Here is a 60948-nt window from a genome sequence, read left to right as displayed (position 1 = left end):
TCGGGGTCACGTATGTCTTCGGGTGACACGGGATGTTCACGTTGAAATGGATTTGATTCATCTCATTCCTTTGGGTGTGTAGAGACGAAGGGGCAAAGTTTCGCGAGGGAGTTTTTTCTTTCTTTTTCTGGTCGCTCTTACACTTGTTATCAGGGCTATAGACCCGTGCGTAGTGGTGACAGTGACGATGACGACCACGGCAATGATGACGGCGACCTCTTGATCCTGACCACGTCGCTCGCGCCCGTGCGTCATCATGCTCGTTACGCATTTAAGGGCGAGCCGCACTCCTTCGCAGGACTCGACGAGAGCCGTTCATTACCTGAATCTGAATGTCGAAAGGGGCCACTCGCACCAGTGGGACCACTACACGTCCCATTATTTACGTGCAATCTGCAGTCAAAAGCCAGGCAGTTTTTTCCCAAAATATAACGCTCCCCCCCCCCTCCCCCATGCGGGCAAATCTGGAATCCAACGTGGTTAATATTAAACGCTATGGGAAACGTCGTGTCCTGCAGTTAATGTTTTGGGTTTACTTAACGTAACATTTACGTTGTCTACGGCACGTGTAAAATAATTGAACACGAAGAGGCATTCTGTGCTAATTCTAGCGGCTGCTGACCAGCGTCGAGTCTGTTTCCTGGCCGAGGCAGGGGTGGTGGAGGGTGGGGGAGGCAGCAGCAGCACTGACCTTTGGATGATGTTCAGCATCAGCTGCTGCCCCAAACTTCTGCTGCCAATCAGGCTGTGTTCATTACCCCCTCGTCGCTGAGCGATAGGCATCTGTTCCTAGCCCTGTGCCCAAGACAAACCCCACAGTGGCCAGGCCCGCCTGTGGTAATTGATATTTACGAATTATAACCCTTGATAACGTTTCAAAATATATGTATTGGAAAAAATATATAAACAATTTTTGTACTGCATTTGCGTAGCGGGTCTTATGATGCTGTACGCATCGCTTCTTTCACGAGTTGTATTTCACAGAGGAAGGCTTTCTCTTGAGTCGTTTTAATTAAACGTTTGTTACTGCAGCTCACTGCCGCTCCTGGCTAATTGGCAGACGCGTGAACTCTTGCCAAAAACCATCCACTCGGTCAGACGGCGTGGCCCGGTGCCCGCGGACCGCGCACGTTGCTATGTGCCTCCGCCTCCCGACAGGGACGACTTGCAGATGACATTTTAATCTACTCGGAGGGATGCACTGGCACGGATACGGTGCTACTCCACTGCACCGGGCCCCCCCCCCGAGACCAACCGGCGGGCAAATCAGATATTAATCCCACATTCACATCGCACGCCGCTATATTGCTGACGGATATAAAGCTGGCCCACCCTCCCCATTTCAGAGGTGGGCTCCCCTATTTTAAACCCGTTTGAACTGTGTACCGATTTTTCGAAGCTAACCGTATACACCTGTACTGCTTTGTAAAATGTTTGACATTTGGAGAGGAAAAAAACATAAATTTGAAAATTGGCAATGTGGTCAACAAAAATTCGTCAGCTTACCTCTCAAAACCGGAAGTGGTGTTGGCAAGTATTGTATGTGCTCCGCATGTCTATGTGACCTAAGCCCATGAACGTAGGCGTTTGGCTTGACACAGGGCAATGGTAATGGGTGTCGAGTTAATCAGCAGACACACCTCTTCAATGTCACCGAGGGCACACCGAGACGCGCGCACAGGCATACAAAACCGAGCTCTCCTTCGCTCTATAGACTCAACCGCGTTCAACGGGTGCGCGTGGCGTGCGCATGCGGGTGCAGTGCTCTTTGCATCTTAGGGGCTGTCCATAAATGACGTCACCCACCTGGGGAGGGGGGGGGGGTCAGACATTTGTGACGATTCTAGATTTGAAGCTTTCGTGACTGCAATGATTCATACTCTTTGGGATTTTCGGTAAAGTCCCATAGGAAAAAAACGAAAAAAAAAGAAATTAAAACCAAAGAGTATGTGTAGACAACACGTTCTTATTAATTTTTAATAAATGTTTTCTCCTACAACATCAGAGTGCAGCGCCACATTAAATACGCACTACAATGAAGAATTTATTTTTTATTTTGGGGGGGGGGGGGGGGGGCAGAGCTTTGTGACGTCATATTTGAGGGGGGTCTGACTTTTTGTGACACCGTGTGACGAAGAGAGGGGGGGGTCAAAAATCGTCCAAAATCGCGTGACGTCATTTATGGACGGCCCCTTACGCTCCCAAACCTCACCTGGAATATTCAAATTCCGACCAGGTTTGCACCGACCAACAATTCGCAGGGGTGGGTAAAGTAGGCAGCACGTGGCGAGCGACAACGCCACAAGAATCGCAAAGGCAACAAAGGTCGTCTGTGCATTGTAGAGAATAAACTGGCTCCGCCTCGGGAATGGGGAATTTCCACAAAGTGGGGAGGTTGGCACAATGCTCGTCTACGGGGACTATTACTGCATCATGTTCAGCCATGTTCTAACCACTGCTGGATTAAGATCTCTCGAAGTCAGCATCCCTCATTGTCTCGCTCTTGCACCGAGCCGATCTCATAGATTTACGGGAGAACCAGAACCGGTTTGGATAACGCATTCCTGCGGAGGGAGCTGGTAGGAACGTTGGGTTGCTCGGTCAATGGCCTGGAGGGTCAACGGCGGCGTGGTGTATTCCGCAAATATGCCCGACTGTGAGGGCGGGGACAAGCCGGCGTGAGTAGGTTAAACGTTGAGTTTTATAAGGGCACCACGGGGTGACCAGCTCCTCCCCTCCCCACCCGGTAAAGCCACGTAGGTAATTTTAATTTTTTACCTACGTGACTTTACCAAAAAAACCTAAGAATAGTTATAATGTGTAGTTATAATAGGTATAGCTAGTTGAAATGTGTAGTTATAATAGGTATAGCTAGTTATAATGTGTAGTTATAACAGGTATAGCTAGTTGAAATGTGTAGTTATAACAGGTATAGCTAGTTATAATGTGTAGTTATAACAGGTATAGCTAGTTGAAATGTGCAGCTATATTCTGATTGGTCGCGACACATTTTAACGTGGACCACGTGCCGGGCCCACAAGCCAATCACGCGCGACCGTTTCAAAGTTTCTCCCGTTCGGAGAGGTCGGGGGGGGGGGCTGCGTTTTTTTCCTTCGCCTCTTCCGCCACCGGCAGCCCTCTTCCAGAAGACTCTACCGACCCCGGCAGTATCTTCCTCTTCCGGAAGAGACAGACCCCACAACACCGCCACCGAAACAGGGGGGGGGGGGCGACGAGGCGGTTGGAGGAAGAGAGCGAGCGCGTCACGTGGGGGTGGGGGCCGGCGGACGCGCGTTCCCATTGGCTGAGAGGCCGTGGGCGGGGCTTAGGTCAGCGGCGGGTGGGGGGACGATGGAGGAGGCGGAGGCGGCGGTGGCGGCGGCTGCTGCTGTGGAGCGAACGCGGTGAGCGCGGCGGCGGAGGCGGCGGAGGAGGAGGCGGAGGAGGAGACGCGGCGGTGGCTGCTTCGGCGGCGGCGGCGGCATCGAGGAGAAACGACGCGGCGGTCGTTGGCGTCGGCGTGGGGAACCCCGGAGGCGAGAGACGTGGAAGCAACGCGACGAGGTGCGCGTGTCGAGCGCCATGGCGCGCAAGTGCGTGAGGAGGCACAGGCCGGCGGTGGTGGCCGCCGTGACGGCGCTGCTGCTGCTGCAGACCCTGGCACTCTGGAGCTTCGGCGGCCTCGACGACAGAGACTCGGCGGCGGCTGCCGCGGCCGACAAGGCGGCGGTGGCGGTGGCGAGGCCGGCGCGGGCGGCCGCGGACGGCGCGAGGGACGCGCGGTTTGGAGGCGGCGGCTCCGAGGCTGAGGCGGTGGCGCCGCGCGGACCCCGCGCGCCCGTCCAGCGGCAGCAGCAGCAGCAGCTCGGGGGGGTCGGGGAGCGGAGAGGCCGCGAGGTGAGTTGGGGAGAGCGGGGACAGGGAAGGGAGAGCGGGACAGGGAGTAGAGGGAGGGATGGTGACAGGGAGACGTGGAGGGGATGGAGGGAGACGGATGTGGGGAGAGAGACCGTGGGGGGCAGCGGGGATCTTTGGCGCGGGACCAGGGAGACGGGGAGAGTAGTGGGGGGAGATCAGAGATGGAAGATAGAGACGGGGCGGAGATGGCGAAGCCAAGAGTGGGGATAGGGGAGAGCGGGGTGAGAGGGGGATCCGCGAAGCAGGGAGACGAGCAGGGAGAGAGACGGGGAGACGTGGAGAGAGACGTGGAGGGAGACGTGGAGAGAGACAGGGAGAGTGACGTGGAGGGAGGCGTGGAGACGTGGAGAAAGATGTGGAGAGAGACGTGGAGGGAGACGTGGAGAGAGACGTGGAGGGAGACGTGGAGATGAGGGGGGAGAGAGACGGGGAGACGTGGAGAGAGACGTCGAGAGAGAAGTGGAGACGAGGAGAGAGACCGAGAGGCGTGGAAGAGACACAGGGAGACGTGGAGACGTGGAGACGAGCGTGGAGAGAGACGTGGAGAGAAACGGGGAGACGAGGAGAGAGACGGGGAGGCGTGGAGAGAGACGTGGAGAGACACGGGGAGACGGGGAGAGAGACGGGGAGAGACACAGGGAGACGGGGAGAGAGACGTGGAGAGACACAGGGAGACGGGGAGAGAGACGGGGAGGCGTGGAGAGAGACGTGGAGAGACACAGGGAGACGGGGAGAGAGACGTGGAGAGACACAGGGAGACGGGGAGAGAGACGGGGAGGCGTGGAGAGAGACGTGGAGAGACACAGGGAGACGGGGAGAGAGACGTGGAGAGACACAGGGAGAAGGGGAGAGAGACGGGGAGGCGTGGAGAGAGACGTGGAGAGACACAGGGAGACGAGGAGAGAGGCGTGGAGAGACACGTGGAGGGGGACGAGGGGACCCCGCATGCGTCCCCCTGGAGGACGCCGCCTCTCTCCGTTCGCGAGGAGGGACGGTGTAGGCGTGCGGGGGGACCCCTCTACCCCGAGCCGTACGTGACCGGGGTCGTGAGGCCGAGCGAAGGGAGACGCGGGGGAAGGAATTAGGAAGAGATGAGGTGGTGTATTAGCCGCGGATGAAGATGAACAGGAAGAGGCGGGCGAGATGGCGTGGTGGGGCAGGCGATGAGGGAGAGGAGGTGAGATGATGATGTGGTGAGAGGGAATTGAAAGGAGGGAGGGAGTCGTCACTGAGTATCGTAGCTGCGAGATGAAGATATGGCGGATGAGGAGGAGGAGCGGTTAGCTTGGAGGAGGATTAGAAGAAGTGTGAATGTATTGATTTGGGTGGGATAAGAAGAACGGTGGGCGAAATGACGACTCTGAAGAGGGATCTGGATGTTGACGCTGCAGACGCTGCAGCATCTGGAGTACGCCGTACTCTTTGCCAGGGGATGATGCCATGGGGCGGGTGGAATTCATCCTGGGCTGCCGGCCACACTCAGCCACGTCAACCGCAGGCTCCGTGTCCCCCACCCCCCTCGTTCCGTGTTGCTCCACTCGCCTGCACCACACCCCCTCCGCTGCTGTGATTGACCCCCACTCTGTGTTGGCCATCGCTTGATCCGCTCGCCAAATGCCCCCACCGCGCTGTCACGCCACATTTCTGCATCGCAGAGATGGCTTCGTCGGGCACGGTTGGCGTTTTGCGGAGCTGTGTCGATGGTTAATTTGTCATAACGTTTGCGTTGTCAATCCTTCACACACCTCCCCCCCACACACACACCCCCTGCGGTGGTTGGGGGGGGGGGTATGCGGTAAAAGCCGCGCGCGTGCGTAATTTGTACCTTAAGGCTTTACCATTGCTCTGAGGGTTTTAATGGGACTTCTGTGTCCTCTATGAAATACTGACAGACGTTCAAATACAAAGACCTGCTCCGTGTAGCCTTAACAGACTGTTGGGGCAAGTGCAGTTAGCGAGCCCCTATGAACGCCGACACTGCACACGAGGGGGTGGGTGGCCAACATCACGCCCTTGCGATGATGTGGCACACCGCACCAGATACTCCTTTGAGGCCGAGTCGATCTAGGGGAGGCACAGGACCGGTTCAGATCATTGTCAGCGGTGTTGGCCGTGAGTGGGAATCGAGTTCGGGTCGCCGGGTTGGTAGCGCAGCGTGCTAAACGCTAAGCTACCGCTCACCACACGCTCTCGCACACGAGCTGGCGAGCATGAATTTAAACGATGCAAGAAATGATACACGACCTAAACCCCATTTCTCCAAAAGGCAGACAAGCCCTGGAGATGTGGTTGAGGAGGTATATTGGTGAATGCTCGTCCACGTGGACTGGCGTGGAGAGAGCGAGAGAGTGAGCATGGAGGAGCAGACTTGGGTCTCTCCCCATGCGTACGGCTGTGCGGCAGGCCGTGTTTGTTTAGGATTGGCAGCGGCTGTCCCAGAGAAGTGCTCATTGATTCTCCGTGTTGACGGAGGGTAGAATGTTTATCTCTCTTATGTGCTATGGATGGTTGCATTTTAAGCACGTTTTTTCCAAGTGTAGGGCATTATGTGTTAAATTTAACATTTTATGTGACTCCGGTTGTCACAGAAAATCTCAGCAGTGTGAAATTCAAAGGACTGGCTTGAGCAAATATAATCAAAGTAAAGCATGCTTTTGACTGATCAAATGGAATTTACCAGCGACCTGCAGAGCCGGCACACATTGAACTGGAGAATACAACTACGTCTGTGTGCGTGTGTTCGGACCTGGCACTTAACAGCGATTGTGTAGTTTTCACAAATGTGCTTCTGCAGAGTCCCTTGTATGTGTTTTTTTAAATATTGCACCTCACTCAGCCAGGTATCTGATTAGATGAAGGTGAGCATATGGAGCCTCGTAGGTCGTAGCCGTGTGGTTTATATTCGTTGACTGAAGTGCGTAAGTTGTAGCATCACCTTTTTAAGTGTGATAGCTTTGTTTGAAACCCACAGGAAAAATAGTACAGTCGCTACGTATATTGGGGTTCTGTCAGTTGTTCTTATCTTGCATACCCAAGACTTTGGATTGTAAGAGAGATATGCTCGGTGTTGCATTTGAGCCAGCCCAAGTTGCCCCTTTTCTGCAATTCACCAGCACAAGCAGGGTTGTAAACGTCTCTCATGGAAAAGAGTGGCACGCTTGTGCGTGTCAAAATGCAGGGTCTTGGTTATAGTATATGAATACTGTGCAGAGTTTCGTGTGAAGCACATTGCGATGTGAGGGATCGCCGTTGTTCAAGGTTTTCATTTGTAGACTTGTTCACGATTAGTTGCCAGTGGAAAAACCCTTTCCAGGAATACAGGTAGTCCCCGACTTACGACGGAGATGCGTTCCGACGAACCCATCGTAAGTCGAAAATATCATAAGTCGAAAATGGCCTCGCCTACCCAGGAGTCTTAAAGAATGGTGAAAATTTAGCAAAACAGAGAAATGTACAGTACTGTATAAACTATATACTGTATGTATTTATTAATTACAATACTGTATTGCACAGTAAAATTTAAAGTAAAAAACAAGGTAAATTCTTAGCCTACCTATATGAACTGCAATTTCAGGAAACATTCATATCTGCTATAAAAGCTTTAAAATGCATTGAACACCGAGACAACTTAACTCTGTCAACTGCTGGTTAGAGTGAGGCATCACCACACAAGGCGGGAGATGCGTACAGTACATCCCGGCAGCGTCCCAACGTACAGTATCGTACCTTGTACGCTGCTGCGTTTGCCTGCCGCGCGAAATGTAAAATATTTAACAATTTTGTCATATCGATAACGCCATCGTAAGATCGAAATATCGTAAGTCGGACCATCGTAAGTCGGGGACTACCTGTACATAAAGTGCAGTGGTTGATTTATGATCCATGCCCATAATAAACTAACCAAGGCATGGTTATTAATCTCGCCTGTCACTTTTTTGCCTGTGCTTCCCCAAGTTAAGTTGCTACGAGTCCATCCATGCAATCTGGTGCCCTGCTTGAAATTTTAATCACATTCTCTTGCACAAATATATACCACACGAGACTCAAGCACACAGTTCGTCTGCAGTGAGCCAAGTTGTAGTTTTTATTTAAGGATCCCTCAGTACGTTGGGGAATATGATAGTGCGGTGGTTAGCGCACTGCGCTACGGACCCAATGACCTGAGTTTGATTCCCGCTCGCGGCCAACATCGGTGATGAATATTTGAACCGGTTTTGGGCTTTCCCTATGCCGGCTCAGCTTTAAATGAGCACCTTGTGTGGTGTGTAAACATCAGCATTGGGAAGGCAAAGGCGGCCAGGCAATGGTGGTGCCCACTCACCCCCTCGTGTGCTGTGCAGACCTTAATACGTGCTCGCTAACAGCAATTGCCCCAACAGTATGTTAAAAATAATATGGGGGGGATCTTTGGCAATGTACTGTCTTGTCATTTTCCAGTACATGGCCATTATACAAGCAGCATTAAGACTAATTTGTACTGCCTGTATATGACGATGAAATAAGCAGCAGTTATGCGGTTTGCCTACGTCATCACGTTGAATAATTTTTACTATGAATACACTCTGCAGTGAAAAGGTTCCCCTTTGCATGGTGTGATTTGGTGCACGCAAATGAGACACCCAGAGAAGCATTGTCGAGTAGAATTGATGTGGTAACCGTGTTCATTTTAATGAATTTGATTTGGTTTATAATACTTGCATTTTTTTGCACGAGCAATATTTTCACGCCAATTTTGCATGACACATTCCGTAGAAATAATAATAATAATTCTTGATCAGATTCTATTGTAGCTCGTATTTCGAAACTTGGTTACTGATTGTAATTTGTACAGTAATCACGGTAAACCACATGTGTGTACCTAAAGCAGCATCTGCGGTTCGTGGTGTTATTATTGGTCTGTGCACAGTTTCCATAATAACTGTGTACTAAATTCACAGGCTCACAGCGGGTGTGTGTGTTTTTATGGAAATGTGTGGTGGAAAAAATAGGTCATTCACCAAATAATTCCTATTGCAGATGAAAAAGTTACGAGCACTGAATGATAAACAGAAGCTGCTTTGTTTTATTTATTACGTAGAGTTATAATTGTATTGCTCCATCGTAGCAATTTAAAAACGTTGCCCTCCTTCGGGCGGTTGCTGTTGGTGGGCTTTAAATGTCTTGTCATGGCGATGCTTCTATCGAAAGGCAGCCAAATGACCCCAGCCGTCTTGATAGATGCTTCGTGAGCTGTCAAAAGGACGTTGCTCAAAGAGAGTTATGAACTGGTTGGAGAGTAACGTTTAGGAGCACTGAGAATTTTATCCTTGACAAGAAAAAATGCCCACTTCAGTGCCGCATCTTATTCCAGCAAGCACTCAGGAATATACGTAATGTTTGCAATCAGCTTTTCAGTCCCTAAACCTGTCTCAGTGTTGTAATATTTAAAATACCAATGCTTTCAAAGTGCACAGGAGTCTATTGCACATCTTTTCTATCTCCATTACGGTTTTGGCTGAACGTTGTTCAATCTAACATGTGCTGCAAAGGTGTTTTTTTTTACAACGTGGTGAAAAATGTGGGTTATGGTGTTTGCTTGCTAAAATTGCATTGGAAACCCAGTGAATCGGATCGTGAATTTGCTGAGCGATCTCTGCACACGTACGGGGGGGGTAGTGGGTGGGTTGGGGGGGAAGGTGCGGCTGATATGAGTTACAGCGATTGTGGATGTCAGGAGAAGAGCTCACCGATGTTAGGACGCTCCTCGTGTCTCGCTCTGCGCTGTCGCAGCCACCCCCCCCCCCCGGCTCAGGCAGAGCTGCTGACTTGACTCGTCTTACATTGCCGGCGGACGTCTCGTGCAACGGAAACAAAGCCGAGTCTAAATTAGCCACTTATCGCAACTGCGCAGAGACTCCACCTATTTCTTTCGGTGGAAATGGTACGTGCGTATGTTGAACCTCTTTCGCACAGTATGTAGCCAACCGTGCTAATTGGAAGTGGGGGGGGAAGGACAACACACTAAACACTAGATCCGTGAATCTAGATTTAAAAGTGCATAACTCCAGTGGCTTCCGAATATCGGAAGGAAGACAGTTCTCGGTAGCCGCAGAAGCGCACCTGAAAGCGCGCAATGCGGTAACCGTTTTTGTCCCATGGCTAGCCGTGGTCAGTCTTTAACATGTGTTGCACGCTGATTCTGTTACCGTTTAACAATTACGTATTCTTGTGTGCATCACAAGGCCTGCTTTCTCAAATAAGCATAAAATATTGCATACAGACATCAAAGTTTAATCTTCCAACGTGTTTTTTTTTTCAGGGAAAAAATAGAATAAGGGAATTCCCGAAGAAAATTGACAGTAACAATGAGAACTCTGTTCCAAAGGACTTTGACAGTATAGACAACAGCAACCTGGTGCACAGCAAGCTGTACCAAACATCCAAAGACGCAGGCAAGGAGAGCAGCAAGTCACTGAAGCTGTTCCCGCTCAGCTGGCACAGCTCGGAGATAGCCAGCAGCCGCAGCGCCACGGACGTCCGAGCGACGAGCAACAGAGTGGGCGACGCCCGGGCCGAGGAGGCCTCGCACCGCGACGACGCCGACTATGTGCCCAAGTGCGAGATCGCTGGCAAGGAGGCGCTGTCGGCGCTGTCGCGAGCACGCAGCGCCCAGTGCAAGCAGGAGATCGCCGACGTGGTGTGCCTACACCAGGAGGGGAAACTCATGCCCGAGTCGCTGCCTCGATTCTGTCCCATCGAAGGTAAGCGTCCGCGGGGCTCGCCGAGCGCTTGAACCTTCCTTTCGTTCGGGGCTGCTTCGGTACGCTTGGACGTCTGCACGTTGCACACACGTACGTTGAACCTTCTTTCCCGCCGTACGTAGCCGACCGTGCCAATCGGAGGTATATTACTCGCGAAGGCCAAGCCCTAGCTAAGTGTGTAGACGCATACTATTTATAGGAAAGGAGATAAATATATTTAGTTTGAGTAAAAGTATGGCCACTAAATGGCAGGTGAATTATATTCTTTGTAAGATTATTGTTCTGATTCTCAATAGGACTCTGCTTGTTGGTGAACAGGGATATCCATCATGCCTCGTGTTTATTATTTTTAAAACCTGATACAGTGGCGCATGGGTGATGAAACTGGGCTGCACATTCATTTATTTTGACTCTCCTTGCGTTAACGTGCCAATGTTAGGCGTATTTTCGTGGAATTTAAGTCCAGTTGAATGGCATTGACCTGTCACAATGCTTTCGGTTTGTTTCTGAGAAGCTCCACAGGCCGGGCTTGTAGGTAACCCCTTAGCATATAAACTAATTAAAAATAATGACTATCAAGAGACAACACTTGAGACAACATTTTTTTTATTGTTTAGTACGCTATGAACCAGCCTGTAAGGTAGTAATGCATTTTTATTTTAGGAAAACTAATTTTTTTATGGTTTGTGCGGATTTTCATGAACACTGCAGTCTTTTATCCAAGTACCGGTGTAATATATTTTTGAAAGCGCGTACACGTTAAACATTGTGGTTTTACCGAGTCATACCTGTGTGGTTCAGTTGTGCACTGTTGCACTGCTGGTTCACCTTCGTATCCTACTGTGGCTTAGTTTAACGAGCAAAAAAGTGTGTTTAATTTGCATTGCAGTGTCCGATTGTCTTGACACGCTTTACAAATGTTCCGGATTCTCCTGGCAGGCAAACCGGTGCAGAACATCGCGTGGAGCGACGAGGTGGCCCTCGGACTGGTTCCGCCGAACCCCGTGCGCATCGTCTTCGTGCTGGTGGTGCACGGCCGTGCGATCCGCCAGCTCACGCGCATGCTCAAGGCCATCTACCACCGCGACCATTACTACTACATTCACGTTGACAAGGTGCGGCGGCGACCGGGTCGCAGTGGGTGGGGAGGGGTGGCTTGGGAAGAATGCCAGCCAGACATTTTTTTGTGTAAACGCTGGCAGTGTGGAGCGTCTGAATATATTCCCAGAAAGGTGGTCAAACCCGTATCGCTAGGTGCCATGGTCATTCGTCACATTTTGCACGCATCCCCCCCCCCCCCCCTATTCTCGCTAATATTGTTTTTTATCTGGGCAATGTGAAGCCACTTGAGGGCCCAGCTCTAGAGATATCGACATTGCACAAGAACGTTGGCATTTATCTGAAGGGTTGTTTGCCCTTTGAGTGGTTTATCATGATTATATTCACCCAGGAAAGCCTCACTGAGTCTCAAGACTGTTCAGAAGGTGCCTACCAAGCTTTCGGAGTAGGGATGTTTGGCCAGTATCAGTTGCACTGCATTATTTTTTTTTTAACTGTTGGAAGAGACTGCAGAACCCGGAGTAAACCCATGCAGAATAAGGGGAGAACGTGAAAAACGACGGGGAATCAAGCCCAGACACTTTGTTTGCTGTGAGGCGTGAGAGTCGCCACTGTGCCACCACTGTGCCACCTTGCCGCCACCCTGCCGTCCTATTAACGCGTACGTCCTTGTGTCTTTTTTTTATTTGTTGGACTGCCGGTACCCCCCAGCGTTCCAACTACCTGCAGCGCCAGGTGCTGCAGGTAGCAGAGCGCTACCCGAATGTGCGCGTCACCCCGTGGCGCATGGCCACCATCTGGGGCGGTGCCAGCCTGCTCACCATGTATCTGCGCACCATGAAGGACCTCCTGGACATGACCGACTGGGCCTGGGATTTCTTCATTAACCTCAGCGCCACCGACTACCCAATCCGGTTGGCATTAGAATTGAGCAGTTGTGCAACACGCGCCATTGTTGTTAACTTGTTGATGTTTTGTTGTTGTTATCGTCGTCGTTGGCTGTAACGTCCCACTGTTCTTACCCGCCTCTACTGGACGTCTGTGAAAAAGAGCTTCATAGCTCATCAGATTCCTCCAGTATAAATACGTATTCTGATTCTGACTGTCGGGAAAAGGCCTTGCCACCCCTCCCCCACTGTTTTCCTCTAATCCTTCCTTTCCATAGTTGTCCTTGGTCCAGTATTGGCCTCCTTCCACACATTAGACTTGGCTCAACTGATCTTCATCGCGGATGTGAAGTGAACTTAGTCTTGTCAAACCCTTGCCCCCCCCCCCCCCCCCACTGTCTTCGCCCGCACCTATTAATTATGCGGGTTGCCCTCACCCGCCAGTTGTGTGTGCCCCTGAGCATGCACGGCTCCCGCCTTTGATTGACATCCAGCGCCCGCTGTGTTGCGAGGACCCGCAAGTCGCCTGCTGCCGTCATTAATGAAATCTGTAACTTGGCGGGGTTCATGCCTGGCATTATGACAACAAAGTTACGTAATTTTCTCAGCGTTGTTGCACAAGGAGAGCGGTAGACGATTAACGCTTTGTCTTTTCTTCTTTCAACCTGTCGTCGAGTTTTCGCACACCGGTATTTTTTTTTAGTCCCGCGGCGTTAATGTTGTATCGCAATGTGAATTGGCGTTAGTCTGGCTTTCCGTAGTGCGAGAATTGTTCGTCGCTGGATTGTGGATTAAGTGCAACAGGCTCTGAATGTGCTCTGCGATGATTCCTTGCAGAACAAATGATCAGCTGGTGGCATTCCTCACGAAATACAGAGACAAAAATTTCCTCAAATCCCATGGCCGAGACAACAATAGGTGAGCATCAACAAAGCCAAACGTGCGCGAAATGTAACAAATCTGGTCATTTATATCTTTAATCTTCTTGCATGATTCATGATCTAGCCCACCTTGCTTTTACAGTGAATCTGTGTAGAATTAACATGGACTGCCACCCGTTCTCTCCCTCTCCCCATGTCTCCGTGGACACCGCGGCAACAGGTTTGTGAAAAAACAGGGTCTCGACAGGATATTCTACGAGTGCGACACGCACATGTGGCGCCTGGGCGACCGCAAGATACCCGATGGCATCGTGGTAGACGGCGGCTCGGACTGGTTCGCCCTCAATCGGCCCTTTGTGGAGTACGTGATGCGCTCCCAGGGAGAGCTGGTGTCGGAGCTCAAGCGCTTCTACGCCTACACCCTCCTGCCTGCCGAGGTGAGCCGTGCGCGGCGCGCCGCGGCACCCCCACTCGAGCACCACGCCCGACACCGGAGCCCCCTGCCGCTGTGTCACCGCTGGGCCCACTGTAATAACCGCGCTCTTCGTCCGTCGGTTAAATCGCTGCTGTGCTCTTGTCAAGGTGGTCTGCTCTCGCCCGCTGACGGGGACTGTGTTAAGAGCAAGCGCGGCATGCACCCTGCATCCTATTTGCACAGTAACTTGACCCCCGTTCTCCCGCACACCGTACTGCGTATGCCCAACAGCCTTGCATTGTGCGTGCGGTGCACGCTGTCGTCTTGTAAGGGTGCCCTCGCTGTAATTGGGAGCCTTGACCCATCCGAGTTACGGGGCAATGCCACATACACGCACATACTCACTCGCCTACTTTGAACGTGTAACAGCCCTTGCGCATTCTAACAATTGGATAATTTTAATAGAAAGTTCAGTACCAATGGCCGCAGCAATAAAAATCGCCGCCTTGTTTAATCTTTTCCTCGCACGTGGACACACTACCGCTGTCAAACTTGAACAAATGCTTGTACTAGGAAAATTCATACATGGATATCTTTTGTTTGGCTATTTACAAAATTTTATTACGTATTTGTTAAATAGTACACGTGCACATTACGTCTTATTTAACGTGGCACAGACGCTTTTTATGCGGGCGATGGTAAATGTTCAAGCTGTGGCAGCTGTGCATTTTAGTCGATCACCATATTGCCCAGAGTCGTATCATTCATCATTAAAAAAAACCTTGTCCCTGCAGTCATTCTACCACACGGTGCTGGAAAACAGTGAACACTGTGGCAGCCTTGTGGACAATAATCTGCGCATCACCAACTGGAACCGTAAACTCGGCTGCAAGTGCCAGTACAAGCACATTGTTGACTGGTGTGGCTGCTCGCCCAACGACTTCAAGCCTCAGGATTTCCACCGTTTCCAGGTCTGTGTGCATGCGTACAGGATCGGAATCTTCATTTATCCTGGGGAAATACGATGAGCTATGAAGCTCTTTTTCACAGATGTGCAGTATTTTCACAGATGCTTTTTGTGTTTAGTTGGTTGTCCTCCCCCCCCCCCCCCCCACACACCTACGATCAGCACAGTTGACTACGTACGGTGCGAAGGAAGATCAACATACATACATACATGTCCAGTACACGCATAGCCACACGGCACTCGTGCATGTGCGCCAGGCGGCGGCGCCGTGCTGTGCCGACAGCGCGACCGAAATGATCCGACGCGTGTTTTTTAATTACGCGGCTGGGATAAATATTTGATGTACACAGCTCTCAATGCTTTGCATGCCAAGTGCAGAGGTACGTACGCTGCCAAGGGAGAACGTTACCAGCTGAAGACATTCGCGAGCGATGCTGGCATTTTGATTGCCCCCTCGTGTAGCGAGGCCGCGGTGTCAGGGCCCCGGCAATGCGATAGGAATCTTGATCTCGGCCATGTGCTCGGTTGTGATGAGTGCGATGGCTGTTATTTAGCCTCATCCTTTAAAAGGTGGCCCAGGCAAAGCCGTCTTAGCAACTTCCCTGCAACTGCAGATATGCTGGCACACACATGGTCTTGGAAGAACACATATGTTTTCCTCTTTTCTAGCAGTAGCTTCCATGAATAAAAATGTAACATAAAGAATGCTGCTACATGGTGTCTTGGTTATAAATGATATATAACCCCTCATGACAGTAGTTTTGTACAACACATGCTCTTGTGTTTCAAAGTTCTTCAAAGTGACTAATAACGTCCACATACTCTTGTATGTATGATCTATGTTGGGCTTCTTTCGCGTACCGTACGTAGCCAACCGTGCCAATCGGAGTGTGATGGTCACTGTTATAGATTGGTAGATGTGCGTCCATTATTTTAAATGGGTATTAAACTCGGCATTGGGACCCCCCCCCCCCACCCATGAGTCATGTGGGAAGGACTTCATCCAGCAGTGGATTAACGAAGGGCTGTACCTGTACATTGACCCAATGAGACGCCATTCCTCTTGCAACAGATATACCGGTGCAAGCTCGCAAGGTGCAATGTCGATACAGAAGTCTGTATAAAATCCAGCATGTTGCAAAAATTTATATGATAAATCTCAATAAAATTAGATTAATTTTACACTTTCTAGAATTAAACGTACAATACAAATGGACATTTTTCATGTGCACACTGAACACTAGCACACCTGCAAATCCACGTAGAGAATACAATTAGTTCATTATCTGAAAAGCTACAGGTGATGTGAATTCATTATTCTGCTATGTGCCTTTTCTTTTCTTTCACACCTGAAGGGAGTGAAAGCTTATTTATGAGCACCGATTTGTACATTTGAATATAATTTCAATGCTGATGATGGATTGGTGTTCGTGCGGAATAGATTTTATATTCGGTCGAATCCCAAGTTAAACCAATAATTTTTATGTGCATCATCTCCGGTTCGCCGTGCAGCAAATGGCCCGGCCGACGTTCTTTGCACGGAAGTTCGAGTCGGCGGTGAACCAAGAGGTGATCGAGCAACTGGACTCGTATCTGTACGGCAGCTACCCCAGCGGCACGCCGTCCATCAAGGTACCGGCGCACGGCCTGCTCGCAGCTGCTAGTTACAGTGTGTGGAATGTGTGCGCACTGACCAATAGCCACTGGTTGCACCTTACAGTGAGAGTAGTGGGGGCGCCGCAGTGACGAGATGTTAACTACCTTACCTGGTATACAAGAGGTCGAGGGTTCGATCCCGACCTCTGACGCCTGCTGTATATTTGGAGCTTTGCGTGTTCTCTCCCTGTGATCGCGTCGATATTTCTCCGGGTCCTTCGGTTTTTCCTTCCATATTTAGAATTTACTTGCGTTTAGAGCATTTGGCTGCTATAAATGTCCACATGATAAGAAAGCCACTTTGTTTAGCTCTCATTTGCGGACGGCTCGCTTCTCAAAGAGCTGTATAGCTCAGTGGCCCTTACCAGCTGAAATAAAAATAATTTAGAAAAAGTGGGGGGGGGTTTTTGGTGCTGAGTATATGCGTGCGTGTGTGTGTGCTCACGCGTGCCGTGTCTAGGCTTACTGGGAGAATGTGTTTGACGAGCCGGACGGCGTGGAGAGCCTCAGTGATGTGACTCTCACAGCATATCACTCGTTCATGCGACTGGGTCTGCAGCGAACGGCCATGAGCTGGCACAACCATCAGGATGACGCTTGCCGGTCAGCCTGCCGTTCGCACCCTTACCTCTGCTGCACCTTTTCATTTGTATACGCTATCGCCTCATTATAACGGACCACGGCTCTGTGAATACTGCGCACACGTGTGTGCATGTGTGTGTTATAATTTTGCATTTGACTAGGAGGCCTGTACAATTGAGATGCAATAATGTTCTCGTAGATTTTTTTCAATGGCCCCGTTCAAATTTGGCATTGAACCTGTTCTTGTCAACACCCCCGATAAGTCGGGAATTTTCTTCCCGGTCAACAAGTCGTTTTTTGTTTGGAGCTAATACTGTGTTTAAATATTTATATACGCCGTATGTACATTGAAATAAGCTACAGATACGATACAAAGTAATGTTGCATAGCATGCACTATTTTACTGTGGGGAAAAAAAAATGGCCACGCAATAATGTTCGTTATTCAATACCTTTACGCAATAATGATCTGTAAAAGCTAGTGAATCTGGTATGTTATTACGTTGAATGTAAACGATACGCCATTTTATACGTTGCGTATAATTGATGACTATTGTGTTCATAATCATTTTCTGCAGTGCTTATTTTGTGCCTGTGCGTTAACTTTAACAAGGGTCCGTGTGTTTATGTGTTACAGATACGAGCCAGTGGGCCACCCTATCTCTGTGCACGTGTACTTCCATGCGGATCACTTCCAGGGCTACCTTGTGCAGCAGAAGGCTCAGAACTTGGGCACGGGCCGCTTGGAGACACTGGAGGCCTGGCTGATGCCACGCAAGGTCTTCAGCGCGCTCGACATGCCTTCTGATCCCGCGAGGCTGCTCAACCTTGAGGTAGGGAGTGGCTGTGTGTGTGTGTGTGTGAGTTTTGGTGGTGGGTGGGAGATTTTACTAGGCCTGGAACGATTTGATTCAAGCCACAACCCCTGCACTGCGGATCCCACTTCTACCTGGGACCACTTGGATTGCCCCCAATGCCCAAAGATCTGCGGATCCAGAATTGGACTCATCAAACCCCCGTCTGCAAGTTGCAGGGTGGGGTCCCGTTCACCGCTGAATCTCGTAACGCGCAAGCGGTTTGCGTAAATTTTATTTAGAGAGGCGTAGCACCGTTGCTTTTGAAGAAATTGTACTCACCGCAGAGAACTGTAGTGACACAACCGCACTACAATAGCTGGAGCCAAACTGTGGTACACGCACCTCCCACATGGCCTTGCGGGAGCCTCGGTACGTTTTCCGACCTGAAGACGTGCCGTCATCGGAATGGAAAAGGGTTCAAACTGGTGGGTGCCCTCACATCCTGCCTCCCGAAGGCAGGAAACTCCCTACATCCACGGCCATTGTGATGCGGCCGACGATGTCACCAGGGCTTGTCCATCACCTCCCGTACAGCGGCACACGTGAGATTAGAGAATGAGACGTTTTTCCAACTGTTCTTTGTTGTTATTCGATTAGCCGAATCATGGAGAGGGATAATCAGTGTGGCAATTGATACTTTAAAAAATTGGGCAGCCCAGCTCTAGAGTGGATGGTCATCCATCCATTGGAGTGGTTTGTTGAGCTATTTTTGCGTGGCTATTTACCTACCAATACGAATGACTGTTTGTGTGGTTCTTTTAATAATGAAGCACATACTTGCAAATATGAGCTCTCTAGTGATCTTCTGACAATATAAGGCCACTTTGACTTCGCCCAAAGTCATCATTTAGTTTATGCTTGCCTTCCGTGTTGTTGTGTAGATGACTTTTCTGGCTTTCCGCAAACCAATTTGAATCTCAATCCCTCTGTTTAATGTGAATAATCGGTCTACTTATGATTTCCTTTCCTATGTCTCATCTAATTGAGAGTTGCACACATTTCACTTGTGTGTGCCCACTTTAATATTTGCTGTGAAATAATTAACCTGACTATGACCCCCTTAGTGGCTGAATTTCATAGACCTGGCTTCCAAAGCTTAATGAAATTGGCAAACATGTGAAATGGAGCACTTAAAAAAAATCATCCCTAGGGGAAATAGTTTTTTTTCCTTCTTAACATTTTCGCACACTTCAGTTTGCTTGCCTTTAAAGGGCATTTACATAAACAAACGTTATTCCACTTTACCTGCCAGATAAGCACAGACTGGGACCCCAAGGAGCGCATCTTCCGCAACTTTGGCGGGCTGATGGGTCCGTTCGACGAACCGATCGCCCTGCAGAAGTGGAGTCGCGGTGCCAACACCACCGCCACCGTGGTGTGGGTGGACCCGACCAACGTCATCGCCGCCACCTACGACATCCTCGTCGAGACGGACGCGGACTACACGAGCTACAAGCCGCCGCTTAACCTGCCCCTGAGACCTGGCGTGTGGACGGTGAAGGTGCTGCATCAGTGGGCGCCGGTGGCCGAGACCAAGTTTCTGGTCACTCCGCTCCTGTTCAACAACAAGCAGCCCATTCGCAGAGGTACGCCAGTGCCGCCCCCCCCCCCCCCCGCCCTGTGTGTGTAGGAGTGGAAGTGTTGCGGTTAGCGCACTGCGCTGCAAAACCGACTACCCGAGTTCGATTCCCGCTCACGAACAGCACCTGTGACGATTGTCTATAGCGGTCCTGGGCCTCGCCGAGGTCGACTCGGCCTCAAATGTGTAGCTGATACGGTGTGTAAGCTACGCCACTGGGGAGACAAAGGCAGCAGGGCGTGGTGCTGGCAACCCACCCCTTTGTGTGCCATGCCAGCCTTCACAGGTGCTATTCGCTAACAACACTTTCCCCAGTCTGTTTAGTCTATACGGGGGGAGGGGGGATGATCTTTGTGTTGTGTGTGGGTGAAGTGATGGTGGTTAGCGCACGGCGCTTACAAACACGACGACCTGAGTTCATATCCTGGCTGCAGCTGACGTCAATGGCAATGACATGAACCGGTCTTGAGTCTCCTCAAAGTCGACTCAGCCTTAAATGAATGACCGGTGCGATGTGTAAACCTCTCAAGTCTGGGGAGACAAATGTGGCTGGGTGTGACGCAATGGTTTGGATCGGTCCTAGCAAACAGATTGTTTTTTTTCTTCCTTCCAACAGCCTCTGTAGGCTAGACGGAGGATATTTGTGGCGGGTTTATTTTGTGGGCGGTAAGACCACCAGCCTAGTGGTTTCTCAAGCGATGACTAATGTTTGCCATCGGAAACTAACGGGAATTTGGAGTCTTTGTGTATCCTTGTGTTGTGGAAAACAGCAATTTGGAATTCCAGTTTTTGCTCTGAAATAATGTGTTCATTGGCATTGAAAAGCGTTCCGTAGTTTAAATTACAACTCTTAAGTTTCTGCTTTTTTTATACTTTTCAATTTCGATCATTACTTAATCCATTTACTTGGCTCTCCACTTTTTTGGTGTGCATGAAGTTTAAGCTGTCGTAGACAAATAAGTAAATTCCATGCGGTCACGCGAAATGCGGTCGTGTTTGCCAAAAAGGGTAGGGTGGCAAATGTGTCGCTTGCATGTGAAGAGCTGCGCGGGCCCTAATGTTTGAGCCGAGCCCCTGGGACTTGCCGCTAAGCCCAAATTAGGCCTCACGGTGGCCGCGGAAAGATTGCCTCTTCGCACAAAATGAAGTCTTTGCCGAGGAATATGTCCAGATTTGCCCCGCGGCAGCTGCTTAATTTGAGCAGTCTGTTTAGCTTAGCGTTTGTAAATTCTCGCCAAGGTATCCCTGAAACACGTCGTGGACTTGTCTGTCCTTCGTTACGCACATTGCTTTTGCTGGCAAGAGCGTTTGCCTGTGGAATTTTATTTTGACAAATTAAGCCCACGTTGTTATAATACGGCTTACTCCGTCGGGAAGTTGCAAGCATGGCCCTGTGTGCCTTGTGTGTTTGTGGCTTGGTGTTGACACAACCGTGTCTTTTGATGAGCAGCCCAGACATTACTGCCTTGATTTATGTTAATTGGAGCTAATGTTGCCTTAGCTCTTTGGAGGATTGGGGGATTGTCCGCCTTCACTTAACCTCTAAGAGAGCTGCATCGGCATGGCAGCTACATCGTCAGAAGTTGCCTACACGTGCCGTTTGTGTTCGTATACGAGTGATAGAAGGCAGTGACACTTGACATAGTAGATAATACAAAATCGAATCACCCAAACGCGATTGTGACACACCACAACATTGAAACCATTTATGAGTCTGTGGGTCTCTGTGTGAATCTATGGGTTTTTGTGAATCTATGGGTCTTTATGTTAATCTATGGGTCTTTATGTGAATCTATGTGTTTATGTGCGAGTCTGTGGGTCTCTGTGAATGAATGGGTCTTTGTGTGAATCTATGGGTCTCTGAGTGAGGCTGTGGTTCTGTGTGGGAACTCTTGTCTGCTTGGAGCGTCCTCTGAGGGCATGAGTGACATCTACTCGAGTCCCAAGAAGCCATCATCCTGATTTCCAACTTGGGCATCAATTTTTAGTTTGGAGCTCAAATTCATTTTTCACACGGAAGAAGACGAAGTAAAAACAAATATGACTAGATTTACTAAAAGCGCATTGGGAGCTATGTTTATCAATCGCAAAATAACCAGTATTTTATCAGAGGAGTGTTGCAGGCCCACTAGTTGATTTTCATAAAGGGGGGGGGTAGGGTGGCGGGCAGGCAGGGTCGACTGATGACAGCTTGGATTACAAGCAAAAAAAATATCAAGACCCATCACACTGCGGTGCCCTGGTGCGTGTGATCGTGCCGTGTGCTTGGTGCTTGTAAGCCGTTGCTTATTCCAGGTGTAGCTGCCTTGGCCACCGTGTTTAGAATGTAAGTGGAAAGCCTCAATTTCAGGATGCAATATATTAACCCTTTTGTGACATGGCAGTCGGAATTTTCACTTCATCTGCTGCAAATTTAAAAACCATAATTCATGTTTCGTGGTGTTATTTTGAAATTATGATTTAAATGGGACGGGGTGGGGGGGGGTTACTCTTCAGCCCCTAGGTTCTCATTACCATGTGATCATATACCTGAATTCATAGGAATTAAGGGGACTGTGAAGATCGGTAAGATATTATAAAATTTGTTTTGAAGCTGCACCTGTTCTTGACAGAGTTTGCACAAATGCAGCTCAATCAAGAAGCCGCATTGTAAATGAAATATCTGATATTTATTTAAAAAAAATTGGTCCTCTCTAATCTAAAGTGATGTGGAAGACCGGCTCAATGCATACAATGTTTACACAAGATAGAGCCTATTTCCTTTCTCCCATGTTTGCCCAGGGATGTACTTGCTAAGCGCACTCCTTAGGTCATACATGTGTCCACAGCGCATGGCCGTTTGTAAGAATGTCCCCACATTGCACAGACCTATCTGTGCACAGTGCCTGCAATTTATTCACAGGTTAAATGCAGGAAAGTGGATTAGATGATATACACAAGGTAAATACATCATGTTGACTGCCAAGAAAAGTAGGTGAGCTTGGGCAGGACGAATCGTTTGAAGGGATGACGGTGGGACGGTGGGTGGTCAAGACCAATACAGGAGTGGCAAGCCAACGCAGGGGGATAACTCAGCTCGGAGAACATCCACCGTGGAGATGGGTGCTATTATATCAGCTCGTGTGCAGGCGCTCGGCAAATTATTTTGTTGCAGGACCGTGTGAGATGGTGACGACTTCGGGTGCCCTTCACCTAGCAGTGTAATGGTCATTGCTGCTGCTAATGATGGCGATGACGGTGATCATGATGATGGTGATGACGATGGGTGTGAAAAGTAAAAAATCCGTGGTGTGTCACGTGAGCTTCGCCCGTGTACCGCCTCTCGCGTTTCCGTGCAGACGAGGTGCTGCAGGCCCACAGCGGGCCTCCGAACAACATGTACCTGGAGCAGAGCTTCCAGGGCCTCATGGGGCTGCTCAGCGTGCCCGAGAGGACCGACCTGGCCGAGGAGGCTCGCCAGCACGCGGGCCTCACCGGCGCCGCGCTGCGCGAGTGGACGGACGCGCTCGTCTCTGAGCTGTGGTCGGCTGTGGACACGTGCTCGCTGGGCGCCCCGGGGTGCCCGGCCATACAGGCCTGCGCCCTGTCAAACTGGAGCTCGCTCTACCCCGACCCCAAGTCCGACCTGGGGTCCGTGAAGCCCGATGGCAGGCTGAGGTAGCGCCTAAGTGCGGGGGCTTGTCTGCCGGTGTGGCTCGTCTCGTCTCGCTCTCTCCTCTCTCTCTCTCTTCAGAAGCCCAAACGTTTGAAGCAAAAGGTGTCGGGAAGATTGTTGTGGGGGGTAAAATTTGTTTTTATTGCAACCCATGCTTGGTTGGCCATTGCTGCACTAAGTTGCTTGGCGATGTCACTTTGCCGACTTTTGATTTGTGTACGGGGGGGGGGGGAGTGGAGGTGAAGGGAGGGTTGCCACAGTAATGTGCTGGAGCTGAACAGGTTCACGTGTGCTGGGCTCTGCCAGCCTCTTAAACATTACAGTTATGTTGCACTTTAAGGTATGATATTGTGAATAGTTTATAATGGAGCAGGGCTCCAAGGCCACCCGAGTCTTTTTTTCTCCCCCCTTTCCCTACGACCAAAATAATGTCATCACTCGCTGCACGAAGGGCCACGATCAAAGGGTTATAGCAGTTAAACGCTCTGAAAGGTCACTCCGATATTGTTCTCAAGTTACACTAAACTACCTCTATTCTAGTATTCGGGGGTTCAACAAGCGCACAGGTGAGTTAGAAGGGGGTGGTGAGTGTTACATCTCCTCTGTCGTATATCTCATTGAAGTCACATTGCGCATATTAAACTTGCAGTGGCCTTTTAGGAGTTGTTTTTCAGAAAAAAATTAATGACTAATGACCGATTATTGCTATTTTAAATTTGTATTATTGTCTTAAAGAGTTGCTTTACATTTCACATCATCATCATGTCGACAGATTTGTAAGTCAAGATGATGAAAAATGAAAATTTGAAGGCTTTCTGATACAGCACTCTCTTTTAACTGGTTCACTAATCTATCCACGCTGCCTGGGTAGTGCAAGTACTAATATTTGCACATAACCTTACAGCACAACTTGGAGAAGTGTACACAAATGATACGTTAGTATTAACTATGAGTTAGGGGGTCCTTCAAGAAGCGCGATCTTGGCTAATGTTTTAAATATGGCCCCAGATTATTTTGACGAAATAACTTACCAACCACAGTTTATTCAAACAACACAGAAGTTTGCTTTGGCGATGTGCTGGCTGCCACGCGTTTGCACATGAGGAGTGTTGGTGCCTTCCAGTTGGGATGATCACGTACCCAGTTATACACTCCACCCTCCGGAGGCACTGACCTTGCTCTGCGTGGCTTCTGCCGCACTACTGCAACCTTTCAGCTTGGATAAGAAAGCAGCAAGGACAGTACTATTAAGACAATAATACTTAGCGTCTGTTATTGTTGCTGAAACATTCCACCAGCATTTTATTTCCATTTTGATGGAAAATTTATTTGCGGAAATACGGAGTCCATATTTAATGAGTTGGCCCCCCGCGGCACTTGGAGATAATGTTTGTAGCACAAACGCCCAACTTTGAATGCCATCGGTTTGTTGGACGAGTTCAGCAAGTGGACAAATTAAAACATATGAACGCCGACAAGATGTGAGCGAATGGTAACAACAACAACAAAAAAACTGCACGTTGAATTGAACCGAGCGTGTTTTTAATCGGAAGACTTGAGCCAAAGTAGTGGACCTTACTTGGGTGTTACCTCTGGAAGCCTCCTTGAAGAAGCGAGTATGCATTGTTTCTTTGCATATTTGGTTATAAAAAAAAAAATACAATATACGGAACGATTGAAATATGTGGGGTGGCGGCGAGGCAGGGTTCTTTTCGTTCGATGGGTATCATTGCGTAATGACGAGTGACTTTTTCTTCTTAAATAATATGCAGTTGAATCCCTAAGCTGTTGGTGTTAGGCTTGCGCTGGTGCGGAGATCGTGCGCCGATAATGGGTGTTAAACCCGCGGCTACGGGGAAGGGCAGCGTCCGTCTAGGTATTTACTTCAGTTTTACAGTGCAGCCAACGGTATTCCAGTTGCTCGCAGTGTTTTACTGTTTGCTTAGCACAGGGTTTTGAATGCAGCTGTTGGGACTTCAGATGGCGGATATGTATTTTAAGAAGCTTAATTTTTTCCCCGCCCCCCCCCCCTCTCCGAGCCAAAACAGGATATTGGTGTAACTAATATTTCTTTAGTTTCATGAAAATGAAATAAAGAAAAGGAACAAGGAAAATAATTGGATGAAATCCAGCTGAACGTTACATAATGTCCAGAAGCTGATATTTATTTTCTAACAAAGAGCGGTGTGCAAGACCCGAGTGCTTGACTATGCAAACCGCATTGCGGCACGCGCAGTGAGCCGGCGAGACTCGGTGGTGGCCGGGACTCGCAGTGAGCCGGCGAGACGCGGTGGTGGGCGGCACGCGCAGTGAGCCGGCGAGACTCGGTGGTGGCCGGGACTCGCAGTGAGCCGGCGAGACGCGGTGGTGGGCGGCACGCGCCGCGGTGAGCGCGAGAGACTCGGTTGGAGGGCTGGCGATCTCTCCTTGGGGCCCCCCGACTGCACAGTGTGACGGCACTGGTGGTGGAGCTCGTCTTTACTTTATCTCTGTTGAATATGAACAAAGTGGCCATATTTTTTGGTTCAAAGATGTAAAACGGGCAAATTGGCTTAAGGGATAGTTTATTTTCTTCTTTTCCTCCTCCTCCTCCTCGTGAATCTTTGCGAATATTTTTTTTTCCTCCACCGGAGGAAAATGTGTGCGACCGGTTTTCTTGCCGTTCTTAGATCTTCGGCGGAGTTGGGCCTGTGGTGATATACGCGTATGCTTGCGTGTGTGCGTGTTAAAGCTAATCATCTGGCCTAATCCTTACCCCAAAGCAGCACGCATTTAGGTAACACGAGGAGGGGAGAATGTGGGGGGGGGGGGGGGGGTAAAAAAGTAACAGATGTTTCTATATGCAAATGTGTTAATTGGGCTTTTGTTTCAAACTCGGTGTGTCTTGAAAGACTGGGGCGTTGCGTTTGGACGTGTTTTGTATCGCGTGTACAGTTTCCTGCCGCTAAAACTAAACCCCTTGCTAAATGAATACAAGTGCCATGCGTCCTACACAAAAAAATGTATTTTTTAATAAAAACAACAAAAAATCCATTTCTATTTTGTAAAAAAAAATCATATTTTGTTTAGTAGGTCTAGTTTGGTTGACGTATGAATTAAAAGTGTAAATAAAACCCATTTCAATCAGTGCATATATTGAAGTTACGTGTACAGAGTTTGTTTTTGGGTTATTAAAATTGCATCGTGTACATTCTGCGTGTTTAGGAAAATAAACATTTCAACAAGTCCCCCCTTGCCAGCATGGTTCCGAGACCTCTCCGTGGATAAGTTATTGCAGTTTTGTAATCCACATTCGTAACTGGAATGTGTTCCATAGGATGATTGCTGTGGCATTACCAATATTATGTTTCCAGTGTACAATTGTTGCTTACGTAGCAGTGTCTCATGAACCTGTTTTTTTAAATACAATGTACATTTGTTCTTCAGGAACAAACGGAAGCACTTTATTTGCTTAAAAAAACAACTTTGCAATTTGTAAAATATTTTGTCAGAGGTTGAGTTGAGGGCAAATAAAGATGTCAACGCGGAAGGTGTTGGTGGTGGTGTGTCTGTGTGCGAGCCCATCGTATACAGCTCGTCGTTCGCATCCGTTTCTGGGTTGTTGCTTGGCTTGATGTTGCTTGGCTTGATGTTGCATGCCGGAGGCGAAGCGTCGGTCATCGTGCCGAAAAGCGACGCTTCAATTACGACTTGTAAAAGGTGCTCCTGGAACGTGGAGCGAAACGTCGGACGTCGTTCCAATCGGCACGCGGTGGTTACAACCCCCCAACACGCGTCGGCGGGCTGTGTGGTACAACCGTTAATACGGGTACGTACGTACGTACGGTACAACTCGAATAATACAATCCGCTTTGGTATGGGGGAGTCCATATCGATTTGGGTGGACTATATTGATATGGCGGTACTCCTACATTGCGGATCCTGTGATCTGTGGCGCACCGCGAAGATTAAGACTTATAATGCGCAGAATTAGTTCGTGCCAGTTGTGCTATGCGCAGAGTATGGAAGGAATTGGCCGCATAATTCAATTCTGCGAAAAAATGTTCTGATTACAGGGAAAGCGTGGCACCTGACTAGCAACTCCATTCATCCTCGATAGTCGCAGTCCACGAGGTTACGGGTTATTCTGAGGCCCAAATCGTGCCAATCTACCAGATGGTTATCTGTCAATGGATTTTTTTTTAAGTTTATAAACTTGACATCCAAGTCTAAATGTTAAAAAAATATTTGTCTCCTAAGATCACATCAGCATATAGCTCGTCCGTGCGACGTGTAAAGCCAAACAAAAATCACAAAAAAAATCCTAGCCTCCGAATTTCCCTGCAGCTCTGCTCCTGAACCCCACTCTCCGTTAGCCCCATGCACCTTGCACGGTTTGAGGTCCGCTCGCACACTTTCAATCCGACGCAGCTCACGTGAGCAGCCGCGAGCCGCCAGTAATCTGCGAATTCTAGGCAGCATCGGGGTGAGTAGCACCACGTGGTGAGGGGGGGGGACAGGAGGGGTGAGAGTCGGTGTGGTGGATTTAGGGGCAGCGGTGGCGAGGTTGTGCGTACACGTGCGCTGGCGGGAGTGCTTTCAGACACGTGTGAAGAAGATAGTGGACGGAAGTGATGTGGGGCAGTGGATTTGCCGAGACGGCGTGAAGTTCAAGGTCTTCTGACACGACGATGCATTTGGAGTATTTGACGGCTGTAAATATTCACGTGATGATGAGCCACTTGGGTTGAGCGATCATTTGTGGCCAGGTCGCTTCTGAAAAAGGAGCTAGTATTGCTTGGTGGGCCTTAGCTGGTAAAGAGAAAACAATCTTTAATAGTTTAAAGTTGTGATCCACAAAGCTCTAGTGTAGACGCGCTACATACGAAGCTTGAATGAAACATTAATAAAAATAATAATAATAGTTCAATTTGTAACGCGCGCAAATTTGCAGACGTAGTGGCCGCAACTCAGAGGCAGCGGAGCCAAGCTCAGAGTCGCTGGAAAGCATGGTTGTAGAGGTGAGTTTTTAAGTGTCTCTTGAAGGAGGCGATTGAGGTGATGCTGCGAATGTGCAGAGGGGATATCGTTCCAGACTGTTGGGGCTGCCACCGAGAAGCGGCGCATAGACATGACCATCCTGGATCTTGGTATCAAGAGGAGGTCGTAGTCTATAAGTTTTACATTGAGAACTTGGGTGGCATAACCCCCCCCCCTTGTATCTCCAGTTGGTAATGAGTTCCAGGGCTTGTAGAACTGCTGCTGCACCAATTCATCTTTACACGTCGAGCTTGCATGCGAATCGCACGTGTTGGTGATTGCGTTTAGTGTGGCAAGCGAGGCAGCCGCAGCCGGTCCAAGCCGTGAGCAACAATCCTCGTGGCGCGCTCTGAAAACCGCACTTTGCCCGAAACGGAGAGAAAACACGCGTGGAAAGTTTATTTTCTTTGGAGGTGTGTGGGGTGGGGAAAGCCTGAAAAACTGGCCGGGTGACCTATTCCGTGTGTCGGTCTATCCGCGTCAGCCCTGGACAAATTGCACTTAACAGAACGGCGTTATTCCTCATCACGCTGGGTATCGGGGGGCACGTTGGGATCGCGGCGACGTTTTGGCATCGATTCCATTGCGCTCGGCAGGGGAAGTTATTTACATTTAAATTGGATCATGTGTCAGAAGTCTGCTCTGAGGGGACGCTTCCGTCCAATGCTGCTTTAGAAATGAGTGTGGGTTTGGTGAATGGCCCAGATACTGGCGGGGGCAGTGGGGGGGGGGGGGGGGGCACGGCAGCCCGCCGGGCACACAGAGGCCGGGCCAGGAGCCCACCTGGGTTTTGGGCCTCGCTGCGAAAGCGTTTGGCTGCGAGAGAACGAACGCCCTTGGCTATTTTGAAAGTCGGGCAGCTTCTTAAAACCAACAACAATAAACAAAAAAGTTGCACCGCCTAATTTTTTCTTCTCTCACAAGGGCAGCCTGGATGACCTTGTTTATCAGCATGAGAGGCCATTCATCACGATTGTGCACTTGCCTGCCGCTTTGTTGCCGTGCGGCTCCAGAAAAGGACGCCGATAATCAGCCAAGGTTTGAAAATCTGCACGGGTTCCCTCTGCAAAACAAGGCTTCTATCGTCAGATGGAGTTTGCGCCATCACGGCCGAGTTGAAGCTGATGGGAATGTATGTGCGTGTGTTGAACTTTCGTCGCACCGTACGTAGCCAACCGTGGTCATCGGAGGCGAGCGGGAAAAGGCGCACAAACTAAACACAAAAAAGCAAGAAATTAGTTTTCCACCTAGATTTAAAAGTACATAGCTCCAGTGGCCTCTTAATACCATAAGGAAGAGCGTTCCAGAGGGTGCAGTTACCACCGTCTTTGTTCGAGGAATTAAAAGTTGCCACACGGAGCATAACTCGCATTAGGCCGACCTCATTCTGGATCCACACCCACAACTTGACGTGGTTCGTTGGAGAGCGAGGACCAGACAGCCAGGGACATGAATCGGGACCCTGTGTGGTGGAGAGGAGATAATTCAATCGAGACTTGGCAAGGAGACCTTGAACTTGAGCTGGGACGATTAGTTGATGAAGTTATCATCGATCCAAAAGTTTTTTTTAAATCTATTTTTTTGTGGCCAATTACTCACGCCCAGTGTGATGTGGCTGACGATGTCATCAAACACCGGACCATCACCTCCCATCCAGCGGCACACTTGAGATTATGTTCCCCCCAACTATTTTCGAGAGAGCAAAGCCATCACTTTGGATTCGACGGAGTGAACTACGGGGGAGCGAACAACGTAGAGCAACCTGGGACACAATCTTGCGAGCTCGCGGGCATCATATCTACGAGCGAATGAGTCGTCCTCGGGCATGTACACGCAGCGATGTGGCACCGCGGCATCCGCCGCGCATACCAATAGTCTTATGTCATCCGCCAATATTCTTACAATACACTTGGGGACGTACGATTTTGAAACCCATCGACATAAAAAAATCAAGCGAACAAAACTATGCATCAAAAACGGTTGTTCTTTCCCCCCCCCCCCCCCTCTGTTTCATTGCTGCAGGATTCGTACGGTACCTGCGCCGAGGTTGACAGCGACCAGGATGCTGTGCGCGGGGTGGCTTGACTTGCTTTGTGCAGGCAGTGAGATGAATGATGAAAGAATATGTAAGAGATTAGAAGTGCACTATCGGATATGTACAGCTTGATTTTTTTGTGTGATGGACGAACCCGGAAGGCATGCAGGCCCTACCTGAAGTGTAATGCACAAACGCGGGGTGTATTCCGATACATACTGTGTGCATGTGTATCTCGTGTGTGTGTGTCGTGCTGCGGTAGTGGGGAGCGGTGGTGTAGCGGTTAGCGTGTTGCGCTTCGAATATCGCTACCCGGGTTCGATTCCCGCTCACGGTTAACACCAATGACGATTATCTGTACCGGTCCTGGGCTTCCCCTAGTTCGACTCAGCCTCATGAGTACCTGGTGCGGTGTGTAAAAACATCGCCACTGGGGAGACAAAGGCGGTCGGGCGTGGTGCTGGCCACCCACCCCTCGTGTGCCGTGCCGGCCTTCATAGGTGCTCGCTAACAGCACTTGCTCCAACAGCCTGTTAATGCTATACGGCGAGATGTTTGTCTTTGTATATACATCGTGCTGCAGTTTTTGAGAACACCATGAATTACAATACGGGGTTAACGTGCGTGGCAGGAGCCCCAGTGGGCTGCGCATTCTCTGCGGAGACGCTCCCAGACTCTGATCCTTCTGAGCCGGTGTCCGTGTGGGCGATGCGATGTCGCGCGCAAGCGAAATTTTCCGGCGTGAGCGCCGCCGGAATGGTGACGGTCGTGGGAGTGAGGCGAGAAAGACGCCAACGTACAGCCCAAGGGGACAGAGTTTTGTCTGCTGGGGGGGGGGGGGGGGGGGCCCGCCTGCTGCCGGCTCAGCGGCAACGGGGGGGGGGGGGGCAGGGGGGGGCTCCGAAAGGGATCAGACGAGGCCCTCACCCGTCTCATCCTTCGGCCGACAAAGTTCCGAGTCGGCTCGGTGGATGGCGACCTCAAGGGAAACTGTTCGGTGCGTGTTCAGCGGCGTCGCGATGGCGAGATGTTGACTACCTCGCTTGGTATACAGGATGTCGTGGGTTTGATCCCGAAACTGACGCCTGTCTCTCTCTCTCTCTCTCCCCAGTGGTTGCGTGCATTTTTTTTCCTCCAGGTCCGGTTTCCCCCTCCACATTTCGAAATACGCGTTTATGATATGTCGCTGCTATAAATGCACACGTGATGAATCACTTCGTTTAGCTATCATTTGTGGCCAGGTCTCTTCTGAAAAATAGCTCTATGGCTCCCTGGTAAAATAATGGCTCCCTGTTAAAATAAAAACAGTTTAGTACCTCTCCCAACCTCTATACTGTATTCCTCCCCTCTCTCCACTGTATCTCTCCTCCTATCTCTCGCCCTGTTTTAATGTCTCATCTCTCACCCTCGCTCTACTCCTTCCGACTTCTCCATTTTCTCGTCTCAATCTTTCTTGCATGCCCCTAATCCGGCCTCCCACTGCTTTGTCACTTTCCGTCGCTCTCCTCTTTCCGTTCCTCTCTCCCCCTTGTATCTCATTTCTCTCTCTCCATGCTCCCCTCATGTCCGCCTCTTCCTCCCTCCTCTATCTCCCCCCCCCCCACGCTCCCTCACCTTCCTCCTCAACCCAGACCTCAACGATCTCACCTCGCTACCGAATCAAGTCCCGCATGGTCCCCCCTTCTGAGATCGGACGTCTTCATGAGTGGAACAAATTAAAGACACGAATGTGGACACTCAACCCAAACTGTGGACCACACAGTAGACCGCTGTAGTCCGCGCGCCTTCAACGGAGGAGCAGCAACAACTATACGGACTCTCTCCCAAGTCGCTGTCCTGGCAAGCAGATCTCGATATTGGCTATTCGAAATCCGAGGTTTGTCTTTGAGAGGGAATTTCGGATTTTCTTTAAATCGGCTTCTTTAACGTACCGAAGGGTTTCTATGTTAACGCCACCGGTATATAGAGTTGTTTTTAGGGGTATGGAGAATCGGGCCGACTGCCCCGGGCCCCGCGCTTTGGGGGGGGGGGGGTGGTCCGCGCTTTCACGTCATGGTGTCCGACGTCACATTTGCAGTTTAGTTTGAAGGCGTCGGGGGGGTCCACACGGTGGGATTTGCCCCAGGCCCCTGCACGCCCCCCATGGACGCCCCTACCGGTAGATTCCTAGGTGGATTGCTCTCCGACGCTTCTCAAGAAGCCCCGCGATCGTTATGCGAACTGTGCTCCGGGTTTGCGGGCGTCAGTGATGTTTTGCTGCTTTGTCGGAGGCAGTTGCAATGTTTGCGCGTTGCGTGTGGCACGTGTGCTTTAATTAGAGGCTGCCATGCGCGGCTCGAGTTGTCGGAGGTCGAGCGCCGCGTTGAACCCTCTCGCCGCTGCGTTCCCCGCTCCGGTGGAATGTGTCACGCACCACACGGCTTCCTTCATGGGTTCTGCTCTTTGCCAAAGAGTGTGCGGACCCTGTTTCCCCGTGCTACGCCAACACTCTATAAAAAACTATACAATTTTTTATTTGGCTATGCAGTCTTCTGCCTCTCCCTGAGCCTGCTCCACAACTTCCTCATTACTCTCTCTTTCCCATCCCACTGATTTCTCCATTAAAAACAAACAAATGATTCCATAATACAGGTTTTTTTTGGGTTAGATTGCGTACATATATAAATGTGTCGTTAAACCCGCCACCACCCGACACGGCCAATTAGGAAGGTTTGTCACGTAAACAGAACGTGCCAATTCGTCACTAGGACAGCACCACCGGTGTGTTGGAGAGCAAAGCCACAACATTTACAATCTGAGTACGACGTTTTGCCAGTAATTACAAACAGCTTCATCAGGCGACAGCCAGATTGATGACGAGAGCCATCTAACCCAAAAAAAAACCTGTGTTAGGGATGATATTGGTCGCGAAAGCCTACGTGTTAAACACATTATTATTCGTGGTTTACATAGGCGATGGCCCCTGCCTCCGCACTCATCGCTAAGGGGGACGAGGCAAGAACAGACGCCGATCGCGTTGATGCGGTCTGTGCTGAGCAGTACTAAACTAAAAACTAAACTATTTTATTCTTACCAGGTACGGCGCAACTGAGCTATTACAGCTTGTTTTCAGAAGTGACCTGGTTATCGCAAACGATAGCTCAACCAAGTGGCTCATCGTCGTGTGGAAATTTATAGCAGCACAAATACTCTGAACGTACGCTGATTCTAAACGTGGAGAGGAAAAAGCGGAGGACCCGGAGAAAAATCCACGCGACCATGGGGAGAGAGACATGCAGACTCCAAATATACAGCAGCAGGCGTCAGGGTGGGAATCGGACCCACGACCTCCTGTATACCAGGCGAGGTAGTGAACATCTAACCACCGTGATGGTGAGAGAGAGATGCTGACTCCAAATATACAGCAGCAGGCGTCAGGGTGGGAATCAGACCCACGACCTCCTGTATACCACGCGAGGTAGTGAACATCTAACCACCATGATGGTGAGAGAGAGAGACATGCAGACTCTAAATATACAGCAGGCGTCAGGGTCGGAATCGGACCCACGACCTCCTGTATACCAGGCGAGGTAGTGAACATCTCCTAACCACCGTGATGGTGAGAGAGAGAAACATGCAGACTCTAAATATACAGCAGGCGTCACGGTGGGAATCGGACCCACGACCTCCTGTATACCAGGCGAGGTAGTGAACATCTCCTAACCACCGTGATGGTGAGAGAGAGAGACATGCAGACTCTAAATATACAGCAGGCGTCAGGGTCGGAATCGGACCCACGACCTCCTGTATACCAGGCGAGGTAGTGAACATCTCCTAACCACCGTGATGGTGAGAGAGAGAAACATGCAGACTCTAAATATACAGCAGGCGTCACGGTGGGAATCGGACCCACGACCTCCTGTATACCAGGCGAGGTAGTGAACATCTCCTAACCACCGTGATGGTGAGAGAGAGAAACATGCAGACTCTAAATATACAGCAGGGGTCACGGTCGGAATCGGACCCACGACCTCCTCTATACCAGGCGAGGTAGTGAACATTTCCTCGGCACCGTGGCACTCGATATCGCACTTCCGCGGGCAGTGTTTCGCAGTACCGCAAGCCACGGTTCTGGGCCGGGGCTGTACGGTCATCAGAAGTGGCTGGGTGTCTCGACAGCAGATAAGGGAGCAGCAGTTGGGGGGCCAGTGCAGACTTACGGTGTTGGGGCGGGCGCAGCTGAGACACAGCAGCGCCGTCACGATAAGCGTTTAGCTCCAGGTTGCCGTGGAGGACAAACTGCAGCGCGCGGTGCGGTTTGCACCGCGTCCGGTTTACACTCAAACGGATATTTGCGTTTGAGGCGCTAGATTACGATTCGAATTCTCTCCTGGAGATCGGTTTGGCCTCCACACGGAGCTTAGCGAATTGCAGCGACGGAGTGGGTGTAAGCAGCGATAATGCTAATGCAATTTACAGAGAGCAGAATATTTCACGGACGTAAATTATCATAACTCTTGAGGTGTGGAGCCAGGCTGAGTGTGGCCCGAAAGCCCGGCGAATGAGGTGGCGCCGAGATGTTAACTCCCTCGCCAGGTGTACAGGAGGTCGTGGGTTCGATTCTGACCCTGACGCCTGCTGCTGTATATTTGGAGTTTGTGTGTCTCTTTCCCCGTGCTCGTGTGGATTTTTCTCCGGGTCCTCTGGGTTTTCCCCTCCACATTTAGAATCAACACGCGTTTAAAGTATTTGGCTGCTGTACATTTCGACACGAAAGCCACACAAAATGCGGTCCGGCGTGATGCTGGCCGCCAAAAAATGCGCAAATCAAATATCGGGGTCCCACCCTTAGCGATTGCCCCCCCCCGCCCAAACCCCTGAGTGGACGATGTGGTTGTTACTACGCTTATCCTTCCTGCTTTCGCGAGGGCCTCGCGCGCGAGTTTCGGAGCGCCAGGTAAACGTCTCCGTGGCTCTCGGTGAATGGAGGGATGAGGTTCCCCCTGTTAACGAGCAGCTGCTTAATTGCAGATACCAGTGCGGACGCCGGATCATCAGGCGCTGAGTCGTGATGCAGCCACGTGTGTGTGTAAGGAGCAGCAGATCCGTGCCTTTATCGGCTTAGGCGGAGGGGGAGGTTAGAATCTCATTTGGGGCTGGGATAAAGCGATTATGCACACCGCTTTCTCTGCGTATCTGTCCCATCGCCCACACTGCAGAGCGCGTGGCGCACACGCACTCACGCATGCAGTCACACCGCTCACAGACTCCGAGGCCTTTTCCACGCACACAGAAAATGCCTTTAACAAAAGACAATATTCTCGCATCTGTTGGCGGCTCCGTGTCCAGGCGGCCGTGTGGAGGTCGTGGTGGCGCTGGGAACGTCGTGCGGATTCTCGGTGAGACAGTGTTCTTGTGCTGCACCCCGCAGTGACGGACTGAGGACTCAATATTTCGGGCGCAGGCGTTTTGTAAAAGCGCACGCCGGGCCCACAATTATATATTTTTTGGCCCAATTGGAACTGGGTCCAAAAAAACTAAAATAAACGAATGGGTGGCCGGTGAGAATGAAATATTTTGGGGCTGCCGAATATGGGGGCTTCATGCCAAGTGAGAGCGTACATAAGCAATGAAGCACATTAGAGGCATTAAAATATTTTAATACGTAAAAAACAATTATAATATATTTTTACTCTGATTACATTCGGAATTTCCCACAAAGACCGACCCACCGGCCCTCGGAATGGACCGGCCACATCGTTTACCCTACCGACTGCTGCCCTAGGCCCAGTCAGGCCTGGTTCTATCACCCCCCCCCCCCCCCCCCGTTGGTGTCTGGGCGTTTCAAACGCTGCACGAGTCCACGTGGATTGTCATTCAATAATTGACCCTCTGCTTAGCCGATACTTGTCAACCTCCACTGATGTAGGCGCTTGGCCCTCGACGATTTTAAAAATGAAAAATAAAAATGTGTACAGTGTGTTCTTTTTTTAAAGGCACTGTATATATATTACAAAGCGCTATTATCCGCTTTGAAAATAGGGACGTGGTGAAAAGGTTTAAAATCGGGAGCATACCACTTAAATCGAGATGGTCGGCAATTATGCTCTCGTAGGCCATGGTTGTTACTGTTAGTCGAAGCATATATAAGCAATGTTATCTTGTAGAATATTGGTGTGGAAAGCCGATAGGTTGCTGGGCTAATTTGTGTATGTGTTGGAGATGTAGCGGTAAAAATTCACGTATCTACGTGACTTTTACCAAAAGACCCAAATAGTATGTATTCCTGCAGCCACGAAAGCTTTAAGTCAAGAGAGAAACTTACTCAGAGGCGCGAGGAACCGCAGACGAGCGTGGAGGCAGCCACACGGTGAGCCGGCGTCAACAAGTGCCCGAGTTCTGCGGTCCTCCACGTATTAAGATATTTAGGCCAATGAATGAGTGTCTGCGTATGTGGGAGGAAACGTATTATATATGATTATATGTATTATTGTATATATATAATTATATATGAGTGCCAAAGATTCTTATTTATAGCTACTTTATTTATAGCAACTACGATTAGCACGGTTGGCTACGTACGGTGCGAAGGAAATGCAACATACATACAACCGCAAAGCAAATTTAAAAGCCTCGGAAAATATCTTCAATCTGTGAGGGTGACGTGGCTGTACAAGACGACAATAAAACATACTCAACACGCCCGTTACTGACACTGCATGCGTGTGGCCTTCATAGGAAATATAGATATAAAAAAACAGGCGACGTTTCGGACAATGGCTCTCCTTCATAGCACGTAAACGGCTATAAAATAAATATCGTATTAAGGCGGACGCGAGTGGTCCCCTTGAATTGAATCGTAACAGCGTCACGTGGCTCCGTTACGAGAGAGACCCACTGATATACAACGCGAAGCAGCAGCAGGACCAGCGCTGCTGCTGCTGTAGCTGCGGCTACTGCAGATGCTGCTACTGTAGCTGCTGCTGTGGCTCCTGCTGCGGATGCTGTAGCTGCTGCTTTTGCTGCAGCAGCTGCTGCTGTAGCTGCTGCTGAAGCTGTATCTGCGCTGTAGCTGCTGTAGCTGTAGCTGCAGCTGCTGTAGCTGGAGGTGCTGCTGCTACTATAGCTGCAGCAGCTGCTGCTGTAGCTGCAACAGCTGCTGCTGCAGCTGCTATAGCAGCAGCTGCTGCTGTAGCTGTTGCTATAGCTGCTACTCATGACGAATGCGCGCAGCGGGTGCACTGCATCCCGCCCCTCTCCACCGCGACCCCTCCGCAGTTTGCTGACAGCAGTTCGCAGTTACAGTGCCAAGACCGCGTTGCTCAGCAAGCGAGATCAATACAGCCTCGTTGTGCAGCGTGCCCACAGTGCGGCCCCCACCCCCCTCAAATCAAGTCACGCCCCCCCAACGCAACGCCGCTATTAAGATTCCGTGCGTTCTTTAGAGGAGTGTGGTGGGGGTAGGGGGGGTAGGGGGTAGGAGGGGTCCCTCCCCCACCTCCCCCTCCCTCCCCCTCTCTCCCCCACCTCCCCCTCCCTCCCCCTCTCTCCCCACCTCCCCCTTCCTCCCCCCCCTCCCTCCCCCACCCTCCCCCACCTCCCCCACCCCCCCCCACCTCCCCCTCCCTCCCCCACCTCCCCCACCCCCCCTCCCTCCCCCACCCTCCCCTCTCTCCCCCACCCCCCCCACCTCCCCCTCCCTCCCCCACCTCCCCCACCCCCCCTCCCTCCCCCACCCTCCCCCACCTCCCCCACCTCCCCTACCTCCCCCACCCCCCCCCTCCCCTCCCCCCACCCCCCCCTCTCTCCCCCACCTCCCACACCCTCCCTCCCTCCCCCACCTCCCCCTCCCTCCCCCTCCCTCCCCCACCTCCCTCCCCCACCCTCCCCCACCTCCCCCACCCCCCCCACCTCCCCCTCCCTCCCCCACCTCCCCCACCCCCCCTCCCTCCCCCACCCTCCCCCACCTCCCCCACCCCCCCTCCCTCCCCCACCTCCCCCACCCCCCCCTCCCTCCCCCACCTCCCCCACCCCCCCCCTCTCTCCCCCACCTCCCACACCCCCCCTCCCTCCCCCACCTCCCCCACCCCCCCTCCCTCCCCCACCTCCCCCACCCCCCCTCCCTCCCCCACCTCCCCCTCCCCCTCCCCCTCCCTCCCCCACCTCCCCCTCCCTCCCCCACCTCCCCCACCTCCCCCTCCCTCCCCCACCTCCCCCACCTCCCCCTCCCTCCCCCACCTCCCCCACCTCCCCCACCTCCCCCACCTCCCCCTCCCTCCCCCTCCCTCCCCCCCCTCCCTCCCCCTCCCTCCCCCCCCTCCCTCCCCCTCCCTCCCCCCCCTCCCTCCCCCTCCCTCCCCCCCCTCCCTCCCCCTCCCTCCCCCACCTCCCCCTCCCTCCCCCACCTCCCCCTCCCTCCCCCACCTCCCCCTCCCTCCCCCACCTCCCTCCCCCACCTCCCCCTCCCTCCCAGCGCCGCATCGCCGTGAACATCGGGAGACGAAGATCGAGAAGAGCGTGAGAGGTCGCAGCGAATGAACGCGGGGACGGTGTCAAGGTCTGTGTTGACGCGGAGGCGATGGCGACCTCGCATTGTGCTGGCGTGCAAAGGGGAAGGGGAGGCGGGGGGGGGCGAGCGGGGGCGGGGGGAGCACTAATTGGAGAGACACAAAGAGGCGATGATTGGAATGCGCGTGCACCTGCCAGCGATAAGTGGTGAAGCCCTCGCGCTGCCCCCCACACCCCCCGCACCCCCCGCCCCCCACACCCCCGCCCCCCCACAACAAAGCCCCCCCCCACACCCCCCCGCCCCCCCGCCGACCCGAGTTCGATTCCCGCTCACGGTCAACACCGTTGACGATTGTATGAACCGGTCCTGCCCCCCTCTCCCCTAGGTCGACTCAGCCTCACATGAGTACCCGGTGCGGTGTGTAAACATCGCTACTGGGGAGACAAAGGCGGCCGGGCGCTGTGTTGGCCACCCACCCCCCTCGTGTGCCGTGCCGGCCTTCATAGGCGCTGCTCGCTAACAGCACTTGCCCCAACAGTCTGTTAAGGCTACACGGGGGGTCTTTGTCAGCAGCTCCATGTGCGGCTGTGTCCGCAGGGCACACGGCGCACCTGTGATGAGCGACGTGAACACGGCGCCAGCTCGCGCACAGATCACGCATTGTGTCACGGAGCAACGCAATGCTCCAATGAGCATTGAGGCCGCATCGGGGCTCATGTCTTGTTTACAGATCTGCAGAGCCGGTGATGGAAATTACACATTCCTGTGATGGGGTTGAAAATCTATTAGAACAACAACCGTTGGCTTACTCACGAAGCGGTACCTATTTTATCGACCCCGCGGGCAACGATGATGGGCTGAGTCAACCATCCCGCAAAGCAGGATTTGAACTCGCGTGTTTTCAAATTGCGAGCCGCTTGTCCTGCCACTGAGCCCACGACACATTCGCTTCGCAGCGTCACACGGTGAGCGAGCCGCAATTGTGCCGGAGATCTAGAAACATGCTCAACATTTATGGTGATGATGATGATAAGCCACTTTGTTGAGCTCTCATTTGTGGCCAGATCGCTTCTGAAAAATAAGCTAATACCGTAACTCAGTGGGCTTTATCTGGTAAGATAAAAAAATAGTTTAGTTTCATTTGTATATATTTTAAAGTGATTTATTTACATTTCCCCTATACTTTGCACTCCGATCGTGTTTTTTTAAACTGTTTTTGTTGTAACGTTTTGACCCGCCCCTACTGGACACCTGTGATAGAGAGCTGTGTGATCTCATCGGATTCCTCCAGTCCAAATACAGATTCTGAATACACGCCCAGGCAACTGCTGCCCTCAAACGTGCCCCAGGCACGGTGGCCCCCCGCTACCCACACAACATAACCCCCGAGAGTAGCGCCAAGTCGCCCGTGCCGAGTGGAGCGAGAGCTGCTGGGATTTCAATGAACTAATTAAAACGAGACTAAAACAATTAAATTAAATATCTGCTGGCCTGAAAAAAGGAAATCCCTGGAGGTTGGAATGTCTCGCTCGCAAGAGTGTCCAGGGTGTGTGTGCGTGTTCTCGACTCAGCCTCAAATGAGTACCCGGTGCGGTGTGTAAGCATCGTCACTGGGGAGACAAAAGCGGCCGGGCGTGGTGTTGGCCACCCACCCCCTCGTGTGTGCCGGTCTTTATAGGTGCTCGCTAACAGCACTTGCCCCTACAGTCTGTTAAGGCTATACGGGGGGTCTTTGTCTTTGTTGTTCCTCTCACCTTAGCGTTGGGGGGCACACAATGGGGGGGGGTGGGGTCGGGGTGCCTTGGCTCACCCTGGTGGCCAAAAGCTGCGGGTTGGGGCTCCCCTTGACAACCACCGTGGGGAGACAGACGACGTTTCGGGGGGCCCCCTTCCCCACTTTACCGCTTGCAGCGCGCTACCTGAGCTGATAACGTCGTCGTAACGAGGCCGCTGCCTCACTCGCACCCGCCCGCCCGTCTCCGAGTTTCACGTCAATTTTTTAAATCATGTTTAGCTTCTTTTTTCACACGCTGGTTGCCTGCCTTGAGTTTTATCCACCCAGCAGCAGAGCAAGGGGCTGCTTGGTCCTGATTTGCTTATCTGCTTCTGCCATCTACGTGACAAAGGCTCAGTACCAACAAGCAGCAGACGTCCTAACCATCTCCTCCCCCCCCCCCCCCCCCCTTAACCAGTATATATATACAAGGTCGGGTCTCTTGGGACTTCTCTTTTTACTCGATACAGCAATCGTGCTGTGGCGGCTCCACCTGAAGACGGAAGCTTGTGTTGCCTCCGAAACCTCGTGATTTATTATTTTATTTCTATTATTACTTCTATTATTTTTATTTTTTACCTACGTGATTTTACCGAAAAAGCCTAAGAGTATTTCACGTCAATGTTTCACTTTGCTCGCCGCTTGCCTGTGCGGTACGAAGGTCGGGGGGGGGGGGTGTTTTTTTTGTTAGCCCGAAAAAGCGTCGCACTCAACGGCACTGACGCACACGTGGAAATTTACAACAACAACAACAACAAAAACTCTCTCTCCAGTAGCGGTGGGTGGTGGGGCGAATGTGGGCCGTCTGGAACCAGAGACCGTGTGCACAACCTCAGCCCCGATCCACAAACACGAAGAAGGAGACATCACGGCGATGACGAGCAACTGCGACACTCGGTCTGTCTGGAGGCTTCACCACCTGAAATGCGAAATTGTCGCCGTTGCTCTGCGTCTACCGTCAGCGGCAGCCGCCGTTACGACATCGAAAAGAAGAAGAAGAAGTGGAGGAAGTAGATTTGAAGCTTTCGTGACTGCAATAATTAATACTCTTAGTTCTTTCGGTAAAGTCACGTAGGTAAAAAATGAAATTAAAATTAATAAAAAAAATATTAAATCACTTGATGCAGCAAATCTGGCGGCGACGGTCCCACCTGATGACGGAGACTTGTGTTGCCTCCGAAACGTCGTGATTTTATTATTTTATTTTTTATTAATTTTAATTTCATTTTTTTACCTACGTGACTTTACCGAAAGAACTACGAGTATAAGTGGAGGAAGGGCGTGCGAATGCACTTTGCGACCTCTGTGCAAGCTGCCGCCGAGTCACGTCCGGCCCTGGGCTGTTTTGTCGCCGCTAGCCCCTTGCGACGATCTCACTCTTACGGTTGCAATCGATCGGGGATGTGTGTGGCTGGTTGCCTTCTCTGTGGGGTGATGGGGGGGAGAGATTGGGGGGGGGTAGGGGGGGGGAGATGATTTGACAGGAATCTGCTTGGATGATTCCTCCACTGGCCGGTGGCCCCCCGGGGTCTCTCGACTCGACGTCTGCGAGAACTATCGGGGACGTGTGCGACTAGAAAAATAAATAAAGAGCTTCATAGCTCATCGGATTCCCCCCGGGATAAATTCATTGACTCTTGATTGTTGTCTCCGCGGAGCTGGCGGACACATATGTTTAATTAACACGCGGGAAGGGTTGTAGGAGGTGGGGGGAGGGGCTGCCCCTAATTGACCCTCGGTGGGGGTGGGAGGGGTGAGATAGGGGGGTGGTGGAATCAGCAATGCATTGTAAATTAATAATTGCTTCTCATCTGCACGCAGTGCCGGATGAAGCTAGTGCGGGGCCTGTAGCATGATGTTATGAAGGTGCCCTAAATAAAAAAACACGTAAATATTAAAACACAATTTTATTACTTGCAAAGTAAAGTAAAGTAATTGTATTTTTTTATTTGCTATGCAGCCAGATAATACGACAAATCGCGAACCTTAAACACCCAGTCGTTCATAAAAGTTGAAGGCAGTACAGTACTATAGCAATAGAGCAAGTGCAGAATCACTGAACCGGAATTGATAGCTTGAAAGCATTAAGCGCGGGGCCCTTGAAAGTTCGGGACCCGTAGCATACGCAGCTACTTTTGCTACTAGGATAATCCGGCAATGTCTGCACGTCCCGCCAAACGAGAACACATTACTATTACGAAGTAACACATTCCTGCAAAGGAAGCTGGTAGGAACGTTGGGTTGCTCAGTCAATGGCCAGGGTCAACGGCGGCGTGGTGTATTCCGCCAAAAATGCCCGACTGTGAGGGCGGGCACAAGCCGGCGTGAGTAGGTTAAACGTTGCGTTTTATAAGGGCACCACGGGGTGACCAGCCCCTCCCCACCCAGGGGAGGGGCTGGGAATGTGAATCCACAGCCTGCCCTCACTGCTCACTCACGGCCCTCACGGCCACTCACCGGCACTCACGACAATATTCTCACGGCAACTGTTTGCGGTCTCCGACTCGTTACGGACACCGCTGGACAAGGAGGAGGCGCCGCTCGCTGTGCAGACAACCTCCGGCCTCCCCGCAGCTCTGCAGCGGCTGCTGCTGTTGATGCTGCTGATGCTGCTGATGATGCTGATGATGCTGCTGATGCTGATGAAGCTGCTGATGCTGATGAAGCTGCTGATGATGCTGCTGATGTTACTGATGATGCTGCTGCTACTGATGATGTTACTGATGATGCTGATGCTGCTGCTGATTCTGCTGATGCTGCTGATTCTGCTGATGATGCTGCTGATGATGTTGCCGATTGCTGCTGATGCTGTTGCTGATTCTGCTGCTGCTGATTCTGCTGATGATGCTGCTGATGCTGATGATTCTGCTGATGATGCTGATGCTGCTGAGTCTGCTGCTGATGAAAATGCTGCTGATACTGCTGCTGATACTGCTGATGCTGCTGCTGATGCTGCTGCTGATGCTGCTGCTGATGCTGCTGATGCTGCTGAGTTTGCTGCTGCTGCTGCGTTTGCTGCTGCTGCTGATACTGCCGATGCTGATGCTGCACTCCGATGCGGTTTCATAGCTCTGCGATTCGTATCGTCAGTTCTACGTTGCAATGGGGGGGGGGGGGATATTTAATTTTTTTGTATAAACTCGCATTCTGTTGAGTGCAACAAACACAGCTGACGCGTGACGACACGTTTTTTTTTTCCTTCAGATTTACCGAATAGCTAAAGTGATAACAAAAAAAAAATATCGGGTTTCCTTTTTTATTTGAGGGGATGATTCGGGAACAGTTGAGAGTTGGCGGAGGGGCAGCAGAGTTGTGGGGGGGGGGGGGGGTCACGGGTGTGGGACAGAGAGAGACAAATACCAGGATGTTTTTAAAATAATGGACCCAATTTCAAAGCAGTATATTTCACGATGGCAACATGTTACAATTACACAAACGTTACAAACGGTTTCATGAGTTATCAAGTTTTACTAACCATTTTATAAATGCTTTATGTGCCCTCCATCTGCTGTACGGACAACATCGAGACGATAGTTGAATTCGTCCCAAACGCCTCTCTTGTCACGTTTTCCTCTGAGGTGCATGGTCGCCATGTGCTCTTCCCCTTACATCAACAGCCTGTTTCCTCAAAGTGTCGGTACCAATGACGAATGCTCTTTGACATTGGCGAATCAATGCCAAAAAGCAGTAGAAACGCACGCTGCATCGCGATTACGGATTCAGTCTTGCTGAACTGCAGAGCGCAAAACGCCCCTTGTGTTGGCGGGGTCACCGTCTTGCGAATGACTGAGGCTCGGGGCTGTTTGTGTGCTGGGAGAGGCATCGAGCTGTAATCGTTTGAAACTCTATGCCCCGCCCTTTGAAGTGGTAACAGTTTCATTTATGGGCGGTTCGTGGTTGCAGAGATATAGCGATTTCAAATCGGGTGCATCTTTTTCAAACACCTTGTAGTTCGCGTTTCACGAGGGGAACCCAGCACACACACAGAGAGAGAACTCCTCACTTCCACCGCGCGGCGCTTAAAATATGCCCAGGCTCTGAAAGGAAAGTGTCAGAGCGATAAATCAGACGAGAGCTCCTGGTCCCTGGTCCATCTTTTGTTTGCAATTTCCGTGAGAAATCTTCCCGGCGTTTAACGGGGGGGGGGGGGGGGGGGTAGGTAATGAATTGGAAGGAAATTCGAGGAATTCTCACATTTGCACCCTCGCGTGATTATCGTGGTGGCTGCGGTGATAACACGGGGACCTGGGGACACGGCCACTTGAGCTCCGTCACCTGGAGCCAGAGCGAGCGAGGGGTGGGGGGAAGGTGGGTTAAATAAATAAATAAAATTGACGCTTGGAGATCCCAGGACCGGCATCGCCCGGACGGATGGGCGCTTGTGAGTCGCTGCTGTGGTCTCAGATGCTGCAGCTTTGAGTTGGCGCGGTCTGCCACGGACCCAGCATCGCCGCCGTCATCACGACTCCCGCATCCACTGCGCCCTCTTCCCAGCTGCTGCTGAGACCCTCACCCACCTCCCTCACCTCCTCGCGTCCCTCACCTCCCCACGTCCCGCTCCTCCCCACGTCCCGCTCCTCCCCACGTCCCGCTCCTCCCCACACCCCTCACCCCTCACTTCCTCACGTCCCCCACCTCCACCAGTCCCTCACATTCCCACGTCCCTCATCTCCCCACGTCCCTCACCTCGGTTCACATAATCGTCACAGGTCTTTGACCGTGAGCGGGAATCGAACTCGGGTCGCCGGGTTCGTAGCGCAGCGCGATAACCGCTACACTACCGCTCCCCACACACACACGTACACACACACGTACACACACGTACACACACACACGGGAGGAAGCCATAGGACCGCACTCACGACGCACGAGACACCGCGCTTGAGTCATATCGTGTTTGGAGGGCACGCCGTTCGTTCTCAAGCCCCCCCCGTCTCTCTCTCTCTCTTTTCCCCGTGCATTGATTTCGGATTTTGTGTCTGTCAAGTCCATGGGTCGTGCTCGTAATACACTGAGAAGTTTGCTACGCACACTGGACTCGTGCGTTGTTCGTGCACTCGCGAGACACGCAGCCCGAGTATCCCCCGTGCTTTGCAAGTGCGAGGAAGAGCGGTTTGGGTTTTTTTTACCCCCCAGTTGTCTCGTCGTCGAGGCCACCTCGCCGCCCAGCTGATGATTGCGCTGGCTTCTGGGAGCTGCTCTCGGCTGATTAAAGCGGAGGGCACCACAGGTCACCGAGGCTCCAGTCTGGAAAGAAATAATTCCTTTAATGAAAAGCAAAAAAATAATCATGGGGGTTTGCTTCGGCCCATTATTTGTCGTCCTTTTGCCCGGTAATAATTACAGTTAATCTAAAGACAAATACATTTTACGCCTCGGCATGGTTGTCACATGATGAATTTTGTACTTTACGACGGAAGCGTTCGTATCGGAGCTCAGAGCCACTTCTGTGCATTCGCGGGCAGCATCGAGAAGACTGCGCCGTTCTTGCCGGGTGATATTTGTAAGTGTGTTGTGATACGCTTCACTGTACGACACGGGTGTAAGTGATTTCCTGCTCCAATAAGCCACGAGGCCACGCTCATTTACTCGTTACAGCCCAGAGCCAGTGGTGGAAATTCTAAATTCCCATGGTGGGGATTAGTCTATCCATGCAACACCCACTGTTGTGTTCCCCACAAAATGGTACCAATTTTATCGATCCCAGAAGAATGATTGGTTGAGTTGACCCCCTGCCCCGCCATCCCCAGCCAGGATTTGAACTCAGTAGCCTTCCGATTGCAAGGCAGCTTGCTCTGCTGCCGAGCCACGTGCCCGGCTCATAGCTTCCACCGCATCAACACGACGAATGGACGTTCATGTCGAGACTTTGTATTTTCGTTGTGTGGGGGAGGAGGAAATCGGGGGTAGTGGCGGGGAGGGGGGCACTCGGAGTGACAGCGCCCTTGGAGAGTGCCCGACACCACCACCATCACGACAGCTGGGAACGACCAGGAGACATTGACGGAACCGACATCGATGCCACAGCAGTGCGATCGCGGCCATTGCAACCCAAACGATGGTTCACGCAAGTAGACCGCTGTCGTCTGCGCCACGTGTCTCTGTTGATACGCGTGTATGTTGAACCGTGCTAATCGGAGGTGCGGGGGAAGGACAACTGCTATTCCAACTCTCCGTCAACGAAGGTGGAATAGCAGCAAAACGACACGAAATATCTCTCTCTCTCTGTTTCTGTCCTGAAGCCCTCTCGTCATGGCCAGAAGCAGCAGCAGCAGACATCCACATTAGCAGCGAGCTGCTGAACACCTCGCTGCTGCCATCACGCGCAAGACTTGGAGATGTTGAAGCTCCGCGGTCTTTGACGTCGAAAGTTCTGCGCCCCCCAGATCATACAAAATATCCGGCGTGTAGCCCCAAACGGCCCCCCTCCCCAGCCATTCCTCCCCACATCAGAACCACAGACCACGGTGGCGAGATGTTAACTACCTCGCCTGGTATGCAGGAGATCGTGGGTTCGATCCCGATCCCGACCCTGACGCCTGCTGCTGTATATGTTTGTTGTTGTTTGACAAGAAGAAACTTCTGTGGTGGGAAGATGTTTCGCCAGAAACCACGAGCACCGGGGATGTCCGGCAAAAAGGCGGCGAATTTTCTCCCCGAACCTCCCGAGACAATTAAAGTCAAACGCAGCAGATAACATGCAGTCAAGCGCGCTGCAAGTTGTATAACAAGGACTGCGTTGTGTCCGTCTATACTCGGAGGGTTTTGATAAACTTCATGGTTATTCTCAATAATAATTATGGCTTGCAAAATAAAAAGAGAAGCTGTTTTCTAATTAAAATATTTTTGTTAATCACATTCATCGCCGTCCCCCTTTTCCGAGTAAGATTTGCGAACGCCGAATGTGTAAAGAGTTGTTGCGCGTAGCCAATTGCGGAGATTGAGCGTAACGTGTTGCATATTGCTTTCCGCTAATTGAGTTCGTAATTAAAATTAAGAAAAAAAAATTCTCAGAGAGTTTCATTTGTCCCCCAACCTCGTCACCTGAGACCCGAATGGAAAGTGACTGGAAATACTTGGGTAGTGATTTGTGGCTAAGCTGCTTAAACAGTTCTAAATCTCTGTGGGTTTTTTTCCATCTCACTTGTGCAAACGAAAACAAGTTAAACTGGCGATGCTGCTGCGTTGGCGGTGTTTATTTACGTGTATCGTAGTGATGTGTATAATACAATTTGGCACAAACTATGCATCTTAAACGAGTCGGCCTGTGGCCACATCTGCGCACTGAAGCTACGCTGTTCATTACCTCGTAGGCCCATTCATCTTCCAGCCACGCTCCCTCCCTCTTTAAGCCACACCCTCTTACTTCTTAGGACACCTCCCCCTTTGGGGCCGTCCATAAATGACGTCACGTAATTTTTGACGATTTTTGACCCCCTCCCCCTGGTCACACGGCGTCACAAAAGTCAGACCCACCCTCAAATATGACGTCATAAAGCTCTGCCCCCCCCCCCCCCAAAAAAAAATAAAACATGCTTCAAATCGAGATTTGAAGTTTTCGTGACTGCAAGGATCCATACTCTTTGGTTCTTTCGGTAAAGCCACGTTGATGAAAAATATAAATAATAATAACAAAAATAATAAAATGAAAAACTAAATTAAATCACACACACAAGCTTCCGTCATCAGGTGGAACAGACACAGCAAAATGACTGTTATTTGCAGTAATTTTTTGATGACGAAAGCTTGTGTGTCGTGATTTAATTTAGTTATATATATATTTTTTCATCTACGTGACTCTACCGAAAGAACCAAAGAGTATGCTTCAAATCGCTTTCAACTATTATCACTGTAGTGCATATTTAATGTGCCGCTGCACTCTGATGTTGTAGTAGAAAACATTTGTTAAAAAGTATATTTAATTCAGTAGAACGTCTTGTCTATATGTATTTAAAGTTACGCATTTTGATGTGACGTCACATTTGTCAAACACCCCCTCCCCCCTCGTCACACATCGTCACAAATGTCTGACCCCCCCCCCCCCTCGGCGCGTGACGTCATTTATGGACGGCCCCTTTACCCCATTCGGCCTCGTCCTCTTCCCTCGCTCTTCCCTCTTTCCGCACCCCGCGTCTTTCCTTTTTACGCCACGCCTTTTAACCGCATAGGCTCCGCCCCTTATAAATTAGGCTCCGCCCAGTTCTGCTTAGACTCCGCCCCTTACCCCCCACGGACACACGTGGGTGGGGGCCAGTTTGGATCGTGGTGGGGCTTAAGGTAGAACGGTGGCGGGGTAAGCGTATTCACGACCACCCCCTTAATCAATATGCATTGCTTTGCTGTGTACAGACTGTGCAACACTGCGTATGCGGCATGGGTCAGACGTGCAGACGTTTGTGATTAAAATGGAACAAAAGCTGCATGGCGGGCGCGAGAGCACGCAAGAAGCAAAGGGAGGTGCACCCTGTGATTTGCCGATACAGGAAGGAGGAACGCGTGGATTCGAGAGAACGTTCGCAAGTGAAGGGACACCAGGGTGACTCTCAAGATCAAGCGGGCATGTGGAGACCGACATGGGGGCGTGGGGGGTGATGGCACCGTTGGTCAACAATTGCGACGGGAGCGGAACGCCGATGAATGATGAGATCGCCGAAACCCGCGGAAGAGACGGAGGGACGAAATCCGCTCGCGTGCAGGTGCTCCCGGGTGGATTATTGCCATCGTGGGGATCACGGGAGAATGTGTGGCTGTGTCCGGGGAAGGCCTTCATCCAGCAGTAGATGGAGCACGGCCGATGATGACGTCCAATGAGTGCGCGGAGAACGATTGTTTTATTTAGCAGAGGGCACTGTCTTACTCGGGGATCAGAAAGCCAGCGTTACAAACACGTGGTCCCATCAGCATTGTGGCTACCGCACGGTGCTCTGAAGCCAATGACCTCAGCTCAATTCGCAACCACGGCCAACATCAGTGGCGATTATCTGAAACCGGTGCTGCCTTCACCAAACGCAGCACCCGACGGCACGTGGTGACATCGGCGTTGGGGAGACAAAGGTAGCTTGGGCGTGGTGCTGACCATACCAAGTGTGCTGTGCCAGACTTATAAAAATAGGAACTCGCTCACACCACTTACCCCAACAGTCTGGCCACCGGGGGGGGCGGGGGGAGGGCGGGCTCTTTGTGGGTATGTGCCAATTGCTTGTTGAACGTGTGTGTGTGCGTGCTTTAAGTGGATGTGTGTTTGAGTTTGTGTGTATGTCTATGTTAAAACGCAGCAATTTGGCAGAGTGGGGAGCACAGATGGTGCATCTGCCAGTCATCTCAGTCTGTCAACCCATGACGCCCGAGTCCGTGACCTGCTGCCAGCGGGCCTTCCACACTTCACGTGGCCTCAAGGTGCACCTAGCTTGGCACAAGCGCCGTGGTGACGACACCACCAATTAGTAGCGAACGGCGGCTGTTGTGTGTGTGTGTGCGCGTGTGCGCGCTCGTCTCAGTGAGTGTGTGCGTTTGTGTGGAGGGCGGTTTGGGAGCAAATGATCGCATCGGATGCCCTTTCTTGGTGGAAGAGAGAGGGCGAGGCAACGGGGACGTACGTCGTGCGTTCACGACGGTCCATTTCAATCGCCAGTTAATAGAGAGTTCTCGGCAGAGCGCGTATTTCACTCCCACTTCCAGCGCCATCAATCAGGCATCCAGCTGCTTCCAGCTGGAACTAAGTGTGAAAATGTGAATAAGTGCAGAATGCAAAGGGAGACGCGGCCGCGGCAAGAGTTATTGGATGCCCGATAGCAATCGTGCGCATCGCTCTTAATAGCCGCTGAGAATCGTAAAATATTTGTTGTTAGACAATTTGCCAGCGGGCGATGTTGACAGTTGCGTGCGGTGCGCGGGGTGGCAGACGTCGGTGGAGCCGCGCTGCAGGTGGCGAGATGTTAACTACCTCGCCTGGTATACAGGAGGTCGTCGGTTCGATCCAGACCCTAACGCCTGCATGTTTGCAGTTTGCATGCTCTCCCCGCGGTCGCGTGGATTTTCCTCCGGTGGCTCCGGTTGTTTTCCCTCCACGCTTCGAACCAACATCACGCGTTTGGAGTATTTGGCTGCTATAAATGTTCACACGATGATGATGATGATGGGCCACTTCGTTGAGCTAACCTGTGTGGACGGCAGCTTGCTTCTGAAAAAGAACTACGTAGCAGACTCAGTGGGGCCTTACGTGGTAACCTAAGCAAGTTTAGTTTTTGTAGCTAGTGGAGCCATCCTGTCGGTGGAGCTGTGGCATGGGTGGAGCTGTGGCATGGGTGGAGCCGTAGCATGGGTGAAACCGTGCCACGGGTGGAGCCGTGGCATTTGTGGAGCCGTGTCATGGGTGGAGCCGTGTCATAGGTGGAGCCGTGACATGGGTGGAGCCGTGGCAGGGGTGAAACCGTGACAGGGGTGAAACCGTGGCACGGGTGGAGCCGTGGCATTTGTGGAGCCGTGTCATGGGTGGAGCCGTGTCATGGGTGGAGCCGTGACATGGGTGGAGCCGTGGCAGGGATGAAACCGTGGCAGGGGTGAAACCGTGGCACGGGTGGAGCCGTGGGATTTGTGGAGCCGTGTCATGGGTGGAGCCGTGGCATCGGTGGAGCCGCGGAGCCGGCCTCTTGCTCTGGCCGTGGACCCTGGTCGGGATTGGAGGCCCCTCGCTGGCACGCGCGGTGGTAGAGGCTGCCCGGCGCGTGCAGCCGCGCTCGCCGGAGACGGAGCGCGCCCCGCAGTCTGCCGCCGCGCTCTCCAAAATAAGCACGCGAGATTTACGGCCGCTGTCGGGCACCCATCGGGGTGTGAAATGCCCGCTTTGGGCTGTCGGCCGCATGTGATTTGCAAAAAATGGAACGCAGCAGAGGCAGCCCGGCCCAGCACGGCTCCAGGTCCGGCCGCCGGCGCTTGGCCAATTTGCGCGGTGATCGGTGGCGCTGAACCAGCCAGACCCTAATTACGCGAGCGCCCTAGTGTGACAAACAAGGTGGGCCCGGTTCGCCCGGCGGTACCGGCCACGCCGAGGAGCGTCCTTACAGGAGGATGATAATGTTGTTGTTGGTGTTGTTGTTTTTTTTAACGCACGGACCAAATCCGGCGCTAATCTCTCGCCGTGCGCTCTCGGGAGCATCTGCATCGCGGCGCGGTGGAGTGGCGCGTGGCTTGCGCGCGCGGTTAAAGCGTCGCACCGGCACGAGAGACGCGTGTTCCGCTAACCTGGGCACGCGCGTCAGCACCGGCGTTTTGCGTGTGGGTTCAACAAATACGCCACTCCTAAGATGGACCATTGGATTAAGGCATCACCGCGCCACATCCGTAATGGGGGGTTATTTTGACTATGCTTCACTCCGCTGGTCAATGCCAGTTGTGGAAGGGTTGGTGAACGGCAGGGCCGTTTCTGATGTCACATTTAGCCGTGACTGCAAATCGAACTCAGGTCGCCGGGTTCGTAACACAGCACGCTAACTACTGCACCACCGCTCCAATGATAAGTTCATGGGTAGAGTGGTGGAGCGACGGAGTGGTGGGGCAATGGGGTGGTAGAGTGGTAGATCGTACATTCCTGCAAATCTCTTCCTGCGCATGAATGGAAAGTGGAAAACAAATGAGCGCTGGGTCACGAGCTGCGGAGCGCGGAGACCGCTGTCCCAACACCCATCTCCAGCCTCCCACAGATGTCAGCCTCTTCTAAATCACCTCTGGGCCCCCCAGCTGCGCTCATCACAGCCCTGCAGCAGAAGTCGCGGGCACGTTGGCCAGCCCGGCGGAAGCTGCTGGGGATTAGCCCTCCCCCCCCCCACCGGTATCATCTCCCGCTTGCCATCGCTCTGTCGGCAAAGTTTTAACCCTCGCTAAGGCCGAGCCCCCCCCCCCCCACCCGGTGCCGAGCGGTGCGCCGCCGGTGCAGCCGTTGCGGCTTCGGGAGTGGCGCGACCTCTACGCCCGTCCGCTGGCAGGATGGGGAGCCGCGGTGCCACCGGTCAACTCGTCGCCTGACGCCGTTCGGCGTCCGCTGTTTCCGCCTGCGCACTCGCGGTCGAGGGAGGGTGCCTCTTTTGTTGTTGTTGTTTTCAAAAAGCGGACGCGCAAGGGAGCGGCGACGCCAAGGGGTGTTTCTCATTCGGTGGGATGATGCCTCTGCCCCTCCCCTCCCGTGCGAGATGCTCCGAGGAGATCGTGGTCGTCTTCTCGGCTGTGGCACCGACGGCGCGGAGCGCGACGTGAATTTGGGCGCAGTTCGAACGACGAAAATGCCGAAACCAAAACCAATATCCTCAGCGGCCACAAACCCCCCCCCCCTCTCCACACCGTCTCATGCCTCGCAAGTGCCGCACACGAGGCGGCTTGGGACAGTTTTGTTCGGTGCAATTAGATGTGAAGTCGACAAACTCGAAAGTCGCTTTTATTAAGCAGCGCCGCCGGCCGCGCGCAAGGAAGTGGCTGCACGAGGCGAGGGAGAGCTGCGAGTTGAGTGCGTGGGGGGGGGGGGTGATGGTGGGGGGAGGGGTGGTGGGGGGGGTGGTGGGGGGGGTGGTGGGGGGGGGTGATGGTGGGGGGTGGGGGGGGGTGATGGTGGGGGGGGTGGTGGGGGGGGGGTGGTGGGGGGGGGTGATGGTGGGGGGTGGTGATGGTGGGGGGGGGTGGTGGGGGGGGGTGATGGTGGGGGGGGTGGTGGGGGGGGGTGGTGGGGGGGGGTGGTGGGGGTGAGTGGTGGTGGGGGGGGAGTGGCTCTCTTTGTCGACGTCGGATGTAAATGAGTGATAATTGCGCGGGGGGAAGCTCCCGGGTGTCACGTCTCATCGCAGCGCTCGCCGTGACGACGCTCACAAGCTGCACGGGGGAAACCCGTCATAACAAGCCACGTACAAAATAAAATTATCCAGCAATGGGTTTTTTTTTCTTCCCCAAGCCCCGCAATTAAATGTCTTATTTTGACGTTTCGTAAAGCAATTGGCTTTTAACTAAAGCGCCGCGCCTCCATCAATCCCATTAAAGTGACGCGCGCCGCTCCAATTAACGAGCGAACGGATTGGAACTCGACCACCCACCCGCTGCTCAGGGCCCTTGCCCCAACGGTCTGTTGAGGCCACACCGGTCGAACTTTAACTTTCGTGAGAAAGTGAGTGGAACGTGCGAGTGGATGTTCTTCGTCTTGGCGACGGCGCACTGCGCCTGCAATGTGCCCGGGTGATATTGCGGAAAGGCCCCCTGGCTGGGGGGGGCGGGGGGGGGGGGTTGCCCTCTGGAAATAAACGCCACCACTTTTCACTTTGGATGACTCAGGGCTTGAGACGGACTTTGCCGTGCAAGTTGGATGTGTGCGATTGGTGGAGGCCTGCAATGAATTGCTCGTGCCGCTGCTGACGGCCGACGGGCCTCGCGCTAAAGCCACCACGACAAGAGTCGATCTTTGGTCGACTCTTCCACGTTGACCAGACTTGTTAAAATACGTTGGGTGTAGCTACATTTTTACCCCAACCGTACACGACCCGCCACGGATCGACAGTGGCAAAGTGATTAGAGAAACTCACACCGTTGTTTCGTATGAACTTCTTTCGCATCGTACGTAGCCTAACCGCAATAATTGGAGGTGCGGGGGAAGGACAACAAACTAAACACAAAAAGCAGTTCTCAAGAAATGAGTTTTAAATCTCGATTTGAGAGTGCATAGCTCCAGCGGCTTCCTAATATCGGCAGCGAAAGCTTTCCAGACGGCCGCAGAAGCGCATCTGGCCGTCGAACAAAGATGGCCAACCAAAAGCCGCTGATGCGAGGATGAGCGGAGTTCGCGTGATGGTTTATGTTCCTGGACGAGATCAGCGAGGTACTGTGGTTCATTTATGGCAAGCACTTTGTGTGTAATGAGGGCGACCTTCTAACAACGCATTCGTTCGGCGATCGGAAGCCAATGCAGCTCGGCGACCATCGGACGAACACGGTCGGATCTTGCAGTGCCCGTCACGACGCGTGCCAGAGAATGCTGTACACGCTGCAGCTTTGTAATGTTATTGCCAGACGTCCCGTAGAGTAGCGAGTTGCAATAATCGAGCCTTGTCGATACTATGCCACATGCTACCGTGTTGGCTATGTCACGACGGCCGTGTCGGGCATGGAGTCTGGATTGCGTGTCTGGAACGCTGATGTGCATATCTCTCTGTGCACGATAGCGAATGTGAAATTGCCGCACGCAGGATATTTTGTGGATGGCGAATACAAAATGTAAAACCCCACCCCACGCTCGACATAGAAAAAAAAAAGTTGAACGGTTTTAACCAGTCCCGCTTCCGCTCCACGCCGCCCACTGCTGCGGACAGATTGCGTGGTCCCGCGAGAGGGACGGCAATAAGCTGGCGACCACTGGTTACGCGCCGTGATGTAATGGGGAGAGACAGTCTCGGATCATAGTTGACATTTCAACAGACGATTGTCCATCTGGCTCGCGCTCCGCGGGCCACACCGCGCGCGTGCGTGAAATGTCACGGGCGCGCACGGACGCGCGGAGAGAGAGCGAACGGCACGGCCCCTCCGCTCGCTCTCTACCGCAACCACCGTCGCATCCCTCGTGTTTGCCCGGGCAAACGGCGGAGGCCGCTGCGCTCAGCGAGGTCGCGTCTCCATATCCGCTCGCCGATCGCGTCTGTTTGGGACGTGTAATTTGCAGCGCTCGCTCCGTGTATCTGTTTGGGGGAAGGTTGGTGGGGAGGCGGGGTGTGTGCGTGTCTACATACAAATGGCTAAATTGCCTAATTACTATATTCACTCAAAACATAATGGATTACTCAACGCACTCGTCAATGGTCCTTCTGCGTAACACATGTGCTATGAGGAAGGGCGATTGCCAGAAACGTCGGTAATTTCTATATTTTTATTTTAAGACCACATTTTTTCTTAATCATGGTGCCAGAGTGTTACGTACCCTCGTACTGGGATACATTCCGCAAGGCAAGCCCAGGAATGACAGGACAGATGAATGAATGGATGATGGCTAAATCATTGAGTGAATGGTATACGGTCAATGGAGCGATGGATGTATCTTTCAATAAACAAATTTATGTATGAATTTGTAAATGAATGGATATATATAGGAATGATTGTATTATGGATGAATAAATGGATACATTATTGAATGACTGAATTAATACATTAATTATGGGTGGGGGGGTTATTTTATTATTCTATGCACCTCCCGCACCTCCGATTAGCACGGTTGGCTACGTACGGTGTGAAAGAAGCTCAACACATCTACGTACACCTCGGCGGAGCTGCCTGTCAGGTGCGGCTGTGTACAGGGTGGTGGCGACGTCGATGTCACGTGGGGGGCACGTGTCCATGGCAGTGGTGAGCGAGGGCGCTTCCCCTGCGTGTGTCGAGGGTCCGTGCATCGTGCAGGACCCAGGGTGGGCGGTGGGGGGGGGGCTTGGGTTCCAGCGAGGGAGATGCTCAGAGAGCCACTGAATTACGGCGTCACCCTTGGCTCGATGCAATGTTTTGCACCGCCGACACACAAAAAACAAACTCTTTAAGGACCCCTTCGTGTTCAATCAGTTCACTTGGGGCCCACGCTGCGAATATCAAACAAACAAACAAAACACAACACAGACATCGCATCGTCACAATTATTCCCCGTCCATTTAAGATCGAAAGCAGGAGGAGGATTTCTCCACAACTCCGAGGCTGTCCGCCTCGTGAAGATAGTTGTTGTAATTACCGGCGAAACGTCGCGCTGCTCGAATTGCCAATGTTGTGGATTTACTCTCCAACACACAACGGGTTAGTGCCGAACTAGTCACGAATTGGCACGTTTTGTTTACGGGACAAACCTGATTTAATTGGCCGTGTCGATTGGTGGCTGGTTTACGACGCAGCTATATTTACGCGATCTAATATTGGTCGCGAAAGGGGCCCGACTCCGTTGTTAAACTGACAACACCAAGCCTTTCCTCACAGCAGCTCAAAATCATGTCACCAAATGCCCCCCAACCCCGAACAAATTAAGAAATAAAAATGCGAAAATTATTTACGGGCATCACGCGAATGCTTGAAATAACCATAACGCGTGCGGCGCCTCCAAAATTATCGGCGGAGTCCACACACTTCTGGGGCGATTCGGAAGCAGCCTCTTTCCGCAGTCGAGTTTCACTCGGCAGCTTTGAACATTCCCGGCAGCCTTTCCTGGTAGCCTCCCCTGCCCTGTGACTGAAGTGTTCAGAAGCAGATGTTATCGTGTCTGAAGCTGGAGTGTTTTGAAGCGTCCGTAACAAATTTACCCGTGTGTGTGTGTGTGTGCCTTTGTGCGCTTCACACGTTTATCGGGCTGCGTGTCGTGCAGTTGGGAGCAGCGAGCTGCCTGTGAGCTGCATGCACGGCGATCAGAAGCTCTGTCTGAAGGTGCTGGGGATCTCGGGTTCCTGGCTGTGAGCGCTCAGCGTTTCTGCCTGGACTCCCGAGTCAATTATAATCATTCAGCGTCGCTGTGGAAGAACGTAAGTAGCGTGCACAATAAATAACCAGGCAATTCTCGCCTCCATCGCTTATGCATCTTTGCGCAAATAAAATAAAAAGATGTACGCATTTTTTCTCTTACACATCCCATCGGCCGCCCGGCCTTCTGCGAGTGCGTCATTTCGGCCAACTGGACCAGTTTCATCTTAAATTTTAAATTTGGAGCTTTCGTGACTGCAGGAAATACTCTTTGGTTCTTTCGGTAAAGTCACGTATAAAGATAAAATAATAAATTAAATAATAGCATACGGCGTTTCGATTGCAACACAAGCAATCATCATCAGGTATAAATGAAATAGCAACAAAAATCTAACCAGAAAACTACAGACAGACATATAAGCAGACAGATATCACCAAGTTTTCTGGTTAGATTTTTGTTGCTATTTCATTTATACCTGATGATGATTGCTTGTGTTGCAATCGAAACGTCGTATGCTATTATTTAATTTATTATTTTATCTTTATACGTGACTTTACCGAAATAACCAAAGAGTAGTGGACCATGATAATTGGTTCTTTACCCTTCTATCTGGCAACAAAACTGACACCTTTTTGCAAGGAGTCATGTTTGCATAGACCGCAATACCTGCAGTCATAAATACAAACAAAAGACATAACTCTGATAATGTGCACTGTCCTATCAGAGTTATGTCTTTTGTTTGTATTTATGACTGCAGGTATTGCGGTCTATGCAAACATGACTCCTTGCAAAAAGGTGTCAGTTTTGTTGCCAGATAGAAGGGTAAAGAACCAATTATCATGTTTTTGCTGGCAAATGAGGTCCCCATAGAGTAGTGGACCAGTTTCAATATTCGGTGTCTCGTGAGCAAACAGAGTCGTCAGGGTCCCCGCTTGAACCAATGCCGGCGAACTGCCCCCCGATGTTCGTCGGCCTATTGGACCCTCCCCGAGGTCTCTGGTTGCGATGTTTAAAACTTTCCCGTCGGACGCGCCCAATGACGCCGTGCCGCGACACCACCCTGCACGAGGCTGCAGCCGCAACCTTCGCTGCATCGACGCTCCCCGCGGGTGCCGTTGTATCACCTCTCTGTCCTCCCGCGGTGAATCCTTGCGAGGGAGGCGCGGGGGGGGGTGGGGGGGGACAGGCCGGCTTCGTAGAGAGCAACACCAACGATACATAAATAAAAACAATCAAGTTCGGAGGCGACGATTATGTGACTCTGCGTGGGCGACTCCGCAATAGCTGAGCACCACGGGGGTTTTGTGAGACGGCGAAACTTTGTTTCAAAGCGCTCTTCTGAAGGGCAGTCGCGTATCTGCAATAGCGATCGGAAGCCACCCTGAGCACGTCAGAACGCCGCAGCGAGCCCAGCGTCTAAACTCGACGCGTGCCTCCCGACTCTGCTATTAGCAGAGTGCACAACTTATGCGTGAAATTTAGATTTAAAGCTTTCGTGACTGCAGGGATTCATATTCTTGGTTCTTTCGGTAAAGTCACGTAGAAGGGAAATAATAAAGTAATATAAATATAAACAATAACAATTCTCACGACGTTTCGACTGCAACACAAGCAATCATCATCAGGTGTGAAATCCACAGAAATAAAATTTGAAAAAAGTGGCGGTTTTCAAATATATTTCTGTGGATTTCACACCTGATGAAAAAGGCCACTTTTTTCAAATGTTCTTGCTGTGGATTTCACACCTGATGATGATTGCTTGTGTTGCAGTCGAAACGTCGTGAGAATTTGTATTGTTTTATATTTATATTATTTTATTATTTCCCTTCTACGTGACTTTACCGAAAGAACGAAGAATATAACTTATACGTGATTCATCACAGGTGAGCTCACGCCGGCCACACGCCGTTTGCACGCAGTGGGGATGAGCGGAGCTGTCATCGAGCGAGGACGGCGGTCACCGCATCGCGCGGCGCTTTCAGATGCGCTTCTGCGGCCGTCTGGAACGCTCTTCCCTCGATAATAGGAAGCCACTGGAGCTCTGCACTTTTAAATCATCTAGATTGACGAACTAATTTATTTAGAACTGCTGTCTGTGTTTAGTTTGTTGTCTTTTCCCCGCACCTCCGATGAGCGTGGTTGGCTACTTACGCAGCGTACGTGTGTGCGCGTCACCTTTGGGTCTGTAAAGAGCCAAAGCACCTCATTATGCCCCTTGGGCCGAAACGTTATTTTCGCGTCTAAAATGAAATTGCGGACAGGATACAAAATGGCGTTGCACACATGCGTTCAATGGCGCCAGATGCACTTTATGGGTCTTGCACGTTTGCATCGCGTCTCGAATTGAGTTCCGATGCTAATATCGGGCCTTGCGATGATTTCCCACGTGATTCCGTTGATCGTTAACGGAGCCACAGATCGTTAGGAACAGGAATTTGTCGTTGTGTTTGCCTTCTCACCTGCGTGCGTGCGTTTGTTTGTGTCGCCTGGGTCTCTCGGCCTTAGTCGCTCCATTTCCTACCCTCCTGGCAGCCCTGCCACCAAATGGTGGCCGCACTAATCAGGCTCAGATGTAACGGGTGTCGCTGTTTCACAAACAGCTCCTTGCCCCTGCACCCCCCCCCCCCCCCCCCATTTGTAAATTGCGGTGTAAGTGACACCCGTGGTCCGAAAACTCAATACTTTTACCGAGGGAGAGAGAGAGAGAGAAAAAAAAACGGGACTCTTTAAGGTGAGCAGAGAAACAAAATCTTGACAATTCCACTTTGGTGGATAATTAATCTCCACGGGTTGCCCGCTCGCGTGCCACGGGCATCGCCTTAGAACCGCGTGGCAGCGAGCGGCACTTCCCGAGGCCGGCGCTCGCTCTCTCTCTCTCTCTGCCAGCTCTCGTTCATGATTCCAAGGGCGATGGGACTCGTGCCCCGTTACACCCCCCCCGTCGCTGCCATTGCCCTGGTGCGGGCATCTCCAGGTCCACCGCTCACGCTGGGCAGTTCCAGCAGAGGGGGGGGGGGTCCTCTCAGTGTAGACGGAACCCGGTGGCCCCCCACCCTCCCTCGCCCCCCCCTCGCCCCACCTCGCCCGGCCTGTGTGTCACTGTGAGCAGAAGTTGGCAATCACTTCTCGAGGGCTTTTATTTTAAGCATTGGTCGGCCGGGTTAAGTGCCGCGCTGACACAAAGCCATCTGCTCCAAATTGATAGAGGCAACAGGCGCAATCGTGGCCCCGGCGAGAAGCAACACGTACGGTGAGATCTGATTCATCAGCCGCTTCTGCTCTTCCATCTCGGCCCTTAAGCAGGGCCCCGCTGATGGATTTCTCGTGCGAGTTGCCCTGTTCCCAGAAAAACAAAAAAATCAATGTCTCTTCGTTTACTTAGCGTTGGGGACTCGGAGCTCGGCATGCACCGCAGTAGCAGCAGGGCACAAATCTAGTTTGTAGCAGCAGCAGCAGCTGCGGCAGCAGAATAAGGCGCCGGTTGCTGTAGGACTCGCGATGAATATAGCTGCAATCGCCTCGTGCCTTGTTTTTGTGCATGGGCACGTGCGAACACGCGTGTGTCCTTTTGTTTTTGTTGGCGTGTGCGTGTGCGCCTGTGTGCCGGAGAGAAGGGGAGCGGTGGCGCATTGGTCAATGCGCTGTGTTGCGAACCTGGCGACCCAGGTTTAATCCACGTTCACGGCTAAAAAAAAGAGTGAGGATTGTATGAACTGGTCCTGGGCCTCTCCTAGGTTGACTCAGTCTCAAATGAGCACCCGGTGCGATTAGTAAACATCGCCACTGGAGAGACAAAGGAGGCCAGGTGTGGTGCTGGCCACCCACCCCCGCGTGTGCCATGTTGCTCTTCATTCGGTGCTCGCTAACAATACTTGCCCAACGGTCTGTTAAGGCTATACGGAGGATTTTTTCGTGAACGGGACCATGTCCAATTGTGTACGTGTAGGATGGTTGTTGCAGATGTGATCACGAGCAATTGTGCGCGCGCGC

The 60948-nt window shown here is 51.7% G+C and overlaps 1 protein-coding gene across 1 annotated transcript; it reads left to right on the top strand.

The window, feature by feature from the left end:
- The first annotated feature begins 3417 nt into the window (after positions 1-3417).
- Positions 3418-26724, top strand: XYLT1 (xylosyltransferase 1). Its single transcript, XM_061569983.1, has 12 exons — positions 3418-3897; positions 10217-10658; positions 11598-11773; positions 12429-12631; positions 13442-13522; positions 13706-13922; positions 14695-14871; positions 16380-16499; positions 16984-17126; positions 17742-17937; positions 19214-19547; positions 22879-26724. The coding sequence occupies exons 1-12, from the start codon at positions 3583-3585 to the stop codon at positions 23199-23201; spliced, it is 2727 nt and encodes a 908-aa protein (XP_061425967.1). The 5' UTR covers positions 3418-3582; the 3' UTR covers positions 23202-26724.
- The last annotated feature ends 34224 nt before the right edge of the window (positions 26725-60948 follow it).

Source organism: Lethenteron reissneri, chromosome 44 (genome assembly GCF_015708825.2).
Source record: "Lethenteron reissneri isolate LAM-NWPU_2019-01 chromosome 44, ASM1570882v1, whole genome shotgun sequence".
NCBI lineage: Eukaryota > Metazoa > Chordata > Hyperoartia > Petromyzontiformes > Petromyzontidae > Lethenteron > Lethenteron reissneri.
The sequence above is the reverse complement of the archived record's forward strand: the minus strand, read 5'-3'. Positions and strand labels throughout refer to the sequence as shown.

Bases quoted from the DNA above. Each gene is read 5' to 3' on its own strand.
- XYLT1 (XM_061569983.1), top strand. From the start codon at position 3,583: ATGGCGCGCAAGTGCGTGAGGAGGCACAGGCCGGCGGTGGTGGCCGCC. The intron at 13,923-14,694 runs GTGAGCCGTGCG...TTGTCCCTGCAG, and splicing joins ACACCCTCCTGCCTGCCGAG to TCATTCTACCACACGGTGCT. The intron at 19,548-22,878 runs GTACGCCAGTGC...GTTTCCGTGCAG, and splicing joins CAAGCAGCCCATTCGCAGAG to ACGAGGTGCTGCAGGCCCAC.